Source organism: Uloborus diversus, chromosome 10 (assembly GCF_026930045.1).
Source record: "Uloborus diversus isolate 005 chromosome 10, Udiv.v.3.1, whole genome shotgun sequence".
Lineage (NCBI taxonomy): Eukaryota > Metazoa > Arthropoda > Arachnida > Araneae > Uloboridae > Uloborus > Uloborus diversus.
In genome coordinates, this window is record NC_072740.1 from 63378180 (window position 1) to 63450268 (window position 72089).

At 31.8% G+C, this 72089-nt stretch overlaps 1 protein-coding gene across 1 annotated transcript; it reads right to left on the reverse strand.

Moving 5' to 3' along the window:
- Positions 1-9376: 9376 nt before the first annotated feature.
- LOC129231565 (clotting factor G beta subunit-like) lies at positions 9377-59594 on the reverse strand. Its single transcript, XM_054865923.1, has 8 exons — positions 59416-59594; positions 30349-30482; positions 29223-29456; positions 22986-23068; positions 20833-20918; positions 18951-19237; positions 15388-15545; positions 9377-10158 (listed from the first exon to the last, which is right to left on the reverse strand). Exons 2-8 carry the CDS (start codon positions 30446-30448, stop codon positions 10003-10005), a joined length of 1104 nt encoding a protein of 367 aa, XP_054721898.1. The 5' UTR covers positions 30449-30482; positions 59416-59594; the 3' UTR covers positions 9377-10002.
- Between the last annotated feature and the right edge of the window lie 12495 nt (positions 59595-72089).

Sequence of the window (72089 nt, forward strand, 5' to 3'; positions counted from 1 at the left end):
CTAGTAACACTTAAATGCTTCCAAGTTGTTTTTTCTCTTCCCTCCAAAATTTTTATTAAAAAAAAAAGTAATTTTTCATAATTGGGCGTATTTGAGAGCCGTTAAAAATTCTCTCTTAACCTCAGCTTCAGTATATCTTGAAAATGTTCCTCTAAAGTATTGGAAAACCATCTATGTATACAGTTTTGCCGAAGTTCTTCATTATTCCCCACAGAATGAGCATGAGTGGAAGTAGAAATGGGTGGATCTACTAGAGGCTCGTTTTGGACATTTCTCCCCTCAGAATTTAAATTTCTTGAAGTTCACTTAGGTTTTATGTAGTGAGATTTCTATTCTAAACAGGGTTCAAAGTTTGAAAGAGGGTCAACCCAGCCGGGGAAAAAGAGCATTAGTCAAAATTCATTACCCATTTGACTCTGTATCTTGAAAACTATAGCTAATCTCAACTTTTTAGGGTGATTTTTGTGTTTAGCGATCGAGGCAAGTACTTCGGAAATAGCTATTTTTGTGCCGGATGCATTTTTGGTGTTGGGTAGTGTTACTAATGTTCAAACCATTGACATTTTCTTTTACGCCAAATGAAGAAGAAATAATACACAAATTATTAATTGGTAGTAATTATCATGACTGATTGAAGTGTTGGACATGATTTATACAATTTTTGTGACAATGATCCACTCCTTTAGCGTAAACTTTACAGAACAAGCTCTTATCCTGTGTTGAATTTCTGACGAAATGTTGTGTCTGCGACTATGCATTTTTAAACTTATTACGTTTAATACGTATGAGCATTAATAATGAAATACATAACTTCTAAACTCTTAAAAATGTACTTTTTAACGCTAGTATTATACACTGGTGTGCAAAAATTAAGGACGAAGTCGAAAAATTAGCATATCAGCTGAACGAAGAGGCAGAGCGGACAGAAAGACCAATCAGGAGATTAAGTAAGGTGATGTACGGTAGCACATGCGCAGATATGCAGGCAGACGTAATGGGGGAGTGTCTGAGTAGTATAAAGCATGTTGTCGGTGTAAGATCAGTATTTCTGGCAAAGAGATTGCACGCCGTATAGCAGTTAAAATCACACCGAGTTGCTGCCTCAGTGAGAAATGGCGAATAATCAATCTGTTAGACGACATCTGGATGCTTTTACCCGAGGTCGAATCATTGGGAAGTTGGAGGAAGGCCGCAGTGTGACAAGTGTGGCTGCAGAGTTCGGAATTGCTCACAGCATCGTTTCACGACTTTGGAGACAATTTCAAACTACAGGAACAGCTATCCGGGGGTTCAGTAGTGGTCGTCCACGAGGAATTACACCCGCAGATGACCGGTATATTGTCTTACAGGCCAGAAGAAACAGGCGGCAGACAGCGGGAGAAATCGCTAGACACACGACACAGGCGACTGGACGACCGATATCGTGTTTTACCGTGGCCAGAAGACTGCACGGTGGTGGTCTGTTTGCACCACGCCCTATACAGTGTGCAACCTCTAACGTCTGCTCATCGGAGAAGGCGTTCTCCGTGGTGCCGGGAACACGGGAATTGGAGAGACAATGAATGGGGACGAGTACTCTTTACAGATGAGAGCAGATTCAGTCTGAGTAGCGATTCTCATCGCATACTCACCTGGAGAGAGCGGGGAAGCCGCAATCATCCCTCGAACATCATTGAAAGGGACAGGTATGGAGGTCGCGGTGTTCTCGTTTGCGGAGGCATCATGCTTGGTACTCGTACAGACCTTCACATCTTCGACGCAGGTTCAGTCAACGGGACCCGTTATTGTAACGAGATTCTTCTTCCATATGTGCGTCTTTTTAGAGGCGCTATGGGTCCGCAGTTCCTTTTCATGGACGACAATGCACCATGTCATCGCACAGTAGCTGCCGAACAGCTCTTAGAGAGTGAGGATATTGAACGTATGGATTGGCCGGCACGATCTTTGGATCTCAATCCCATCGAGCATGTATGGGATTTTCCAGGTAGACGCTTGGCAGCTCGTACCTTACCACCAGTAATGATTCGGGAGCTTCGATTGGCGCTGCAAGACGAATGGGCAGCAATGCCTCAACAACTCATTGACACCCTCATTCTCAGCATGGGCAGACGCTGTGAAACCTGCCTAGCAGTCGGGGGAGATCATATCCCCTACTAAAGACCGGATGTTTCTTGCTGGACACCCATCACAGGGATGTTTCGGCCTTCAGTCGCATTGCGCTCCATGCTACGTTTTCAATAAAGCTTCTTTTTATCCCTCTGATTTTTCTTTTAGTTAGTGTTGCTTACATTACACATGTCCTTACGTATTGGGGATCTTACGGTATTAAATGTGTTGATTTGGAAAGCTTTTGTACAAAAATATATTGAAAAAACCGTCTCATCCTTAATTTTTGCACACCAGTGTAGTATATACAGCATTGTACAATAGCTAAATCAGATGTAGAGTTCAAAAGGCAGTATCAGCGATACCAACCACAAAACGGAAGGCATGGAAATGGGGAAATTAGCATTAAAGATGGAAACCTATACTGCGATTCGCAAAATACTGATTCCGTCAAAACACTCTATTCCCTCCGTGAAGCTAGTCAAACGGTTTTCTCTTCGACCGAGTTATTCAGCAAGCAATGACTTTTATCTAAAGTACAGTGTGTTCATACTGTATTAATGTACAGCTGCACTGCTCGTGTAAGTACACGTAGCATGTAAAAGTTTGCTAAATACCCAAGCTTTGCCTTCAATTCACGAGTCGAACCCCACCATACTGCGGACAATCGTTGGAGAGATGAATTTACTTTATCTAGTGATTTGCTGGCGTTCTCAGCTTCAATGAGATGACATCTGCCTCCAGCTCGGTTATTTACTACTTCAGACTGAAGAATTTTAATAAGAACGAATCTGCAGTCTCTGGATGTGATAACTGGGCTGTCTAGTATATTGCATATAAAAAACGAATTATTCATCCATTTTTTTTTTTCTGAAACGGTCTATAAACCTTCCCAACAGTAACCTAGAAAAATTGCGAAAATTTCAACGATATCGATCGGGTAACTTCCCTGTTTACCCCGGATATATAAATTTGGAGTTTGTGTTTTATTTGTATAAAGATTGTCTGTCGTGCTCATCGTGTTCTAGTTTATTAATGAAATTAATCTATGAAATTTGGTGAGCCGTTCATATTATAGTCTGGGCCGGTAGTATATATATGTATACAAACGAAATTCGTATGTTTTGGTTTCAAAATTTGCCGGTTCAAGAAGAGGTAATAAATGTTTAAAAAAAAGAAGATATTTTAAAATTATTTTATGCATCTTTTGTAAGTTAAACAAAACACGTGATTGTATTTAAATAAGTCTGAATTAGGAATTCATTAATTTCTAAAAGCATAACCACGTGTTTTGTTATTTCATATTTATTTCAGTTACTTTTATCTTACAATTTTTTCTTTGGAAAATGATAAGTTTTAATTTGTTCAAGACATTTCCTTTTCTTTAAGTTACACAGAGGTATACTGCTGCGGTACCTGTTTCAACACTCAGTACTACGCTACAAAGCTATGTTCTATTTCTGTTGGATCCAAAATAGAAATTTAAATTACTTTTATTCCCGGAATTTGTATGATGATATGCAGAATTTGCACCAAAATGACTAAAATAAGCACAATTATTAAAAGATATTAATGGGGCCACCAAATGTTTGCCAAAGACGAAGCAAGCATTTTGTAAATACAAAAGAGGTCAGCGTGAAAAGTTTCTAGGCTAACCAGCAACCTTTTCATCAGTTGCGTTAAAACCTTATTAATCGCTGAAAACTGAAAAGGAAAATCAGATGAGAAAGAGCATACGTAAGCTCACGGCACTGAGAAGTAAGAAACGAATGAGCTATATAACTAAATTGAATGCGATGCAGTTTGCATTGGTGTCGAGTTAAATAATAGTTTTACCCACTCTACTTGATTCTTTCAGATTCAAGAAGGGAAAACAACGTGCTTCGTCCATTGAGTGCAATGCTGGAGGGTCATTCCACGAAAAAGGCAACCCTTTGTCCCGCACGTGACAGTTCATTAAAAAGTAATAATTTTATAGGGTACTGACCAAATTTTTACTTCCTTTTACATAATAAAGGAAGCATTGTATTCGCGAAAAAAGATTTCACTCAAAAATCGACCTTAATTTCCATTTTACTCACCCCCGAACGAATGTCGAGTTTTTTTTTTTTTTTTTTCGAACCGACCACACTTGCATATATACCTAAGAACATATGGAAGCCCGAAATATTCGTTTTGACGATTGATCCACGAGTTAATTACAACGAGTTTTCTCGCGATGTTCGTATGTACTTATGTATGTGCGTATATGCGTATGTATCTCTCATAACTCAAAAACAGTATGCCGTAGATAGTTAAAATTTGATACGTAGACTCCTAGTGGGATCTAGTTGCGCACCTCCCCTTTTGGTTGCATTCGAATGTTCCAAAAGGGTTTTTTTTTTACACCTTTTGGATGGGCATAATCACTGTTAATTTCAATGCAAAATCAATAGGTGTTATAATTTAGCGGACACTTGGCAATGTATCGCCAGGTTTTTTGCTTCGTTTCGCAACAAACTAGGGGTGAAGATATGTAAAGTGTTTCCTTGCTTACTCCAAGGCATTATTATCATTAAATTGGAGTAAAAGGAAGTCATGTGAGGCACACATCAGCTCGTTTGCTTAAGAAATCACACATAAGTTTGTAGTTTCTTAAGCAGAAAAAATTTGTTCATTAATATTTTTAAGTGCTATTTTTAATGAAATATATGGGGAGTTATGTGCGGGACAAAATGGCAGTTTTCCGTGAAATAGCCCTGAAGGGATTTAAAAAAGCAGCCTGCTTTTATAAAAAGAAAGCAATTTTAACGAATTCATGACATGTTTTCCTTGGCTCAAAACTCTAAGCATAAGGCATTTAAAGAAATACATAATTTGCATGATAGTAAGAATTAAATTTAAAAAAATGTTCAAAAAATTATAACAATTTGATTTAGTGTGTCAAGGAACTTAAAGAAAGAGTTGTGAGCTCGTGGATGTAAGCAGATAATCTCAGTCCGAACACATTATAAGCAAGGAGACAAAAGACAAGGAGCAAGTTAATGATTTTACTTGGGATGCGTTTATCCAATTTCAGCTAAAGCACCTATAACTTCAATCAAAACTAACTCAGAAGCTCCTCACAAATTCTGTCTTATGCAGAAAAATTCACACATTAAATTAGTATACAAATTTAAATGTACGAGTGTGTTTTCATCGACAAATCTGCGGAAGGATGTTAATCGTCTTTTTAATTACAATATCTTTAAATTACTGTTCTATAAAGGTGAGACATGGATAAATGGTTTTTTTTTTTTTTTGAAAATTCCGAAAGTTTTATACCTGGCTTGCCACGTAACTCTCAGGGGCGCCCGGGTGGGAGGTGACGGAAGATCACAGTGACCATCCAAAAACTTTCTTATCCGGAAAAAATTGTCTGACGATTCGGAAGTTTTAGAGACCAAAAAAAAAAAAACTTTTTTAATGCTTTTTATTACGAAAATTGCCGTTATCTTTTTTTTTATAATGATGCTTTGATGTCTCTTCTCATTAGATGCTTTTATCTACGCGTGTACTATATCATTGGCTAAAATTGGAAGCTTCCTTCGTCAAATTAAAAATGTTCCCCCTCCCAAAAATTGAGGTTTTGGGACGTCCGTGGTAACTCTTGTTCGTGCTTGAAGAAATAGTACAGAAGCATACATATGTTTGCTTATGTTACATAATTTGTCATATACCAAACGAACCATCGCAAAATGAAAATATCTGTGAAACAAAAGGCCGCGGCAAAGTGATAACAACAAATAATCTTGATTGCTAAAAAAAAAAAAAAAAAAAAAAGAACTACTAGTTTAGTATTAAGACTCAGAATATCACTGAACTCTCAAAGGATTGTTTCCGAATAACAGAAAATTCATGATTATCTAAAACGTTCCAACTACTTGATCTAATTAACAATCTACAGTAATTTGAACTCCGTAGATAATAGTTGAATCAATGTCGAGAATTTTTACATTTGGTGCATCAAGCCTCTGTTCTGGCTTTGTAGAAAAACTTCCGGCGAATTTAATGGTACCACAACTTTTATTTGGATGATTCAAATATATTTCTTAAAATGAACATTAATTGTCTCACCACAAGTAGTATCTTTGTCACTTTTCTCGACTTCATTGCCAATTTTATTCCCCAGTTACTCATTCTGAAGGTTTTATGTTTTTTTCCATTACCGTCATTGAAATCAGAAACTCAAATGAAATTACTTATCTGGCAGCAGAACTTATTCTTTAACATTTATCCTCTTAGAGCATGTTCCTTTTTTATCCTCTAGAATACAACCAAGAAGGATAAAATGCCTTTGGCTTGAAACTAGCGTAGTAATTAAATTGTATTTCAGCAAGGTATATGAAAATAACTGAAAATTATTTTCAGCTAAAGGGCAACGTTTTTAGTGAAAAAAATGTTTAAAACTTTGAGACAATTTAAATTTAACGCGTACTGTAACCTGTTATTGTATGAATATAAAGACTTGTATTAGATTGAATGTGTGCGTGTGTGTGTATGTATTAGACGAAGAGGTTAATTTTTGAAATGTAAACTGCATTTTTGTGGTTCGTTTCAGCAATATGAAAGCTTTGACTTATCTATAGAAGTATTTATAAAATTTTTAATGTCCTGTTCTTATTGAACAATCACGATTGCTTATTGTTTTCACTTGACCATAGTTGAAGTACCTTTATTTTTTATTTTTCTTTGCTTATAATGCAAATTCCTCTGGTCCACAGGTCTTAACGAGCCTGTCCTTCCTCCTAGATGGTATCGTCTATGTCCTCCGGAATCGACTCTATTGATTTTACACCGACCTTCTCGAGTTTACACAATCCTCTTTAGAGCAAAAAAAAAAAAAAAAAAACATCCAGCAAACAATGTAAAATTCCATTTGACGGATAACGGTCATCTTGTCTAGAACGTGACGCCTCATATATTTCATTAAAAAGAATACTTAAAAAAAATTAATGAACAATTTTTTTTTACTAAGCAAATTACGAACTTATGTGTGATTAAGCAAAGCAATTCGTCGTTATCCTTTAAAATTATTACTTTTCAATGAACCGTCACGTGCGGGACAAAGAGTTGACCTTTTCATCGAATGGCCCGCCCAGCATCCAGCATTGGCCTTCATTTCAATTTTGAATTAAACATTTTGAGATAGAATCCTTTTGTGCAAACAATACACCCTAACGAGCAGGGTCCAATCGCAATTCAGGATTGCGAAAAACACAATTTGAATTCAAGAAGCGAAATTCAAATGAATGCCAGAAGCTGGATTCATAACGTCTTTATTATTATTATTATTATTATTATTATTATTATTATTATTATTATTATTATTATTATTATTATTATTATTATTATTATTATTATTGTTATTATTATTATTATTATTATTATTATCATTATTATTATTATTATTGTTATTATTATTATTATTATTATTCATCTGGTTGCGTCTTCAAGACCGTATTGAAACGGTAAACTGCAAGATAAGTAAGAAGATCTGTATATTATTTACTATTTGGTTGTACAGTGCCAGCAAAAAAATCTTTACATTTGGTTTTTAATAAAAAACTTTACATGCAAACTTTTTGTCATGATTTTATTGGCATGCTCCCTTGTGATTTGGCCTGCCGAATATTCGGTATTCGGCCAAATCACTAGGGAGCAATAAAATCATGACAAGAAGTTTACATTAAAGGTTTTAATTGAAAACCAAATGTAAAGATTTTTTTCGCCAGCACTGTAGTATTAATGAAGTTTGAAATATGAAAAAAACTAATTCGTTTTGAAGGTTTGTGTTACTATATTCCGTAGAGTTACTTTAGCAATTAATCGGGCTAAATTGAACTCCAAATACGGTTCCGAATGACCAACAGTTTAAAAAGAGAGATAGAGCGTTTTTTCCAGAGCTCGATCTATTTAGGTTATTCTAGCATGAAAAAGAATAAGTTACTGATAAATCAGTAACTTATTTCCACGTTTAAGACATCGGTTAGAAGTCAGACTTTTTTCTTTAAACCTGCGTATTATTTTTATGATCATTATTTTTATGACCTTAAATTAAATTGTTTAAGTTTTAAAAAATTGGAGTAATTTAAGAAAAAAATTGAAGTCCCTTAATGACGATTTAGTAATACAAACCATCACAAAAGAAAAACTTTTGGCTCATCTCCTTTTTTTTTTGTGTGTGTGTGTGTGTTTTGGTGTCGTTTACTTTTGAGGTGCTGAAAATATTTTACCTACTTATCGAATAAATGTGATACAATTGGTTTTTTGCAAATAGACTTCGTTGGTTGATTTACTTCCGGCTAGTCGCGCCAGGTTTTTGAAAATTAATAAGTTTACTCAAGTTTGGAAGTCCTAAATGGGAATAGAGTAAAGAATCACAAAGAGGATTAAATTTACTGTAGAATTGTTTTACGAGAAATACTTGAGAGGGTAACATTTAAAATAGTTTTCATTTGTAGTACTTTTATACTATAATATAAATGCAAGCAAAAAAATTCACATGAAAAGTAAGTTTGGTTGTTTTATGCAAAATCTATAACAGGTAACCGACTTTACTTTGTCGAAACAGAATAACGTAATTTTGTTTCTTTATTGATGGCAAGAATTGTCATCCCGTCAAATATAAATATAAAAGGGAATTACTTTCCAGTAACATAACTATACACGCCATCTATGGGACTGAACCAGCGTTACTTGAAATGGAAGATGGAGAAGATCTCCTTGAGAAGAACACAGTAGTTGTTGAGGATAGCTACCAAGCCGTAGCGTGCATCTTGCACCACCGGAATTATTTTGTAACCTTTTTGTTAAATGTTGTGATTTGTAACTGTTTTGTTCTCTGTTGAACCCATTAAAACACTTTCTGAACTAGTTCGAGCCTGTGTTTCTTAAAATCAGCTACAATCCTAGATTTCGCGGAGTAATATCTTTATCTCTAGTTATATTTTTGCTGAAACCAAACCTTATATATCACTCCCTTCTAATACATATAAATGTAAATGCGTTCCATTACATAAGAAAGATGATGAAATACTAAGAGTTCCTCATTATTTTTTTCTTTCTTTTTGTCTGATTGCAAGTTGGTATTGTTGATCACCAACCTTTCAAACATTTCGGATTTGTTAAAGATTAGAAGCACTCACGTCCTATGCCTTCCATCGAGTAGGTGTATTTAGTGTTCATTAAAAACCAACAACTCTTATGAAAAAATAATTTATTTTCAGTATTTCATAAAAGAGATCATGTTTTACATAAGATGAAATAAAATTAAAGTGAAATGCATTCAGCACATAAAACATCAGTTGATTATACGTTGTTATGTACACATTATATGCGATGGGAATTATAAATATAGTTATTAAATATTTAGATAAATATGGATTAAATTTCATCCTTCAGAAATAAATAAACAAAATTCTTCCAAAACTATGCTAAAATATAGTTTTTGCCAGTAAGGGAAATAATCTTAAAATCCAATGGTTGTGTCTCAGGTGATGATACTTTGTGGAAGAAGACTTTGTGAATTCGACTCATACATGGCTATAATTTTCATGACATTGATGCTCTATGTTCCAAATTTCCATTAAATATTTGATAATGCTGTTATTCACTTTCAACATTATAAATAGAAGATATTTCGATTGAGTTTTAAATTTCTCTTGTAATTATTTATGTTTTTTGCATTTAAATTTCAAAAGCTACTATATTTACAGTATCGTGGAATGAAAAAAACCATTCAATGTCCGTAATGGATCTTATAATATCCTTCTATTTTGACCGAGAAAACAAAATAAACAAAACTTCGACTTAGTTTTGAGTACGAAAATAGTTATAAATATTTCGTTTTCATTTCGAATAAACAAAAACCAAGTGTTAATTAATATGGCTACTAATCCAGTCAACAGTGGATGAGACGCTGTGGTATATTCCAGGTTGTCTCCATTGAGCACAACCAAATCCAGCTGAGATGATGCCAACTAAGGTCCATCTACCATCCAAATAGACGATTAATGGACCTCCAGAATCGCCCTAAAAGAAAAGAAAAAAAAAGATTATGGATGCTAATGAGCACAATTGTTTTTTCGTTTAAATATTCATTACTATGTTTATAAAAGATAATACGTTAAGAAAATAAAACTATAGGGGAAGTTTGCCGTCAATGGACCGGCGGTTCCATGAATGGACCGTGAGGACCTTTTCTCTACCAGAGTATGCAGTCACGGAATCGGTTTTAGTGCCTACCTTTGTCTGAAAACAGCCTAATTCAGAGTCGTCAAGTTGCTAGAGCTACTACATCATTTTGTTATAGGTACAGAAAATATTTCTGCTATTCGCTTACTAAAGATTCGCATTTTAATTTAATTATAACAGGCTTTGAATATCACTGATAAATAAAACGGGTACATGGACTTGAAAGAGTACATTTTCAAGTACAAGTTCCCATATTTCATGTTTCATCATGAATGGTCACAGCAGTAACATCTACTAGAATGTTCAAAATAGAACAGTTGCTGTCATTGAACAGCTATGAGTTTCCATGCCTGACAAAGTGGTTCATTCATGGAAACTCACAAATATTATAATTTCATCTCAATTGTCTTAGAAAATTGCTCAATTTTAAAAATAAATATTACAATGATGAAAAAATGTTTCTTAATAGTTAATGAAAACTCCCATGTATTATTATTTCATCTCATAAAAACTTATAATTTATTCAATATTTTAAAAAATAAATTTTAATACAGTTTCAAATAACTTTGATGTACCAGAAAAACGTCAAAAGGAGCAAATTTCGGCCAGTGGCAGAGAACGTGATATAGTAACCTACAGGAATCGTGACATGGGCCTTAAGAAAGTCGGCCGACAATATGGAGTGATTCCATGCTCTAAGATTCCAGGTTTTCCCTTACTTTGCGAAAATTTTCAAGTAGGGAGAATGTGAGGCAAATTAAAATAGTTAAGATAGCTTAACTTTTTCAACATAACCAAATAGAAAATTTGTTTTGAAAATTGCACTATATAAAGAAAGAATAATATGTTTTATTATAAAACTTGCATTGAAACATTGCATTTCTTTTTTGGCAGAAATTTGTGTCTTCAAAAAGAAAAAAAAAAAGTGGAAAATGTTAACTTTTTTTTCCAAGGGGCAAAAGGAAAAATGTAATATTTTTCAAAGGAAATATTTTTTATTCGAGTGTAAAAACTATTTTTGATCAAATGAATGAGAATAAAATAAATTTTTATAGATAATGAAACAATAAACTAATAAATAAATTAATTTCTTAATACATATGAGGCAGTGAGAAGCAAAGAGGTGTAAGTGGCAAAATTAAAAATTTGGAGGTAACCAGTACACATGGTAGGTGTGTCTCTCCTCTGTCTTGAGGCAAGAGATGGTACAAGTAGCTCTGGTAGTTGCTGCTATACAGTATGATTTAGAAAACAAATTCAAGGAAAGCCTACCTAGGATGTTCTCTTTAAACGCGTTGTACTCAAAACTTTAAAAAGTTTACTTACATCCCTTTACTTCACACTGCCTCAAATGAATATTTAAAAAATTTCTTAATAAACGAGAAGAAATAAATGAATGAAAAAAATATTGAATAAATAAGAAAATAAGGAAATAAATGAATAAATAAATAAATAATTGAATGAAGAAAGGCAAATGAATGAATTAATAAATAAATATGTAAGTGATTTAGTAAATGATTGAATGAGTAGACAAAATTAACTATTTGACTTTGCCCGCATGCACTTAAATAATTATGCAAAACATTTAAAATACAAAATAGCTTAATATTAATAAAATAAATACTGCACTGAATATTAGTCGATCTCAACTAATGTTTAAAATGTTACTAACAAGAACTTTATAATTTGATAATAGAAAAAAAAATAGACTTACGACAAAATATTACAATTTAAGCATCAATTTTTGAAAATTGTTTATCTATCTATACATATAATAAAATAAGATGTGTGTGTGTGTGTGTGTGTGTGTGTGTGTATGTGGCGCGCATCCTGGGAAAACGGTAAGGCCTAGAAAGATGAAATTTGGTATACAGGTGTAGTTTTTGCTGAAGCTGTGCACCTCGGGCTTCGATTTTTGATATTTTAATTAGAAAAAAAGTTATTTAATGTTTTATGTGATTTTTAGCACTTTTTAGTACTTTTAACCTCACAGACCCCGAACCAATCGCGCCAGACAAATATTTTTGGTACTTGTCGGAAATTTAATTTTAAATATGATGAACAAAAAAATTTTGAAAATAGAGCAATTTTTGTATTTTTTATGAATTTTTGAAAAACCTTTAATTTGCATGTTTTTCTGGGTTTTATTTTTTTCTAATATCATCCTGCGAGAAGTATCAAAGCCTCATTTCTGAAATTTAAGTTGGTAATAGTATGAACATTTCGCCCTCTTCAGAAGAAAAAAGTTCTTAAAAATACGCAATAGTTTTTTTTTACAATTTTTTTAATGCTGAACACATCATGTCCTTTCACGCATCAGTCGAAAAAAGCGTTCTTCAATCTTTTATGCCTGTGACGTCACTACTTGGGTTTCGATTCGATATTTACTATGGAATCTTAATCGCAAGCAATGTTAATCTTTTTTTTTTATTATATAGCTTACTTCTACATTTTCTGACGTGATGACCACGTGTTTTTTCGGCAGCGCTTGCTTTTTTTCTTTCCTTTTTTTTTTTTGTTTTTTTGTTTTATTTAGGGATTGCATTTATTTCTTTTTCCATCCCCCCCCCCCAAGCTAGACCTTTCGCTCTATCTATATTACGTTACATTTCATAGTTGTGCGCATTAATTCAATAAAAACAGAGAGATTTTTTTTATCTTTGTCAAACGCTACTTTTTGCACGCTATGGGGAATTTGAGCTTTTTTTTTTTTTTGCTCTACCTAAATAAAAAAAGCGGTTTTTTGAGTGTTCTTTGTTTTTATTAGGAAATGGGTGAGGAGGTCAAAATAAACAGAGATGGATAAGAAAATGTAGAGATAGATTGTAAAGGTAGATAGCCGCCGAAGGTGGCAATCTTGGCGTAAAAATGTGAATGGCACAAAAAAAAAAAAGATTATTTAAACAACCGCCGAAGGCGGCAAACTTGAAGTAAAAAGGGAAATGACAAGTTAGCCAAACAGCCGCCGTAGGTGGCTGCTTGCACATTGGATGTCAATGCCCCCCTCCCTCCCCCACATACACCATGACTTTGAAAAAACAATGCTTTCACATAAAAGTGGAAGTGCTTTTTGTTATTTTTCGACAAAATTTGCATGAAGAGTACGTCGTTTGTGTCTCCCCTCCCCTTTAAAAATATTCCAAACGACGAAACTGGAGACGGATCTAGAAAATATTTTATTCAAATTATTAATGATATAGATAGATATAGATTGATTGACACCGCCACGAAATTTATTTAAGTAGCCGCCGAAGGCGGCAACATTGGCGTAAAAAAACGAATGATAATACTGATTTATAGAGAAAAACATTGATTAATGTCGTCGCTAAATTGTTTAAGCAGCCGCCGAAGGCGGCACCCCTGGCGTAAAAAGGCGAATGGCGTAAAAAGGCATCCCGTGAAAAATATAATAACCGCTTTTCTACAATTTTACTATGTAGTAGCTAGAACATTTCGCCCTCTACAGAAAAAAAAAGTTTTCAAAAGTATTCAAAAGTTTTTTTTTTACAATTTTTTAAAGGCAGAACGAAGATATGAGCTATCGCTTCACCGAAGATCTGCTGTCCGCTGACCGCTGCGAATATGACGTAACGCAACCACGTGATCTAACTGAAGTGCGTAACTTGCTTTTTTCTTTTCTTCCTTTCCAAGGATTCTTCGCTTTTTTTTTCTTTTCAGGTATTTCATTTGTTTCTCCCTCCCCCCCCCCGGATGTTTTGCTAAACATTCGATTTCGGTTAATCAGACGGACCACATCGGATCGTTTTGGTCCCAGTCACTTTTTTTTTTGAATTTCAATAAAAACAATGATTTTTATACTTTGGCAAACTCCGGGTACCACAAAGACATCAATTTTTTGTGCATTTTAATAAATAAGTAAGCGCGCTTTTTTTGCATGATTTTCTTTTTGTTAGGGAATAAGATCGGAGGTTAGATCAAAATAAACAGAGATAGATGAGAAAATTTAGAGATGGATCGAATAAGTGATAGATATGCATTGAGTGTACAAAAAATGTTTTTTTTTTTTTTTTTTTAATTTTGTTCTCGAATTAATACTTTTTTTCTTTGAAAAAAGATTGTTAATTACTATCAGAGGTAAATTTCCATGGATCTAGAGGAAGATAAATCTACAGGTCGATGTACGGTGAGAGATAGACGGATCCCGTTATTTAAAGAACAACAGCGGGGTTAAAGGGGGGGGGGGCGTCGCTGCGATTTGAAAACATTGTTAATTACTGTCAGAGGTAGATACGCATAGATCGTATAGATAGATAGTTAGATAGACAAATGCAGAGGTCGATATAGTAGATGAAGAGCAAGAAAGAGACATGCCCGTTATTTAAGGAACTTCAACAGGGTGTCAATGCCTCCCCCCCCCCCCCCACACACCATGACTTTGAAAAAACAATGCTTTCAAGTAAAAGTGGAAGTGTTTTTTGTTATTTTTCGACAAAATTTGCATGAAGTGCAAGCAGTTTGTGTCTCCCCTCCCCCTCCTTTAAAAATATTCCAAACGGCGGAACTGGAGATAGATCTAGAAAATATTTTATTTAATTTAATAATGATATAGATATAGATCGATTGATACCGCCACGAAACTTATTTAAGAGCCGCCGAAGGCGGCAACATTGGCGTAAAAAGGCAGATGATAATATTGAGATATAGAGAAAAACATTGATTAATACCGTCGCTAAATTGTCTATGCAGCCGCCGAAGGCGGCAACCCTGGCGTAAAAAGGCGGACCAGCTGGTCGCCGAAGGCGGCTAGTATTATAATATGGTTTGATCTTCAGAGGTAATTTTTTCTGGCTGGAATAGACTGCATGTGTTACTACATAGCTAAAATATTACAAGATAGGTGGCACTGAAAGCAGAGAAAATATTTAACATTTTCACTTTGCTCCGTTATTTCACTTTGCCCCAAACTCCCCTACTTAGCAAGTAAATAAATATCTTATAAGTAATAAAAGTAATAAATAATGACCTAAAATCACGCATGTTTCAAGTTGGGAGGTAAAAAAAGTTAATGTGGGCTTGTAATTTTTTACGTAAACGTTGAAATCTTACCACGCAAGCGTCCTTTCTTCCATTTTCATAGCCTGCACACATCATTTCGGGAAAAATTCGAACGTTGATTCCTTTCCAATGATGCCACATTTCACATTCTTTGTTAGAAATAATAGGAACTTCAACTTTTTGAAGGAGGCGAGTTCCGTAGCGGTTACCTGAAAATAAAACAGTATTAAATACCCGTAAAATAATAAATAAGACTCATTTTACACCAGAAAGTTTTGATCATATGCACTATTCAAATGGTGACATTATTTTAGTAAATTAAGAAGACAACATATCCCTTCTGCGGTAGGGGAAGACCGCCTATATTAGATCCCTTAAGAACAGGAGGCATGGGTACCTAAACGTGAAGCAAAAAAACAAAATAAATAAATAAATAAATAAAAACCTTAAAAAATAAATAAATAAATAAATAAAAATAAATAAATGAATAAATAAAAAATAAATAAATAAATAAAAAATTAAGCACCCTAAGCCAAATGTATTTACGAATCGACTTAGACACATTTTCCCTAAACATTAAATATTTTTAAAACAAAAATATTTTTGACAAAGTTGCAAAAGTTCAAATTAGGAATATGCGTGCCTGTAATGGATCAAATGCTATTTTAATTGGACTGACGTAAGAAATAGCAGAAAAGAGTTTTATAAAACTAGTTTTTTCTGCAGAATTCATAAATTTTTTTTTCTGCCATTGTCCCACACTCACACAAGTTCTAATGAACCCACTTGGGACATTTTATATACTCAATCTTGTATTTAACTTCACCTTTATGACAGAGTTTATATTTCTAGGTATTCTTCAGTTGTTTCAACTCTTTTTCTAAAGATACATTAATTGATCTGTGTCTTTTTCACAAGTAAATAACGTAAGAGTAATTTATTATCACTTTCAAAATATCAAACATCTTCCTTAATTTATATTTAAAAAAGCCACCAGCCGCAGCTATAAAGTTCAGAATCAGTTGCCATAAGTAATTCCCTGGAACATTATCAGTAAATTTTAAAACCACTTAGAGTAACGGTACTAGTAACAGACATGCTTTAAGACGTCGCTCTCAGGTTAAATCAATTTTCTGAGCCTTTTAATGTAAGACCTATGAAACTGTTTTTCTCTCATGCAACTACATCTCACTAATGTTTGGCTGCGTCTGGATCCTCGGAATTAGCTGATTCAATTTTTATTCGCTCAATTTCGAAAAAAGGTCCGATCCACGGTAATAGACACCGATAAATCTGACGATATCCAGTAACAGATAGGATGAGAAAAGGATGAGTAACGGACAAAATTCAGTTTTTCTCTTCAAAATGAGCAAAAATTCTTTTTTTAGAACTAAAGCCTTATTAAATTTAAATGAACATGAAAACCAGCTGACCTCGTGGTGGCTGTTCATAACCGTCTACTACTGCCTTGAAAATACCAACTGGCTAACAACTGGAATAAAGAAATTGCATTTAAAGCAGTGAGAAGCAAAGGGATGTAAGTGCCAAAATTAAAAATTTGGAGATAATCAGTATAAATGGTAGGTGAACTTCTCCTCTGTCTTGAAGCAAGAGGAAGTACTAGTAGCTCTGGTGGTGCTGCTTATACAGCATAACATATAAAAATTATTTAATGAGAAAGTCTATTTTAAACGCAACTTTAAACGCGTTTTACTCAAAACTTAAAATTGTCCACTTACATCCCTTTACATTTCACTGCCTCATTTATCAAAACTAAAAGTAAATGTCCCCGAAATGAAACATCAATCTTAAGAAGAAGGATCTTCTACAAAACGTGTTTGATTATAAAAAAATAATAAAAATAAATAATTAAGAACAAAAAATCCGCCTGCGTAGAAACCAAAAAAACTAAAAAGAAAAAATATAAGCCCAGTTATATTTAGAACGCTATTAAGTACTACTGATTAACTACACCACTGTCTTTTTTGACCAACCAAGGAATCCCGTTAAATTTGAATGGGCCCCGAATGTTGATCCTTCTATTCTGCTTTTGAATTTATGATTTGTCTTATGTGTGTATCGATTATAAAACTATTTCAATGGCGTAGTTATTCAGTAGTACTTAATAACACCCTAAACTACTGGACTTATATATTTTTCTTTTTAACTTTTTTTGGTTTTTACGCAGTCGAGTCTTTTGTTTTATTTGATAATTATTTTTTATTTTACACTTTTTAGTTAATTTTCATTGACTTAGTTATTATGATAGGAAGACGGTAAAATTCGCAATCTTGTTATTTTTTTGAGAAAGTTTATAACGTGAGGATTGTTAAATAACTTGTGGCGGTCTAAATTACTGTTTATTAGTCTAGGGATCTAGCTCGGCTTTAAGTTACATATGCTTGTCCTTTAGCAAAAATACGAGAAATTAAGTCAACCACAGTTACATAAACAGCCTGTATAACTCATGATGACGCGAGTTCGGAAACGTCGTCAGTCAAATCTTTCTTGCAAAACTAAAAAACCCCGTCAAGAAAGTGCACGTCACGAAACTCAGTCCCCTGAATCACGACAAAAACAAATGCAACATGTTAGAGATAAAAATCGAACTAGTAGACTTTGTAAACAAAAAATTCAGACAGCAAAAACACTGCCTGCATTTGTCGCACGCATGGAGCGTGCAATATGATCCCGAACTGACAAATGGCGACTGGTTGTTGATATGGTGAATTTTGACTACTGTCATGCATTTAGTGCCGCTCCCAAGGTTAAGACAAATCGATTGACGCAAGAATCACCAAAATTGACCAAGGCGTTTAGCCTCTATAAGGCCACATAGGAACAAACATTCATACATACATGCATACATAGACTCATATATAAACACATTATCCTCCTTTGCGTCACTCACGAGCAGTCGGGTGAAAAACACAAATCCTGAATTGTTGTTAAAATGCGTTTAAAATAATCTCAAACATGCATTAGTTTAAAACAGTAACTCATTTTTTTTTTGTAGTAGAATATTAAAAGGTTCATTTAATTGCATATTCCTAGTTTGAATTACAGGGTTCAATATAGGAAAAAATTACAGGTCTGAAAAAGGAGAACATGCCATTTTCTTTTCTTCTACTTATACCTCCTTAAAAAGTAGCAAAATCTCGTGTAACAATGCAGCGAGATCGCATATTAAAACTTGCATAATTATACAGTCCCTATTAAATACTGTTTATAATACTATAATATTATTCTTCTCAATTCACAAGTTTTTGAGGTATTCAACTACATAAAAAGTACTCGAGATAAGATTTTAGGGCAGTAAAAAACAAGCCACGTTATAAAATAATCTACACTTGTTTGAAGATGGATTGAACTTCATCCTCGTAGTCTGCAGACTCAAAGCGTTGCTTATCATACAGAGATATAGATTAATATATAATTTCCATGCATATAAAATAAAACAAAAAGCAGTAAAACGGAAGCATCAAATAAAGAAAAGTAGTTAATCGTTGTAAAAAACGGACTATCTGAATTTGAATGTGCAACATATGTTTAAAAAAAAAAAAAAACATAACATGAATGTTGTCACAAGACCTCAAAAAGTTCTTGAAACTTACTCAAAGCTGGATCTGTTTTCCCCCAGCCAGTGATTATTGCTCTCCAGCCTTGGAAGTTCCAGCCATACGGAGGCAAGCAAATTGGAAGGACATTTTCTTGATATCTAGCTGCCCGGTCTAGACGAATGAGGGCGACATCATACCGATCAGGATGGGATGGGGAGAAACGGAAGTTTGGATGCAGTAATTTCTCAACAACTCGAAACTTTTGAACCGGTAGCAGTTGATAACGGTGGTCATGAATGTCATAAGCCCCCAATACAACAAACACATCTTGTAATAAAGCTCTAAATAAAGGTATGAAAATGATTAAAATAGATATTTGTAAATTACTAAATCTGCTTAAATGCAAACTGAAAAACAAATATGAATAAAATAGTCAGCATAATAAATGCTCAAGTTGTTAGGAAAATTGCAGCAAATAGTCATCAATGACTAATGAAAAAGTCTAGTGTTGTCTTAAAATAGCTACTTTCTATAAGTTTATGCTAATTTGTGCTCCATTTACTGTGGTTATTATTCGTTGTATTTACACTTTAGTGCCAAGAATGTTAATCGAATGTATATACAAAAAGCTCTTAATAGTTAAAATCAGCCTGCCCTCATGCTTCATAACACGCTTCCACTCTGCAATTGAAAAAAATGAGTTTTTCATTGCACTGAAGAAATACCTATTCTCTAACATTTTGAACAAAAGACATGTTTCTTGGTGCATGAATTGCCAAAATGGTCGATTTCGCGGATATTGGAAGGCAAATAGCAAGTCGGTTCAGCTTAAACGACTATTCTTGTCCAAGGTTTACATGGATAGACGCAGGAACCTGCTACCTACCCTCCAATACCGGCGAAATCGACCATTATTGCGGTGGTGGTTTGACGGTCTGGGCAGGCATCATGTTGGATGGCCGCACACCCCTCCATGTCTTAGAGAGGAGCTCTGTGACAGTTGCGAGACATAGGGATGTGGTCTTGGAGAGCTAAGATCCCGCCTTGAGGGGCGCTGTTAGCCCCGAGTTAGTTTTAATGGATGTTAACACAAGACCACATACAGCTCTTCTGGTCGACGAATTTCTGGAAGGGGAGGATATTCACTCGATGGATCTACCAAGTAGATCTCTAGATTCCAATTCTGTAGAACATGTCTGGAACGCTCTCAGGAAGGCAACAGCAACTCGCAACACCCGGGGACCATCCACAGCCTGAGAACGGCGTTGAGGAACGAGTGGAAATAATTACTTAAGGATCAAATGAACTGATTTATTTCAAGTATGGAGTCACAGTGCGAGGCCTATATGTCTGTTAGAAGGGACCATACCCTCTACTAACCCCCCCCCCCTTTTTTTTAAATTTTGCAATTGCTGTTTCATACCATCCGACTCTAACGAGTGTTATTTATGATCATGCTTGTGCATTTTCAACTTTAGATGGTTATTTGTTTTGTATTGTTTCAATGTATGTACGTACCGAATTTCATTAAAATCGGTCCAGTAGTTCTGGAGATAATTGACCAAATCTGAAAATTCTCTTAATTTCTTACACCAGTGTGTATTTGTTTATCACTGGAAATTGGTGGAAGCCTGTGAAATCCCGGAACATTGTCCGAAAATAATCTGAGACGTTTTGGAATTTTCTTACAGTGCAAGATTTATATTTGAAACGTACTCATGGTTACTTCTTTGAGATTTACAGTTTAACTAATCGAATAATTGTACCGGATATATCAGACATGATATTACTTAATGGTGTTTTAAGATCAATGAGTAAGGTGATGACAAGAATTTAAAAAATATTTTTTCGTTATATTAATTTTAAGGCATTAATCTCTCATATATTAGAAAATAAGTTCTTCGTCATGAATGGAAGCGTAAGCAATTTATTTTACCTATAAACACAGTGGGCTGCAGTAACAACATAGTAATGATTCAGTAACACTCCTCCACATTGCTGCTGCGTTATTTTGATGTGAGCCTGTAAGAGCCAGATATTAAAATTCATTCAAAAATTTCAATAAAATATTGATTACTACAGAGTATTTATAAGGAAAAACTATTAAAAAAAAACTATTTAAGATTTTTTTCTTTTTTTTAAATTTTGAATATTATCTCACCAGGTCCCCTCCCCCTAATGGTACAATATTACCTAAAGGCATATATGTGGTGCTATTGTCGAAAACTGAAAATGTCATCTTTGAAGGAAAAAAAATTCCTGGGGAAAGGGGGGATCTAAGGTCCCCTTATAAAAAACCTTTCATTTTAACTTATGTTGCCAATACTAATATGACAGAGAGGGAAAAAAAACCCCGCCTTTGTCTATGACTAATTAAATATTGTTTTAATTCTGAAAATTAAATTTTGCAGACATACAGATTGAGTTGCATGACTTTTGGATTTTTAAATGAAATAACTCTTAGCTTTTAGATTGTAACATATGAAGGAAACAATGAGTTAGAATTTTTTTTTTTTAAGTTTATTTTGTATAGATATTTTTAAGAATCAAGCAGTATTTAGTCATAAACTTCAATTTATCTTTTTACGTTTTAAGAGTGTTATCGGCTCAGAATTCGTTTTAAAATAAAAGCAGAGTTTAAAAGGAGTTTTTATAGAAAATTTTTAAAACCGTCATAAACATAATGAACGTGCTTTATTAGTTATTTATTTATTTATTTTGTTCTTATGCCTCTCTGTCGTCATAAGTACTGTTCTAGTCCTTTTGAATTAATTTAAAAAGCTGAGTTAAAACGAAAAATGTTTGAAAATCACGTTTTAGATTTCTCAGAAAACTGCGCTGCAAACTGCGTTACACGTTAAGCTAAGGAAAAAAAATAAATTACTTTCCTGTGATATCAAAGTTGTACATTCTTCTTTGCTTAGGTTCATAATTAAAATATTTTTAAACAATAAAAAATCTATGTGGAAAAATTAAAAAGAACTGACTTTATTAAAAAAAAAAAAAACGTTTTATAACTGTTTGAATTAAGGATCGTCTAGACCAGTGGATCTCCACGTATTCGCTACTATGGATCACTTCATACACTTCCGAATAGTAAGCGGCATGATTCGATAGATACACGACATCGCGACATACGATAGAAATAATATTTTAACAAAATTATAAAAGGTGACATGGGATAAATCCAAAAGTTTTCTTTAATATTACATTTAATTACAACTATAAAAATGATATTGACTAATTCTAACAAGGCTGTTTGCGGACCACTTGAAAACGGCTTGCGGACCACCGGTTGAGAATCACTGATCTAAACTATAGTTTTGGGTACTTGTTCTTCACAAAAATGAAATTCCTGTTAGATTCTTAATTAAAAGATGTTTTTTTACTAAATTTTTTTATGTGGAATATAGTGATTATAGATGGCATAATATCATTTAATTAGCTATTAAAAAAATCTTATGGTTCGGAAAATTCGGAGTCATTTATTTTAAAAACCTTGGACATGACACTAACAATGTTTGAGTATTAAGAAAATTCCAATGAAAATTTAGTATTCACTCTGTTATTTTTTTGTAAAAGTTTCGGGATATTTTTATTCATTTGTTCTAATCATAAATTGATAATTATTTAATATTGATAATTCTAATATTTTGTTAAAAAATCGCTACACATAAGCCGTGATGGTATTGTCTGTTGAATTGAGATTTTAAATATCCTACGTAATATGATCCGAAAGGACAAATAACATGAAAAAAAGGTAAATAATAATTAACCATGATTGAATATAGTTTATTAGGGGGGTGGCAACACCATTTAACTTTCTCTAGAAGAGCTAAAACCAATGACCTGATGCAAAACTGTTCACGTGATTTATATTATTTACTCGTATGACTGCAATTAGGTTTTATATTTTGGAGAAAAAAACATAAATTAGATAACATTAGACAGAAAGGATGAAAATTTTATACAGATTTTATATTATATTATATATTTTCCTCAGTAAAAGACGTCCCAAAAATTCATTCCACAGAAAATTCATAAAAATATAATTCAGAAAAAATTATAAGTTTAAGAAACAGCAGTTACCTGCCAAGGAAATTCTCCAAACTCCGCAGCATCTCCACCAACTATTCGACTAGTGGGTTTATGCACTCTTTGTCCACAGATAGCTAAAAATATTTAAAAGGATTAGCTCAATAACTAAATTCAGCTGAATTTCATATTAAGAAACGATATTAAAAAAAAGGAAAAAAGGTCACCGAGGCAGTAAACACAAGATGGTTTTCCGGAACAGATTTACGCTAAGTAATTTAAACTTTTTTTTTTTGCATTGGGAAAAACTAGGCGCACTAAACTAGTTAAACTTAGTAATTTAGGTTTTCTAAAAATAAAATAATTTTGCCCACAGTAAAATTTTATGTAAAAAAAGGACCTTAAAAAAAAAAAAAAAAAAAAAAAAAAAAAAAAAAAAAAAAAAGGCGCACTAAACTAGTTAAACTTCATAATTTAGGCTTTCTAATAGTAATTTTGCCAGATTTAATTCTTCTTTTAATTATTAATTCCAGGAAGCTATCAAACTATGAGCATAAATTATATTTCAAAGTGTTCAATCCCAATTTCTTTCCCTTCTTATACCAACATCATTCTAGATTATACATACTTACATTTGCGAATGATGCTAGAGAAACTAAGAAGAAATACGAGTGTGGTTTATCTTAGTTGCATCATCCGTGACCTTTGACTCAACAACTTCTATAATTTTAATTCACATTTTAGTAACTCTGAATAATACTATATCATCAAACGTTGTGCAAAATGTTGTAAATAAGAATAGGTCAAACCATTTAGAGTCAAAAAAGAAGTATTTATTACTTAATAAACCTTGTAATTTAAACGTATATTTAATAATGGAAATGAGTAGCCCACTATAAGTTATGTTTTTGTGTTTCCAATGCATAAATTATTTAGTATCAAACGCTGAAAAAGTATCATAGTAATAACTAAAGAGAGTTTATAGCTATACAAATATAAACTTCATTAACAGAATCTTTATCAGGTGATGATTCGATTAAACGAAACAAATTTTAAAGCAAAGAACTTGTCCTGTAACAATTCGTATTGCCGTAATGTCGTACCCACCAAAAGATAACATAATACCTTCCTTCTTTCAGAAAATAGTGTTTCCCATTATCAGCAAGGAAATCAGTAGCTTGAATGTTTATTGAAGCGTTTGAAAACCGATCTTAAACTTTTTGAAATGATTCTTGGAATTATGCGCATTATCAAATGTCTCTCATTTGGTTCGGCTAAATATGTGACGACGTTCTATCAAGTTTTAGAGTCAAATTACAGCACAAAAGCTTAAAATGATTTCCGACTCATCTTTCACGGCAACAAAGAAGTCTATTTTCAGAGCAAAGCGAGTGAATGTATGTAAAGAGAGAAAACAGTTGAGAAAAATCACAGATTATATAATTTGTTAATCTACGACATTACAAAAACCAACAAGATAAAAATTAAAACACAATGAACAATGAATGATGTAATAATGTAAAAGGTAGGTCCATTTAATTCAAAAAAAAAAAATTAGAACATTAAAGTTGTAAAAATATGTAATTAAAATGAAAAAAGGCCCAATTATGTTTATGAAAAGGAAGCATATTAAGAATAAAGACTTGAAGAACTAAGAAAAAGGCAAATATCATGTCTGTTTGGACCAAAACTAGTACAAAAAAGTTCCTTTTTGCTGAAAATAGAAATGGTAAAAAAAAAAAAAAAAAAAGCACAAAAGAACCAAATTTGGAACTGCTTGCGGCAATGGTATAACACATCGGTTTGGAAACATCAATGTTTTTTTACTGCCGATTTTTTTATGGTCGTTATTTTTCAAACATCTGTGTTTCGAGTTTGATGTTTTTGTCGATGTCGATGTTTTCTATTCCAACAAAATGGTTTCTTGAAAATGTGTGATGATTATACTTATAAAAAATCTCATATTATTAAGTAGCAGTTGCAGTATTTATCTCATTGGAAAAAGGATTCTATAATTACCATCGATGTTTTGAGGGCGATTGTTTTTAAACATCACTGTTTTGCGTTCGCTGTTTTTTCGTTGTCGATGTTTTATATATTATGCCAACAAAAAGGTGTCATAAAAATATAGGATACAAATTTTGCATCTTTAGTCAGTAGTTGGAGCATCTATCTTGTTGGAAAAACGTTTCTATAATTATCATTTATGTTTTACGGCCAAAGTTTCTTAAACATCATTGTTTATCGTTTGTTGTTTTTTCAATGTCGGTGTTTTACATTTTAAGAAATTGTTTCATAAAAAAGTTGAATAGTTAATCAATAGCTCCAGCATCAGTCTCATTGGGAAAAAAAATCTGTAATTTTTTATCTGAATAATTGACTTTATTGGAGAAAAAAATCTTACATCATTTTTACTTCCTTTTACAAAAAAGGAAGTATTGTATTCGCGAAAAAAATTTCACTCAAAAATCGCCCTTAATTTCCATTTTGCTCACCCCCAAATGAATGTTGAGTTTTTTTTTCGATTCGACCACATGCGGAAAAGTGCCTAAGAATGTATAGACACGCGAAATATCCATTTTGACCATCACCGAGGTAATTACAACTACTTTTCTCGTGACGTCTGTATGTATGTGCGTATGTGTGTATGTGCGTATGTGCGTATGTGCGTATGTATCTCGCATAACTCAAAAATGGTATGTCCTAGAAAGTTGAAATTTGGTACATAGACTCGTAGTGGGGTCTAGTTGTGCACCTCCCCTTTTGGTTGCTTTCGGATGTTCCTAAGGGGGTCTTTTGCACCTTTTTGGGGGGAAATCATTGTTAATTTCGATGTAAACTCAAGTGGCGTTATAATTTGTCGGACACTTGGCGATATATCGCCAGTCTTTTGGTCGCCAAGTTTTGTCGCCAACTTGGCGACAAATTTGGTGGAGTTTTTTTTTTTTTTTTGGTTTCAATTTGGCCATTGTTGGTGATATTTAGAGAATAAATATTGAATCACATTAAAATAGCGAATGATGGGGAAATGACATTAAATTGGAGTAAAAGGAAGTCATGTGATGCACACATCAGCTCGTTTTTCTGAAAAATATAAGCATAAACCATTATACAATCGAGAATAATTAGAATAGTTACTCTATTTCAGTAGATGTAATCATTAATGTATACTATTCATTTAGTTACTGTATCCGACTGTATATACAGGGTGTCCGAGAAAGATCCGTACAACTTAAAAAAATTATTGAAAAAGAAACAATAGGTTTACAGCAAAACTAATTAGTACGTTAGATAGAATAACTCAAAAAGTTTTTTCTAACACCACTGAATATTTTCTTTTGGGTTTATGTTAAAGATACTGTGTGTACAAAACGCAAGTTAACAATCTCGAAGAATTAAAGCAAAACATCCAAACAGCTGTAGCTACTGTTGATGTGAGCATGCTGAAACGATCGTGGATGGAATTGGATTATCGTCTTGATATTGTTCGTGCTACGAAAGGGTCTCATGTAGAAATTTCCTAAGGTAATAACTTAAGTTATAGGAAAAAAACTTTTTGAATTATTTTATCTAACCTACTAATTAGTTTCGCTGTAACCCTATTAATTTTTTTTCAATAAATTTTTGAAGTTGTACGGATCTTTCTCGGACACCCTGTATATTTAAACCAATACTATAACCCAGATATAATTAAACCTCAAACACTATGTTTTGTTCGTTCTGTATTTGCTTTTTGTTTTCGGAGTTATATAATTTGAAAGCAGTTTTTTGTTACTCTAATTAGTTTGTATTAATCGTTGAATATCTAATATTCAAACCTGTAATACGCAGGGAAAAGTCAGAATATGTTGCGGAATTATTCCTATTAATTTGAATTCCCGTTTCAATGTTTTGTACTTTAACTACTACGCATTCATTAGGAACTTATTATTTTGTAGCCTCTTCTGACGAAAAATATATTTTAATTAATTATTGTTATTATTTTTGCTTTGACACTTCTGAGACATTGAGACATTGTATAAGTTAGTGTACAGAGGCAATGCGAAATGAATTCACTCACCGACTTATGGAAATACTCGTTAGAGATTATTTTATTGTAACATATATTTAAATATGTACGTAATATATTTTTAAAAAAAAGCAACGTTTTAAAACAACGATGTTTTTATGTCGATGTTTAATGCCATTATTGTTTTAATTTCGTACATCGATGTTTTAAAATATCGATGATTTTCATCGATGTCACACCACTAGCTTGCGGACACGAGTTTCGGGGTTTAAAGAAATTCCTAAACATGTATCTGCAATCAATCTCAGTTTTAATGCTTCAATAACGTCATTTTTTTCATTTATGAGTTCACTTGATTTGAGTTTTTTTACATTCTTTATTTAGCGTTTTTATTGCAAAATTTATTACGCTTAACTTATTACACTAACTTGCAATGTAATGAGCGCCGGAAAATTGAATATTGGTTAATTGAATCAGCCGCTTTAATGAATCTAATCCTCTAACACAGAACGAAATTAAGCTTTAACATAAGAAAACTGCCGGAATTTTGAATCAAACATGCCGCTTATATAAATCAAGTCTATGTGATTAAATATTTCCTGCAAACACGTGGTGCATCAGCGCAGTCTTTTTTTTTTTTTTTTTTTCTTTGCCTTTTTTATTAAATTTTTCTTTTTCTTGTTAATAGTAGAAACAGGGGTAGAAAGGGTGCTTGACACTTTTAGTGAGAGTTTTCTCGGGAAAAGTCAAGTAAAATCATTCAGACGGAGAGAATCAAGGCGTCGACGGGACTTTTTCTGTCTAGTAGACTTAGTTACCGGTAGCGTGAAATTTGATGCAACGAGGTGCGAATTCTGACGACTACGACTATAGACAGTTTCAGACGTTGAAAAAAGACTGTCTAAATTACCTGTTTTTAGCAATAAACAGTAGATACACTTTTCGAAACAGATAAGTTGAGATTTGAATTTTGTAATTGCTTTTCCATACTATTTTATGACAACATCTTTCAAATAATCAAAGAATGTATGATTTTTTATGGTGTCGTCGCGCCAGAATGGAACGCTGTAAAATTTTGCTTTAAACTCGGGAATTCCGCATCCGAGATCCTTGAGCTCATTAAACAAGTTTATGGGGATGATGTCTTAAGCCGCACAAGAGTTTTTGAGTGGCACAAAATGTTTATGGAAGGCCAAGAGCTTTTCGAAGACGAGCACCGCCAGATAACCGCTCCAATCGATGTTCAGGTGGTCAAAGTGAAAACAGTTTTGGACTCTGACAGGCGTTTAACAATCGCCCTTATTAGTGAAGAGCCTAGCCTTTCAGTTGAAACCGTCCACACTATTGTAGCAAAAGATCTTGCAATGAAGAAAGTGCGCAAAGCTGAAGTCGAAAGTCTTGAGCGGGGAACAAAACTCTTTGCGGGTGGAATTTTCACCTCACCCCTCCTACAGCCTAGACCTGGCTCCACCAGACTTTTTCTTGTTTCCGTGAATGAAAATGGAGCTCAAAGGGCATCAGTTCGACTCCATCGAGCTGGTTCAATAGGTGACAACAAAGGTTCTCAATAGTATTCCGGAAACCGACTTCCAGCGAGCTTTTGACGAGTAGCAGACGCGCCAAACTAAGTGTATCGATGCAGGGAAAATGTATTTGGAATAATAATAAATAATTGTAATGATACCTGCAATAAATTTTGATTTTTGGAATCAGTCCAAATATTTATTGAACAGACCCAAATTTAAATAGAGTTATCCTAAATTTTTGTAGATATTCTCATTTATAAAAATATTTACTCATTTTCACTTTATTGAATCAGGCGCTTTATTAAATCAAAACTGTTTAAAACAAACACGATTCAAATAAGCGGCGACTACTGTATTATTTTTAGATAAATTGTTAATTTGTCAACAAAAAATTTTGAAAAATGAGACTTTGGTATAAAATTATAATAAATATAATATTAGAGTTCAATAGATCTTAAATTCATAATCAATAATAATTTAAACGTTGTTTTTATAAAATTATTTTGCATATTGAAGAAAGATGATAGGATATTTTCTGCTAATAAGATGAATCTGTTGTTACAAAGAACCATTACAAAAATTTTGTTGTATAATTTGTGGGCTGAAAAGGATTTTTTTTTTTTTTTTAAGGAATGCCATTGAGTAAATACCGCTGAAGCTCAATGCAATGAACATTGCGAAATTTTCGACAAAAAATAAATTTAAATATAATGTCAGATCGGTTAGAGAATTTAAAAAAAATTATTTTTTAGTTACTTTTGTCTTTGCTGAGGACTCTGTGATTGAGGACGTCTGACTGCACGTAAGAATTACTTGTTTGGCCATTAGCGGGTGATCGTCGAACATTGCTAGCTTGTTGTGTAACACAACATGACGATAACAAACTCCCAGGACAAGAGTTGACCGCTGTACCTCCAATAAGGGGGCAAAAGAGGAAGAAAGTGCATTGATGACGTCTGCCTTCATGATAGCACGTACTAGAGTCATCTTCTGAAAAGAAAAATGTATACCAGTCAGGCATAGAAATACTGATATAGCATTTTAAATGTCACACAAATCGTCGGATAAATTCTATTTCTAAAGATGGGCTCGTCAGATCTGAAACATAAAGGAGTTAAGTGGAGTCTATATGATTTTGATTCTCTTGTTGTTTATTATGGAGCTGCGTATAAGGTTCTTGCCATTTACAGGCATAATGCATTCTATCGGGACTTGCAACCACTCTTTCATTCCACATCACTAGAGGAGGAGGTCATTACTACTTGAAAATTGCAATGCCCGATTCCCCACCAGAAGTAGTCACCTTGGCTCTAACGATGCGAATTACACAAAGAATTTAATTCAGCCAAAAACATCCAAGTCATACAAATCCTGAAGGGACCTTTAACATGCCACACATTCATACGACAGGGCCACTGGCGTTTTCTGCATCTTGAAAATCGTCTAGCTGGTGTCGGATTTAGTTATGGAATTTGGGTGCAATAGATCCACGCTATACCAATGTGTCACACAGCTTGCAAAGACTTCAGACATTAAAGATGGCTTTTGTGAATGTTTAATTTTTACAGAATGTATGAGTAGAAATAACGCTTTCTGCGGCCTTGAAACAGATGCTTGGTTTCTTTTCTTTCGAACACATATTTGAAATAACCACATTATATGATATGCAAAAAACTTTTTTTTCCTCACATAATGAGTGTCATGTTTATACATAAATAACAATTTGAAAAATTTTCCGTTTTCTGCAGTAACTAAAACATAACATTTCAATTAAAATCACTGAAGTGAATTTTAAAGCTTTTAATAAGAAAAATTATGGTTCCAGACCTAATGAATGTTTTCAAATTTAGTAAATACAAATCAGACTATTAACTAAATTTACCTCTTTTGATGGAAACTCCAAAAAATGTATCGCATGGATGTAGAACACAGAAGACGATCAGAAATAACCACGTGACTAAACGCCATTTTGCTTTGAGCATTGCATTGGATACCGTTCAAGTTCTTGCTCACTTCCTATAGTAAAACATTAAATTTCATATATTAAATTATTGAAGAAATACTCGTAATATAATCGTGCAGCCAGAAAATAAATAAAAGTTTTGTGTTCAAAAAGGCTCATACAGTTTTTTTTTAATGGCATTTACTTAATATTTCAGGCATATCCAACGGATAGCAAAATAAGTTTCATTAACTTTCTTTTTAAATGTTTAGCATGTAAGGAAAATGGATAAAACAATAGGTTTACTCTGTCAGAAAGGAAGAAAAGTAAGAAACTGACATCATTTACGCATGAAAAACGGTTTGAAAAGTTACCAAGGGGGAAAGGGATCAAAAATATGCAAAAAAATGGTGAAATCATTTACACATACTAAGTAAGCTCAAACAAAGCAAAGAAAACCAGCAAACGAAGTTTTATAATACATTCACTTTCTATGGGCCACTTCTAAGTAATTTCTAAAGCAATATTCTGATTATAAAACTTGAGGTATAGATTTTTGAAAATTTTTCTTATGTTAGTTGTTGCGTTACCATTAAGGAGAAATATAAAATTTACAATACTTTCTGAACTTAATTTTGGGAAAAAGATTTACATGCATCTTTTCACCCATGAATTTTAAGCCCAGTAATATTTTACAAATACCAATTATTGCATTTGTGTTATTTTCAAAACCGTTGAGTTTTGATGCTATGATTCTTATGGAATGTTGTACGGCCGGAGTGAACTGAAAAAAAAAAAACGTTCCTCCCGCTACTTTCGACGTGCATGCTCAGAGCTTTGTTTATATAAGATTGTTTAATAATTCAGTTGTAGCGAAGCCTCCGGGGCGCAATCGACTTGCGCGTAAGGGTGTTAATCCAAAAGTTGGTGGTTCAAACTTAGCCGGGAGAGTGATACCTATGTTTTTTAATATTAAAAGACAGAACGGCAGTCGCGGGACTGGCTAAGCTTTAATTGAATAACATAAGCTTATGATGTTGAAGTTATATTGAAACAACAAGTTGAATTAACTTTCAGTTAATACGGCTAAAGTTATCAATTCAACATTAGGCAACTTCAACATTAAAATCATATACCTATTTGATAAAAGCAATGCTTATGTTGGCCAGTCCCTCGACTGTCATTTTTTGTTTGAAGTATTTGATTTTTATTCAGTTTGTTGCACTGTAAATAATCGTAAGAACCCTATTTTTTTTCTTTTTTTTTTGAAACACTTTATGTAAAATTGTACTTAAAATACACCAGCGTATAATGAAAAACAGTTATTTTTTGAACCGTTGGATGATAAAACGTAATGAAGCAAAAATTGCTTCTTTACGTTTTATCGTCCGACACGGCGTGTGGTTGAAAAATCACACGCCGTGTTACAGGAAATTTTTTTCTCATCAGGGTTTGGATAAAAAAAAATGGGCGCATGGTAAAAGTAGCTAATTTTTCTAAGATTACTCTTATTGCTGTGTGTGTGAGATTTTTTTTCCTTTTTCATTTTTTATGAAAGTATTCGTACTACATTAGAACGCCAATTATTCGAATCAGTTGAGACTGGATCCCATTCGGATAATCAGAAATCGGATTTTTTCCGAAAGAAAAGGGTCTATATTAACTAACTAGTCTCTGTGTTGAAAATGGGAGAAGAACCCTATTTTTAAATTAAAAGAGTTTCTATTAACTAAATGAAAGAGCCGGTGACCTAGCAACGGACGTCAGCCAAAAGACTAGAACTGCACTATGAGACTTCTACATTAGCTTCGCTGAGAGAGGGAAAATAGCGCGCGTAAATAGAATCATTATTTTGCGGATCACAGAACGTTTCCGTTTTATATTTTTCTCTGAAGTTCTAAGAGTCAGCAATTCGGATGTTCGGATTTTGGATAACAAGGGTACATTGTACCTTACGTAACTTTTTTCCGAAACGTTTCAAATTCTAGTATAACACGAACATCACGAATGAGTATAAAAATAAAAGATGTTGTTGTTGTTGTCGTTAGAACTTCTTAATGAACATATAAGACAACACAAGAAAGATTCAGAGCACAAAGAGAGAAAATAACCCCACTGCTCTGGTTGGAATCGAACCCACGACCTCCGGCATTCAAAGCGAAGCTTTTACCTCAGAGACACAAAGGCCCCTCATATAAGACGTAAAAGATTTGCTTGATAATTGCACAGCTCTTATCAATTTTGCAAAGACGTCGTCAATTCAGGTATTATAGATATTCTTTATATCAGTCCTGAGATACACGTCATTTCTCCAACGATTTCAAACCGTTTATTTTTGGATGATTTGATCTCAATATTATAAATGTGAACTATGCAAAACGATATTAACATCTAGAAAAATTGAACAGGATCTATTTATGAAATGCTTTGTGTATCATCGGTTTTCTCAAAACGAATTCAAGTTATCAGTTCGCATTATCATGAAACTTAATTTGAAGTATTTCAGAAGCAAACTTGTGGCGTTATAAGCTATTAACTCATTAAAAATAATAATTTAAAAAATAATATTATTTTTAATTTAAAATTAGTTGATATTTAGCAACAGCAACTTGATTAAAGTGCACTTGCAGTCCACATATCCGGATTTCAAGTCCCTATTTATTAGTACGCTTAACAGTACATTATTCAGTCAGTACTGAATATGAACCTTCTATCTCAGTCCATACGGCATCCGCAGTAAGATAATCTTTAGGCGTCATGTTAAGTGGTACACTGAAAAAAACTGCAATGCCACTAGAGCATATTGTCTTGGGAACTGGAATTTAATAAAATGTACTAGTACTACTTCTTAATGTACTACTTCTTAAATAAAATTCCAATATTACTTAAAAAGAACCTGTATCAATTACTATAAACATTTATGCAATCCCAATTTCCAAGATATTTTGGAGTCGTTACTGCAGTTTTATTTATTTATTTATTTTTTTACTGTATAGAGAATGATGGGAAAAGGTAGGGTCCATTGGGGTAAAGGGAAGCAGAATTTCAATGTTTCAACTGGAGGTCCTTCCCTTTTTTTCCTTTGGATAAATTGAGATAGACAATTTTATACACTGTAACCAAAACCACACTTTCTGAAAGTAATTAGGTATGAAAAATTGGACTTTAGAATTGCTTGTTAACGAATAAAATCCTGTTCCCCAGTATGTTACCTTTTACCCCAGAGACTACGGTGTAAACGGAAACACCCCTTTATTTCCCCATTAAGTTGATAAAACCAATACTGCACGCAATCAGTTTAGAAACTTAAGAAGTTCTACACCAATAATACTTAATCTGTGGCCCGTAGGTTGCATGCAACTAGCTGAATCTTTTAAACAAAACTTAAAATCCTTTGAAAATAGAAAATATATACAAAAAATACATTATGCGCTGAATTTAAGTAAAACAGACACAAATGTGTAATTTACATAAAAGCTTAAGCTTCAAAAAAATTAATAAATAACGGAAGGAAGAAAAACTTAGTTGATTCCCTTTTCCCCCAAATGCAGGATTTATGGGGTGAATGTAAATACCAATATTGCGCATTAAAAATATAAAGGAAGGTGAAATTCACAAATAAAAGTTTTTTGCAACCTTCTACATGATAAGTAAAAGAAGTTGAAACGAGTTACTATGAATCTACAGACCTGTTGGAAAGCAAAATGTAATAGGGCAATTCCACGGTGACTGAGATTTTTAGAGCAAAACTATATTTTGCAACATTCAACGTAAAATATACGTTGTGCAAGCGATCTTTTCTACTGGATTATTTTATTTTTGAACTGAATTTAATGGTATAATTGAACACTTTAAATAAATTTTGGATGATTAAAAAAAAAAAATTACCAAAAGCACAGTAACTGACTGACATGGTACTTTTTAAAATGTCAGTCAGTTACAATGCTTTTAACAATTTTTTAAAAATCAACCAAAATGTATTTCGAGAATTCATTTAGACCATTAAATTCAGCTTAAAAAATACAATAATTCAGGAGAAAAGATCGTTTGCACAACGCATATTTTGCGTTGAACGTTACAAAATACTTACTATTTTGCTCTAAAAATATCAGTCAGTTACCCGTGGAATCGCCCAATATCATTAAACTTTAAAAAACAACTTCATTCTGTGTCATCTTTAAACAAGGATGGTGCTTACACAGTTATGGGGAAACATGCGGAACTCTTGGAATATTTTCTATGTGTAATCACGCACCAACAGTTTAGTTTCAAAAGTTACCGCAAGTGGTGAAATAGAGTTAGTCTCTATTCACCCCCTGCTTCCTTCGACCCCAACTGGTCCTACTGACATTTTTTTGACTGATACATTAATCGGCATATAAATAAGAACTGATTACGTACTGTAGCATATAGGGCATTTACACATTTTAAGAATGATTTCAGAGCCATTTTTTAATGTTTAAAATGCAAAGACACTTTTTGTAAGTGCTTTATCTGATAACTCTAATTCTTACAAGTTAACATCGTGCTTTCCATGATAGAAGGGCTTTTCGTAACATTTAGGGTAATTTGTAACTTTCGTAACATTACTACTTCTGTTCCACAACTTTCCAAAGTCAATCAATGTTAGTGAGTTTGCGTTTATATATAGTTTATTTCAGCAAGCCAAATGCACAGTAGACCATAGGAGAAGCATCAAGGGACTTTTGCAGGAGTATGGTGAAAAGGTACGTGACACCTGCAATATAATACGCAACACCTAAGTTTCATTTTCTCAAGTAATGCAGTCGTACTCTTCGAGGTATGATTCGTGGCCTTGTCTTCTCGCCTCGCACTTTGAAAATTAATGCGCTAAAGTATAGAATTTCTTCTTTAAATAAAATCTTGCAGAAAATTCATGTGCCGGGCCGTAAATATTCCCCCTAGAGTAGCAAATTGTAGTTAAACAAATTCCCAATAGATGGCGCTGAAAATAGTAAGCCCTTAAATCAAAGAGAGATAGAAAATCAAGTCATAATATTTCGAAAAATATTTATAATGAACAAAATTACATAACATTATTTCAAAAATGTCTCCCGTCGACTGCAATCATTTGTCGTTAACAGAGAAAAAAAATCGGTGAATTTCGGTTCTTCTTTTTTGATTACAGGCGTACTATTTGCATCGTCATATATTGAAAAAATTTTGAATTAAGATTTGGAACTCTGAAGGGAAAATATACGGTCCACCACATGAATTTTCTGCAAGAATTTGTTCTTTATCATTAACCGTTTTGCTGTTATAAATTTTTAAAGACAGTCAGTCAATTTCGGAAAGCCCTGTATATTTCCCAATCATAAGCTGTTGCCATTTTTTCTATATGCAAACATTATTATTATCATTTTTTTTTTTGTATAAATCCTTCTTTGAAATAGTTCTGAAAATTTGAAAACAACATCTGTAGTACATCAGTAAATATGCAATTAAAAATACAGGTCCCCACGAGGACTTGTTGTTCACATCTGGTGACCTTATATTATTAGGCCCTTAAGTAACTCCATATTTACGTCTTTTTTATGGCGAGTGTTACGGTGCGTATAGTGATCATTAAAAACAAAAATTCGACAATATCTGATTATTTTTATTATTGTTTTATTTATTCATTCATTTATTTGAGAAACTGAGTGCAAAGAAATCATAGTGTTCATTATTTAAGTTTGAACGATACTTTTCATCATATTTTGTAACTTTTTATAGCCGACAGCAATCTCTTTACTAATTATTCCTGTTTTAGGAAAATTAGAAAATATTGGTATTAACTGCGCTGTTAAACTTTCCACTGCGATTATAAGAAATTCTTAATGAAGAGAGGCTTAAAATCTGATTTAATTTTCTAAGTTCATGTGACAATGTTCTTATTAAATAAGCTTTGAAGAAAAACGCATTTTGTTTACAGAAATTACGAAACTTGAGAGATAAAGAGACAAGTCAATAGCTTTTCATTTCAATGATTTCAAATTTTCAGATTTTTTTTTTTTTAAATAAGACTTAGTAAAAGAAATGTCACAAAATAGCATAACGATTTGGTTTTAAATTTTGTGACAAAATATGTCATTATGCTCAAACAAGGGGGAAAAAATCTAAAACGGAAAAAACTTAAACTAATTAAAAATCGAAAAAAATAATAGAAATAATGTAAGAGATTTTATATCCTCAAAACATGTTAAACGAGTCTCTGATTCAGCTTATCTGATAAACAACAAGTCATAGCTAATAGTCTTTATCTGAATATAGTGTCAAACATGGATGAGGCTTAAGTGAAAACTCAGTGGAAAACCATTCTCACTTTATCCTAGTTATCGAATATCAAATGCATTTGATTACGAGCTTAGACAGTATGCTCGAGCGAATACTGCATATGTTCTATTTTGATTCGCGTTTGAAACGGTTAATCCACAGGGATACCACCGTGCTGAAACGGTAGACTGATCTACTGGCACATAAACCTTCAACTTGAATGTCACAGCGGTGAGTTGATGTAGGAATGCTAGTATAAAAACCTTGGGTGAAACCATTCACCTGAAAAGCATGTCGCTCACACTTCCGATATCATATCGGTTGCCTGAATCACTCACTTTTGAGATCTGTCGGAAAGTGACGTGATTACAATTTTAGAGAAATTTTTTTAAATAGCTGCATACAGTCGGATCTCGATAATTCGAAGCTTATAACTCGAATATTCCTTTATCTCAAAGTTTTCCTTCGGTCCCAAAATCTTGAGGCAGTCGCGGAAACTTCCCATAACTCGAACTACCAATAACTCTAACGGTTTAGCCGGAAACTAGGGACTTCGAGTTATCGAGAGTTGACTGCATTAAAAAGTATTGACCTAGTGCGTTCAGAAGCAAGTTTAACGAAACAACGCTTAAAAGATTTAAGAGAAGAACTGTAAGCATTGAGAGCGAAATTACGCTTTCACCTTGCTTTCTCCCAACTCTAGAAATTCTTTTATAATTTTTTACTAATTATAAGATTTTAACTTCTGACATACTGCAACTAAAATGCGAAGTATATGAGGCAATGAGAAGCAAAGGGATGTAAGTGCAAAAAATTTAAAAATTTAGAAATAATCAATATTGCAGGAAAACCTCTCCTCAGTTTTAGGGCAAGAGATGGTACTATAGTAGCTCTGGTGGGTGCTGCTATATAGCATGATTTAGAAAAAAATTTAAAGAAAGCTTACCTAGGATCTGAACAATAAACGCATTTTATTCGAAACATTAAAAAGTCCACTTACATCCCTTTGTGTCCCACTACCTCATATTACATATAAAAATTTCAAACTATTCTTTGAAAATTATCTCTTGGCAAAAACTTTCAGACAGCAAAAATGCAATGGTTAACCTATTTTTGTTAGAATTTTTTTTTTCTAAAATATCATTTGGACGTGCTTTTGCTTGCGTGTAAACAAATAATTGTGTTTTACATCTGTTATTGTTGAATAAAAAATCAGTCCGACTGAAAGGAAGTAGATAACTTCCGCCTCGATCCCAAAACAATGGCTCCATTTTTCTACCTTTTGTCTTCGACAAGAAGTGCTAATTCCACTGGCAATTGAGTGACACCAGATATCCTCATTCGATTCCCGTGTTGCAGCTAAGAAATTCTTACAGCCATGAAATAGAGCGCTCGGACACAAACAATGCAAGGTCTTTGTCAAAGCTTGTCTCGCTGACATGAAAAAGTCGAATGAAATATGGTGATCTCGATCGAGGGCAGCGTTTATTTGGCGAAATGTGCGCTCTCGAATGCCAATAAAAAAAAAGGCGAAGGGACCCTCCGGGTAAGGGAAGGTGATCGAAACCGGATGCTCTGCTCGCCCATCCTCTCTTCTTCATGGGACTTCCCTACTGACCCAAATCCTCTTCCAGTTTATATTTTCCGGGGAGAGGAATTGAAATTGAACAAATGAAGAGAGAAATCAAAATGATGTGTAAGGTATTTTGTATCTCGTCTTCTGTGCATTCAGTTGAAGAGGAAATATTTGTGTGAGTGTTTCGCAGTATGATGTCAAAATGGTTGATACTTCTTCTACAAAATACACTTCCAACACAATGTGATATAAAAAATTCACTTCTTAATAAGATAAAAATCCATACGCAGTAATATTTATATATTATATATTTATTATATATTTATCTTATATACATAATATTTATAAATTATATTATTATATATATTATATATTATATTTGTATTACATATTATATTTATATTAGTGTTTCGCAGTATGATGTCAAAATGGTTGATACTTTTTCGACAAATTACATAGCAACACATTGTGAAATAATAAATTCACTTCTTAATGAGAGAAAAATGCATACCAAGTAAATGTCAAAGTAAAAGTAATTCATAAAAATTCTATACACAGCACTGTTTTGAAGAGCATATAAGCCTCTAAGATCCTGATTTTGTAGTTAATATTGTCTTTGATCAAAAAGTGACGCATCAAAAGAATTCAGAAAGTCTAAAAAAAGTAACGGCAAAAGAAGTTTTCTTAGAAAGCCATATACGTAAAAAATACGAATTTTAAAAAAGAGAAAAAAAGTAAAGCTTTTACAAAAAGAAAATCCATATTTTTTGAAATGACTAATATATAAGGCTTAGTCAATTACAACAAAATGTACTTGATTACGATTATTTATGAATTCGGTTACGAATATAATCTTCTCGCAAGAAACAATTAATATTGCAACGATTAAGGTTGATAAAGAATGTAATCGATTACGATTATGATATGTCGATTACAATTTTGCTTACAATTACGGTTTCGCAAAACATTACTCACTTAAATTAGAATTACGATCACGGACTTAGAAGGATTACCTTGTTTAACTTATTGGCTGATTTTTACTTTTTAAAATATATCAAAAAATGTCAAAGTGTTTTATTCAATTGTGGCCCATGAATTAGATGCCCACAGTTAGGGGAGAAAGGCATAGATATAGTGCTTGAAAAACTCTGCACTAGGTTCAAAAATAGTCTGTTCAATGGCAAAATGAGAGCAAGTAAGAACATAATAAAATAGTTTTATTAATAGCAGAAAGTGATTACTTGTGAAAAAAAAATGATTATTTAGCTCTCAGTTATGTGTTTTTATAAAGTAAAAGTAATTCATTTTGCTAAAAATTGATAATTTCTAATATGCTCTTAAGGTAAGAAGAGGTAAATTAGATACAATTACTCATCACATAATATAACCATGATTATTGGAAGCAACGCCTGATATTACAAACAAATTATATTGAAAATAAGGCCATTTCTTGAGCATTTTCTTACAGCTAAAAAAGCATTAAGAATTTTAGTTTCCGTCTGATGAGGAATTACATAATTTGGTTTAAGAAACCAGGAAGTTATTTTTTTTTTCTAGACCCTAATGCACTGTGCTGAGTGCAATACATGCAGTCAAATGCCCCCTTTCAATTGTCCGTCATTATATTAGAAGACAAAACCATTTGAATAAACGGATTTTTCAGCGGAAAAGATAAAATTAGTTCGAGGTTTATGCGTTAAAAGAATTTTAGCTACAATACAAAAAGCTTTTCTCAAGTAAGATCAATATCTGACTGTTTTTATTTTCTTTCTTTTTTGCAAAGGATAAATGCTTTTATTAAGATTGTTATCATAATTAACATGTTTTTTCCATTATTTTGCAAATGTTAGTTACGAGCGTTTGTACGTTTCTTTTAATATCAGAATTGCACGTTTCTTTCTGCGTATAAAATTTGCTATGTGATGACTACTTTTGTACTGCGGTATAACTGTTAAAATGTTTCAAATTTTCAGTGCAAACAAGAATTATGTACATTTTTTTAGTAAGAATATACTTTGTTTTTCAGTGATTCAGATGATTGGTGATTTGGTGATTATTCATTATGATATTGCTTTTGAAAATCTCAGATTTTTCAGCTTTATTTTCGCATAATATATAGTGTGAAAAGACATTTGAAAAGATAATCTGGAATGTATGCAAAACAGAAACTGTTATTAGAAACCTAGAGTAACCAGCTAAGATTCTAGGGCATAAAAGTTTGAAGTAAAATAAAGAAAAGTTTTAAATTAAGCAAAAAAAAAAAAAAAAAAAAGAGAAAGGAAAATCAAAACTGCAATTCTTGGTTGCAAAAACTTGAATTCGGTAGGAAAAAATTCGTTCATTTCGTTTCAATACAATTTAGTCGCAAACTATTTAGTGCATATATGTAAAAACCACTTTTAGTGTTTTTTTTTTTCATAATAAATACTAATATGAAGAAAATATTTTTTCGCTCAGCAAGAAGGGAAGATTAAACAGTTCACCACTGATCTTTTTCGTTTTCTGGAACGATCGCAGCCAACTGTGTATTGTATGTGGTAGCACTTTGTTTTGGATAAACATTCTACTATAACAGAAGTTGCAATTATGATTTCCAATAAGATGCTTAAGTCCATTTTAGTTTTACAAAATAAAAAGTTGGTGACCCAAGTTCTTGTAATTTTTGTCATGCAAATACTTCGTTCTTCATCAAAGGAAATCATAAAAGGAGAAAACCTAAACTTGTAGCAGAATATAGACAAATGAAATAAATTAGCTATTTTAGGATGTTTGCCACAAGTGTATCAGTACTTTCATTTTCTCTTATTATGTGTGTTTTTCGTAATATTTAATGCCCCATTCCACGGAAAAGCAGAAAGTTTGTCCTGCACGTCACAGCTATATGTTACTTTTCAATATAGTATGTAATTAAAAAAATGTTTTGGCCTTAGAAATCATACATGTATGTTTGATTATGTATTTCTTTTGTAGAGATGATAACTGTGATTAATTTTGTTACCAAAAGCATACAGTTAAAATTGTTGGATAAAAAGATGTAATTAAGTTCCTGTTTTATTAATAGTTTAAATATTCTTTACTTTTCGTAACTTGAAAAAAATATTATAATTAATGTAAAAATATATTATAAAATAAATATATTATAACATTATGCAAGTGATACTCCTTTCAAAAAGGGTGCAGAGAGTTAATGTCCCAGATGGACATGTTTCCAAACTCGTAGCTATCAACACGCTACTTGTAACGGAAGTGAAGCAGCAGGGTGCTTTTAAAAGGCCACAGGTTGCTTCAAAAAGGACACAAAAGTGTGCTTCAATCTGCGAAATAAACCTAGAGTCATATCTATTCACATAAGCATTTTTTAAAATGTAAAATAACTCGAGTTCTGCTAATAGATGCAAATGTTATTTCAGATATTGAATGTGATAAAGTAAAACATTTTGCCCGCATCTTCTTTATTACGAACGGATGATTGTATCTTGCAAAAAATTCCACATAGTATTGATAAGTTGATAAAATATTAAATAATCATAAATTAAAATTTTTAATACTTTTTAAAGATTTATTAGAAACGCTTTTCTTTTTCAAGCAACTGAGAAGGCTCTTATCAGTTTAAATTAAGTGCACGCAGGTAAACTTTGCCAAGGTAAAATAGGATTATTTTTAAAATAATACGTATATTATCAACCATTCTACTAGGAAATTAATATCCTTAAAAAGTAGCTTGATGATGTTCAGTAGAAAGCTTTGGAACAATGTAAACAATTTTTATTTATAAATAAAATTTAAAATGAAAATATAAAATACTATCAACATGTATTATAGGTTCAATTATATTATACGCTTTTATCTTGTTTCGTCAACATGCAGTACAAACCTGACGAAAGATATGCATTTAAGTTAGTGAGTAGGAGTTTTCTTTGACTATCGGTTTTTATACAGTATTACTAGCAGTATTTTTTTCGGTGGCAGTAGTTACAAATCATCACATTTCCCCATCTTTAACTACATGTAGCTAAGCGGTGTCAACAGCTACTTACGTATCTTTAATCACTTCATTGTTTTGTTTTCCGACAAAAACGGTAAAAAAAAATACTAAGGAAACTGAAATCTGTAAGTAATATTGGAACGACCTAATTTGTAATGATGGATCGAATTTTATTCTTATTAGCGCTAAAATGATATGTCATATTTAGAATTATTATGTAACTGCACGATCTGTTTCAAACCAATTTTTATCTACTAGTGTTCAAGAATGCTTTTGTTGATAATATTTCAATGCATATTCTTTCCGCATGAAAACGAAAGAAGAGTTTTATGAACTTTCCATTTACGTTTTGAAATTTACTATTTTTTCCAATCAAATTTTTCAACATCAAATATTTAATGAATGTAAAAGTCCGAAGTATTCGTGTTTCATCAATATTTAAATCAAAGCGTTTTTTAATATGTCTCGTAAGGTTCTGAAAAATAAGTTCGGCAATAGTATCTGATTTATTTTGAATTGATAGAACTTTTTTTAATGTGTCGCAAAATTTAGCAATATTTATTACAAGTTCAGTGCTTGAATATGATATTAAAAAGAATAAAGAGGGAACTATTTTTTTCTCAACATTTTTCCTACCAAAAAATGTTTTGATAAACCTTATTTCAATATAGAGGATATCAAATGCTTCGAGCAATCTGCTACACTTAAAAGTTCTTTGAGATATTAGAAGTTTTGATTTTTTCCTGTAAAACTAATCAAAGTACGAAATAAATCTAAAAATCCGAAGTATTCCTGTTTCACTAACATTTAAATCAAAAATTTTTTAATGTGTTTGGGAAGGTGCTGAAAGATAAGTTTGATAATAGTATCTGAATTACTTTGAATTAATACGATATTTTTAAAAAATACGTAGCAAAACTTAGCAAGATATTTATCACAAGTTCAGTGCTTTATATTATAAAGGGGAAAAAAAGAAATGGATTTTTTTCAAGATTTTGCCAAACAAAAGCAGTTTTGATAAATGAAATTTAAATATAGAGGATCTCAAAGGCTTCGAGCAATCTGATACGTTTAAAAGTTCTTTGAGGTGTTAGAAGATTTGTTTCTTTCCTGTAAAATAAATCAAAAAACGAAATAAATCTAAAAATGTTACCCTCTTCTTTCAATTGAAAACAATTTAGTGTTTTCATGCTCTTATTGATAAAGTTCAAAAAAAAAAGAAGTTCATATACACAGTGGTTGTAATTTGTATTTAAAAGCTAATGAAAAATTGAAAAACGGTGAATCTTCTCAGAAAAAGTTATACCTATTGCAGTCAATTTAAGGAAGATGCAGAAAAGATCCTAGTTGTGACTATGACACTTTTCCTTTTCTCGTTTATATCCTGTGGGCTTGACCTAATAGAATGCTCCAATTTTCTTTTCTTTTTTTTTCTTTTTTGTATAATAGAGAGTATTTTTAGATATACCGGAAATCGGGTCATTATTTAAGTGGCCCATTTATGCTTCTTTTTTAATACTACACTAAATAGAAATAATATGGGACACACCCATTGATAGTGGGTAAACTGGTTTCCGTAATTCCCGCAAATGTGTCCGAAGCATTGATGAGATATTGATGGGCATCTAAGTGAAAATCGGTCAACGGATTCACGAGACATAAAAGGGCTATTAGATTAAATTTATGTATCAGAAAAAGCGGAAACATTTGGGACTGAAAAAAACAAAACAAATAATACATAAACTTAAAATGAAAACTTACAAAAGCTAAGTTTAGTAAGTGAAATTGAATAATCATTTTCAAGGAACTTTATGAAATATTTAAGTAAAAGTGTACTGGCATTCTGTAGTCCTATATTTCCGTAGCTTTCCTATAACTAAATCAAATATGTGGTTGAAGTCGGTGCATTTTAATAGAACTAAGCAGCTGTTATTTATGAAATCGAACAGGAATTGTAAAACAATGCAAATTCCAAACACTTATTAGTTTAATTTATAGAAAGTACATGTTTTTGTAAAAACTTCATTGCATGTGGAAACAATTGAGAGTTAATTATGAAATTGTTACTTCTTTTGATCTCGCTTAAGGTTATATCTATGAACTCCACAAAAAATGCTTTAAAGATTTCATATTAATAAAGTTTTATTGTTTCAAATACTATGTACGAAGGAAATGTTGATTTATATGAGGACAAAACCTTAAGAATTATAATGCCTAGAAGAGCTCTTATTTTGTAATGAACAATTATTTTTACTGCCTTTCAAATATTTTCGTTAAAAAACTGAATTGTGCAACACATTTTAGCATTACTTCATAAAAAGAGATTGCAATTTTAGTCTATCGATTATCGATATTTTCGAAAAGTCGGTATTTGCTACTGTAAAAGACATTTGGTATTAACGTTTTTTTTTTTTTTTTTGGTATTAACAACAAGTAGTAAATACTTCTCAATTTAATCGATTTTTAATGATTTATAAGTACTTGTTGTAATTTTAAGGGGTCTAAGAACCCTTAACCTTCAAAATTTTCGACTTTCTGGAAAAAATATATGTTATGCATAATTTAATTCTGAGCAATTTGATAACACAAAAAACATTTTCAAGTTATCGGAAAAATCCATATGCTTTCTACATAGAGATTTATGTTAACAGCAGCTGCTTAAGTCTTTTTTTCTCAGGTGCAAGTTTCTCGTTTTGCGTGCATGATATCTTAGAAAATTTCTTATGTATTTCCAAAAAACTTTTCATGCTTGTTTGTCTGATTTATTTTTATGATATGAACCTCAATTTTAACAAATGAAAGTTAATATTTAAAAAAATATATATTTTCACCCCCTTAGGAAGAATACAAAAAAAAAAAATATTTTCATCTCTGGATGATGTGAATGAATCACATTTTCGTGCATTCTTGTACTGCATGCTATTATTTTTTTCATTTTTCATTTACTTTTGCATATCAGGCTATCTCTTTAAAAAAGCTAATTAAATTTTGCTAAAGTATAATTACAAACGTAATTCTACTATTACGGAAGGAAATATATCCACAAAAGGGAAAAAACTATCAAATAATAACATATTAGAGTGGAATTGGTAGTAAAAGAGAATAAGTGCGTGATAGATGAGACAACTTTAATGAAAATTTTAAACTCAGCTCTCTCAAGAAAGATAACTGTTTATTATATTGCCAGAGGTATAGATATAGACAATGGCATGAAATAATGAGAAAGAAAACGTTTCACTTTCAGCCGAAAAATTGATTTAAAGAAGCAGAGAAAGATGGAATATAAACCCACACACATATACATTTTATCTATCGTTCATTTAATTATATTTATTTTTGTAAGAAACCGAGAAATAGGATAACAAAGCACGAATCCCTTTGTTCATTTTTCGGAAAAATTTTAGCACCGATACTCATGCCGGTATTCTGGTACCTCGTTTCGACAAATACCGAATACTGGAAATATGTTTTTGTTCCGGTATTACAATCAGTTCATATATAAGCACACGATCTTGTCAATTAAACGCCACCTGCATCTGTTGAGACTTATTAAAGACCAATTAGAAAGTAAACTAAAATTGCCTCAAAGACGTTACTTCAAGCGTATATAAGTATCTAATGTGCTGCGACAAAATTTCAAGTACACTTTCTCCAAAACTTTGGCGGAGGGCAACTGATTTTGACTGATCACCGTATTACAATTTTCAGATAAAATTAAATGCTTACTTCTTAATTTTCAAGAGTTCTCAATCGAACAAAAAAATTGTTTGTTTCATGCCTTCAGTATTTTTAAAAATATTTTTTGCTATTACATTTGCGAAATGAGCCTCTAGCTTTAAATCTATAAGAAAAAAGTTCAATTGAGTATTGCGACACAGCAAAAATTAACTTTATACCCACCAGTGTGTCTTGCCCACGTATAAGAAACTTTACTCTAACTAATTTAAACCAGTGAGCCCAATTTGATTATTTGGCCAAATCACAGTTTATAGCAGTTAAATAAGTATTACTTTCGGACGGAAACTAATTTACTCGAAATTAACAATGCCGATTGACTTTGTGCCATATAAATCATAAAAAAATATACAGGGTGTTCCTTTTTAACCTGCAAGACCATTATTTTCGCAACCGTTAGTCTTAAATGAATACTTCTAATTGCAAAAAATGTTAAAAATCACATGCAGAGTTTAGGTATTGAAAGTTTGCAGCAAAAAAAACTTAACTTTCTTCAACTTAATTTTAACTTTGTATACGGGCCCTAGGTCCCCTAATTAATATTCAGGGAAATAATCTCCATTGAAAAAAAATTTCAACATAAAAAGTTTGACATTAGTACGACTAATATTCACCGAGCTATGAAATGCAGTGTTTTGTGACACATCACTTTACACTAGCCGTCAATAACACCTTTTGTGGGGAACATATAGCAGTTCACAATGGTTTAAAATTATATGCGTGCAAAGAGTGTGTTTTTTCAAATTGATTCAGGATTTGTAGTGTGTTTTTGCGTATAATAGCATAACATTTGCATTTATTTTTGAATAGCAATGAGAAAATATCAATATATTTTTTCTTTTACTTCGGCAGTATGTCATTCTTCTGAAAGGACGATAAGTTCCAATCTTACCTTCTATATGGTCCCCTAAAACTTTGAACTCGAATAGCTCCTTGAGTTTTGGTCGCACAAATGTCAATTTTTTTTTTGTGTTAGTAATATCTTTCAATTCCGATTATTTCCCTGAATATAAGTTAAGGGACCTAGGACCCGTATAAAAAGTTAAATTTTGTATTTTTTGACTCATTTTTATTTTTGCTTCAAACTTTCAATCTCTTAACTTTGCATCTAATTTTGAACATTTTTACAGTTCGAAGTATGCATTTACGACTAACGATTGTGAAAATAGAGGTTTTGCAGGTTAAAACGGAATAACCTGTATATAGAGAAATGAACATTAATTTGGCGATGCTCCCTGAAAATTCCATGTACCACAGTGCATTTCATTCGGCATCACTGCTAAACTGACTGTATGCGGGCATTGAGAAATTTGTTTTAACTGTCTAGCCTAAACGCTTCTTTTCTTTGTTTATTTTCCTACTTGACATTAAAAGTTTAAAAACTCTCCATTATAAAATAATAATAGTATTTATTATTATCATTTGAATATTTTTTATGCTTTTTTTCACACTAGGAAATTGTACAAAAGGCTTTCTTTTATGAATTTAGTGCATAAATACTGAAATTTACATAAACTAAGGTTTTAGTGTAATTGAATGCAGAACATTTATATCGTGTTTTCAAAAATATGCACCTTAGTCCAAAATCGGAAACATGTATCTAATACTTTTATACGAGTTTTTACTTGTTAACTTATAGTTTAAGGGAACCAACAGAAGTGAACTATATAAAAAAAATATTAAAAAAAAGTAATAATAACGGAAGATTTTTTGAAAAGTAGTCTTAGAAAACTCAGAGATTTATAATACGCTCCTACTGTATGACATTTAACAGTGTAAACTAGTGATTTTTTTCCAACTAAAGGCAAAAGAAAAATAAAATAGCATATTAAAATAAAACGAAATCAGAAAATATAATTTCTTCAAACTACTAAACACATTTTTTAAAGACAGAAAATAAGTAGGTATATGCTTAAAGAGCAGATATACATTTTTCAAAAGCATTATTAAAACTCCGACAAAAAAGAGGAATCTCTCACCGTTTTAAATACTAGATTGCTTATAACGAACAATTAAAAAAAAAAAAAAAAACTTACTGTTGTTTTCCATTAAATTACGAAACTCACAAGCAAGACAAAGGAAATTTTAAAAAACTCTCGGATAAAGAATTTAAAAATTATAAATGACACCCCTTTTTTTCCCCTTAGATTATTCTCGCTCAATTACATTAATCTCTGGGCAATTCAATTTATTCACATCCATTGTATCTTCTACAACAGAAAGACACTTCCTCTCCCATTTCGTGCACGGCCACGGATCGATTAATTCCGGTTTATTTTTTACTTCAAATAAGTGTGATACATCGTGAGGCGAAAAAATGAAGCTAAGTCTATATTTACATTTTTATTTTAAACTTTTCTCCACAACTTGCCCGATTTTCACTTAGTGTTTTGTCAACAATGTTTCTTGTGAGTGGTTGTGGCAGTTCTCTCGTTTGTTCTCTTTCTCTCTCTTTTTAATTAGAGCGTTATATATTACATCTCAAATGCGAAGTGCTTAACAACTGCAGGTCAAGATACAGATTTGTTCATATGAACAAAAAGGGGAGCTAAACTGACGATAAATAAGTACTAATTGAGAGTAAAAATATCATATGAGCCGTGTACGTAGTTTGAACTGAACCCTTTAAGCTGATGCAACATCAGACCGTATTGTTCTTATTTGTTCCACGTTTGTAAAAGACAAGTGACTTTTCTGATTTCTATTACATCATAAGGGACTTGAGATCAATAAAATAATTCTATAAATGCTGATAGTCAAAAACATAATTAGCGAAATTATTTTGCTGGATTTAGTTAAAAACAATAGTAACTTAACTGAAAAACTAAATAGCAAATAAGATTAAATAATGATAACTGATACGTGTTCATAAAACCAGTTTTTATGAATATTTAATCAGCAGTAAGATATGGAACCTAAAGTAAAAGGTGAGTTCACAAAAAAGAGACATAAAACCGATGAGAAGGAAAAGTTTATAAACATATGTACACTGCCGTGGGCAGGTAAACGACATTACCTGCAGCCATGAGTTTTCGAAAAATTTGAAGAAACGCGTTTTGGATTCAATAGTAACAATAAGAAAATGTTGGAATTAGAATTTTTTTGCGCTTTTTTTTCAGCGGAAACCAAAAAGCAATCATGTACAAAAAAGCTAACAGACAATAGATTACAAAAATGCAAAAAAAAAATATTGAAATTAAAAATTTGCAGTTTTTGCCCTTTACCTGCCCACGGAAGAATGCACTTTTGTTGTACTTTTCTTCAGTTAGCTTTGTGGAACAAAAATGAGTTCAATTATTCGTAATAAAGCTTCCAAAGCTTCTAAATTTTACTTATAATATTTCTGGTTCTACTTAAAATAAATTTATTAATGGAATTTTATTCAAGAAATCAAAAATGCTTTAATATGAAAGAAACTTGTTTTCTGCATTTTAAATGCGATTTTCCTTTTTATATATATGTCCAAACGGAACTGCGTCTATGAAAAAGAACTGACTTTCTTGATAAAAAAGAGAAAGTATTTCCTACTTTCCTTTAAAAAAACAGAGCTTCGAGGGATTTTGCAATTAACCAACAAAATTGAGAAATTGATTCAGTGAAGGAAAGTGACCACGTGCTTGCAAATAACGAGTCAGATAATGAAACTACTTTTCTGTGCTTCCTCTTGTAAGAATGTTAAGGAAACTTCTTCGAATACAGGGTACAAGTGGCCCAAAAGATGCTACTTCGGTAACCTTTCTGCTAGAGGTCCTGCTTCAACTTCGTTTATTTCCTCTTTCAACGCAAGAAGCGAAATGTTTCAAGTTGTAAACCGGAAATTCATAGCTTGAAACACGATTACTAGAAGAATGAAGGAAGAAGATTATCATACCTCCGGAATAAGCGAAAGAGGTTAACCTATAAATTTGCGCTTCCATTGTCTAAAATAAAGTAATGAATATTTTTAGACATGAGGATGATAAATGAAGGTGAAGGTCTCGGAAAATGTTGGAGAAGAAATCTGTCCGGCACATACATATTCAAAGTACGATCCATACAGATTACGAAATATCTAAAGACGTTTACCTATAAATTACTCACTTATTAAGAAAAATAAAGTTTTTTTTTTTTTTTTTGACATGGACCAAACATTGGATATGCTGGATCAGAAGATTTGCATATTATGAAGACGTTTTAAATGTTTTGAATTGTCTCAATACTAACTGCGATACAAGAGTGGGTACCCAGTAAACCGCGCCTTATTGTTAAAAAAATAATAAAGAGTTTTTCTTCGACGTGACGTCGATCAACGCACATGCAAGAATCACAAATGTTGGAGAAAAATGTATTTACCACATTACATATTTTAAATGTTTTGAATTACATGAATCGAAGTAAGCATTAACGGTTAACCAGCAAATTGAGCGCCCAATGAGAAAAATAAACAGAAATTTTTATAGACATGACCTGGGTCTAACAACATTCACAAACACCATTCACAAACAGCAGGTTAACACAAGTCACAGACAGCAGGTCACCAAGGAGGCTAAAAACACCTTAGTGGCTAATTATCTCAGAACAAGAAGCTCTAAGAAGCCATTTACACTGAATAATTATAAAATTCTGAGAAATAGTTTTTCTTGCACCTAAAAAAATATCCTTGTTCTTAAGATTTTAGATTTTTTGTCAATCCCTGGACATGACCATGATAGATGCACGTACAAACATTGAAAATGCGGGAGAAAATATTTGTCTAATATGTAAGAAATTAAAATGTTTTGAGTTACGTCAATTCCGATTGCAAACAACATCAGAGAGGTTAGCTTATAAATAGTGCTCTCATTGAACAAAATAAAGTATTCTTCTTAGGCATGACCATGATGAATACACGTGAAAAAGCTTAAAATACTGGGCAAACATTTGTACGGCACATAGCTACATATTATAACCAGTTTAAGTATTTTCAGTATTAACTGCAAATAAGTCGCTGAACATAAATTATGATATAAAATAGAAAATTCTCCAAAAATATTTAGAAAAGATTACTAACATCACAACTTTTTCCATTTTTAAAGGTATGACTTTGAATTACGTGTTGTAACTTTATATTCATTTTGTGTTATTTATTTCTTATTATTCATGATAATTTATTTTTCAATTTTTGCTGGTCAATATGATATATATTCCCACATTCAAGTTTCGCACTAATATTGTACAACTGTTTTCGCTCATTCCTAAAACGTCAAAAATGCTTAATGAAAGCATTCTAGAAACAATATTTTATAACAAAAATTTCGCCTTTTTAAGAGAACGTATAGCTTCAAGTTTCTTTTAAATTGCGTTTTCTAAAATAGCTATTTTGCTTGAATGTTGTTGAAAACACGCAAAATAAATTTAGCATCTTCCGCTACCGCTTTTGCTATAGTTTTTTAAACATTGAATGAAAATCATCTCACTTCTAAGTTACAGTGAACCTAAATAGACTTTAAACGTTAGAACAAAACAAACTCTTACTTTTTATGAGAGGAATAATACCTTCAATTAATAAAATGAAAAATACAATCCAGGAAACGTTTTTCATTAAAGAAGCTTTTTTGAAACGATACCAATGTAAACCTCATTGACAATGAACTGTGAAGCGAATCCTTCTTTTCTCATAATGCAAACAAAACAATAATATAATTTTTTTCTTTTTGCTCTTTACCATAATTTTGCTTCATGCTTGGTTGGAGGAAATGTTTCTTTTTTTGTTTACCCATCTCTATGATCCCATACCTGCGCAGGACAATCAAATCAATGAACCTTATAGCACAGAAACCACCATCTCGGTCATCCTGTGAGATATTACCTCTTAACTATGGGAAGGAGTAAGTAATTTACATGAGAATTCCGATATTTTCTTCCGAAACTAACTACAGTTCAATAAAGGAATAATAATAACGATAAACATTGAAAAAGTTTACCATATTTACTGTGTGAATTTCAATTTTTAGCGGGTCGGCAACAAATATAATAAATTATAAATGCGATTTAGCATTTTACCTGTCGGAATGAAAGATTTTCAAACATCTATTTCTAATTGAAATTTTTAAGAGTATTTAATATTAAAAAAATAATAATAAATAATGATGATAATGATAATAACAATAATAATAATAATAACAATAATAACAATAATAACAATAGCAAATAATAATAATAATAATAATAATAATAATAATAATAATAATAATAATAATAATAATAATAATAATAATAAATAATAATAATAATAATAGTAGTTGGTAATGTATGACAGTCAACGGTATAGCCTGAGAAATGGCTTTGAAGCATGATTTTATTTCTTTTTCGGATGAAAACATATTGCAGAGATAGCATAAAAGAATATCCCGGTTTAAAAAAATATATTTCATAAACAATTACACTTAGCATTATAAATGATACATAAATATAAAGATAAACTGAAAGTTTTTTTTCACTCACAAATGTTCGATGTGTGCGCCTTTCGCAACGAGACACACATCTATAACATACATTTTGGAGTGTTCACTGTCAATTTTTCGTTATGCTACACATATGCGATCGTTCAGTTCTTGCAAATTTTAGTTGGTTTGATTAGGTTTTTCGGCGCAAGGTTAGGTTTTTAGCTTGCAATGTTGTATGCAATGGTGGTGGTGCAAAAAGTCTTTGACAAAACCTCGTAAAAAATCACGTGGGTTAGGCTGGTCAACGCATATAGGGTAAAGTATCATCACCTGCACGGCCAATCCAGCGTTGCCGAGCTTCAGTGGCGAATCAAAGTGAGAGAGGGGCGGGGGTCTTGGATTTAACATTGCTTCCAATCCTAGTACAGTAGTTAATAGACATGTAAGGACTGTTGTGTCCAAAATACCCCCTCCAGAAGGAATTTCTGGCTGGGCAAGTGCGGAACGTGCACGTTTAAGTTGTTACGTGCGTTAAAAAAACTTTCACAGTTTATCTTTATTTTTATGCACCTATCATTTAAAGTGCTACAGTGGCTCCCAAAATTGTTCGTACACTTTAAAATTTTTTAGTAAAACCAAAATAAGGCGAAACTGAATTCGAATATGAAGTCCAATATTTTTTCACATCATTCCTATGTCATTCTAAATAAAACCTGTAGTTTTTTCAAAATATTGAGGGATCTTCTTTTTGAAATTGACAGAGAAATAATACGCCACAAAAGTCATCGTACACTCAAATATTTTCGAATAAATTTATGATTAAAATTATCATATGTCTTTTTTTATTATTATTATTGCATTGTTTGACCCTTAAGAGTCATTTGACTTTAATTTTTTGTCTATTTATTCCTTAATATTGTGCTTATTACTTTAAAATTGCTGGTATTCGTAAAAAACCACAAACACCATTCGAAATTTGAATTTTTTCCTCACAGTGGAGGTAAATCGGTTTGAAATGTCTCTAAATTAATTTATACTATTCTATAGTAAAGTGCTTGATAAAATGCTTTAAACAAAAAAAAAAAAAAAAAAAATCGGACCGAAAACAAGGCAAGAAAAGGTCAACCAGCAAAGGTGACAAAGCATGATCGGAGATTTACAGTTAAAAAAATTATGAAAAATACACATTTGAGTGCTGTAACAGTTTCTGCAGAATTTAATGAAAAAACTTACATTTAATTTTCACCTAAAATTGTTCGCCAAGTTCTCTGATTGACTGGATTAAATGGGAACTCTTCCCGCAGAAATTTCTTGTTCGTGCGAAAAACGGAAAGCTTACGCTTTTTGTCGCAAAATAAATGATAAATAAGCTCCAAAGCGTTTTTGAATAACGTCTTACTTACAGATGAAATTAAATTCAATATTTTTATTAAAATTGTTGTATAATTGTCAATAGAAGAAAAAATGAGGAACTTGATCTTAAGAACTTAGTTGGATCAGTTTATCAGGACGGTGAAGGGGTTCTTGTCGATGGTGCATATCAGCATCAGGACTTGGTAGTTTGGAATTTTTTGATGAAATAATAAATCATGCTAATCATTTAAATATTTTAAAATCAATTTTAAACTCTTAGCCAAAAAAATTGGTTATCGGAAACAACTTTTTTTTTATCAAGATAACGATAAGAAGCACACGGCTTTCAACGTTTGCGTCTAGTGTCTCAAAAAATGTTCTAAAGTTTAGAAAATACCCCTTCAATCTCCAGATTTGAACTTAATGTAACATATTTAGAAATATATGGAGGCTAGATTACGAAAGTACGGCTTTGAAACGAAAATAGAGCTAGAAATAGCAACACTCGAAGTGTGGTTGAACACTTACTCAAACAATTACGCAAAAAAAAAAAAAAAAAAGAATGAAATTTATTCCCAGACGTTTAAAAGGTGTTGTTGATACTGCATGATATTCTACTAAATAATTACTTAATAAAAAGTTAGATAATTCAATAATATATAGACATTTTTTAAAGTGTACGAAGACTTTTGTGAGATAAAATTTCCGGCGCTTTTTGGTTTTTAGATTTTAAAAAATTAAGTTTAAATATATTTAAAAAAAATTTCGTGTAGTTTTGTTGAACATTGATCATAGATCTTATAATTAAATACCTATACCGAAATAATAATTCCAACCAATGGATAGGGTCCTATTTCATTGAAAGTCGTAGGTGTACGAACACTTTTGGGAGCCACTGTAAGTGTAACAGTTTATGAAATATGATTTTAAAACCGGAATATTCTTTTATGCTAACCCTGTATTTTAAAAACCACTATTTTTGAACTTCATATTCAGATTTTTTTGTTAACCTAGTGAGTACAAACTGAAAACTACTAAACATCAAATCTTCTACCAGAGCAAAGGATAAGAGTTAGGTATTCAAGGATAGAAGATAAATGTAGCAACGCGATTTCTTATAAAACTTAAGAGTTTATGAAATATGGATTTTTAAAACCGGAATATTCTTTTATGCTAACCCTGTATTTTAAAAACCACTATTTTTGAACTTCGTATTCAAGTGTTTTTCGTTAACTTAGTGAGTACACATTGAAAACTAATAATCCTCAAATCTTCTACTAGTGCGAATGAGAAGAGTCAGGTATTCAAAGATAGAAGGTAAATGTAACAATGCGATTTCCTATAAAACATAACAGTTTATGAAATATGGATTTTTAAAACCGGGATATTCTTTTATGCTAACCCTGCATTTTAAAAACCACTATTTTTGAATTTCGTATTCAAGTATTTTTTGTTAACTTAGAGAATACACATTGAAAACTACTAATCATCAAATCTTCTACCAGTGCAAAGGAGAAGAGTTAGAAATTCAAAGATAGAAGGTAAATGTAACAGCGCGATTTCTATTTCATATCATCTATTCCCATATTTCATTAACTTAACAGTTTATGAAATATTCAAAGTTAATGTACTACTACATTAGTTAGATGTTAGTGAAAACAACTAATGATCAAATCTTCTACCAGTGAGAAGGAGAAGAGTTAGGAATTCAAAGATAGAAGGTAAATGTAACAACGCGATTTCTTATAAAACAAGCACTTTATTTTACTGCATAAAGGTTTATATGTACCAATAGGAGAGCAGTAGGGCTTCCTGTGATACGCTCTCCCGGGCGGAGAGTGGTCATATGGGTCACATTCATATAAACTGTAGGGTAAATGTGACTTACTAGGAGAAAACTAGTTCTGAAATCAGCATTTCTATTTTACTCTAAAACAGTTCAAAAAACTAACTCACCAGAAATGTGGTTAAAAGTTGTTCTCCTGTGCTATTTTATGCAAAAGAAACCTGTCAAATATTTTTGGCACTCTTTTATTGTAGTACAACGACTAGCAAAAAGCTGCAATCAGTTCAACCGGTTCTTTGTATGACTTCACCCTTTTTGTTGATATTGTGCCCATCTCAGGGAACTTTTCTTATGATAACTGCGAGAAGCTTTGTAAAGAAACATAAATTTTCCTCACTAACTTTCATGTAAACAGTTTAAGACCACTGCTTTTGAAAAGAGTCATCGTCCCATGTAATCCAAAACCCATTCTCTCCGATATCTCCTGGTGAACCGAAATAGAGACTTAATAAAAGAGACACGTGACCGTTAGTGTGTGATTTGCTGGTGTTTGTCAACAATTCTTTTATGCGGCGCCTACACATAGGAAAGAAACTAGGTCTCCTAAACTTCATCAGTTCCGGTGATGGAAAAGTAGTTTATCTTTCCGCGGGGTATATAAGATTAATTTTGTTTAGTAGCTTTCATAACCTGGTAACCAAGTGCCTGTAGGTGGAATCTGTGTTTCACTAATACCAAGAAGTATGCATTAAGAATTAAATAATTTTCAGTCTTATGAGTTCAGAAATTAGAAACCCAATGTGTTCAATTTTTCCTGGTATATCCTGGTTAGTATCTATAGTAAACTCCCAATTATCCGCGGAATTGGGTAGCACGGTAACCGCGGATAAGCAAAAACTACGGATAATCCGAATAATAGGTAAAAAACAATACTAAGTGTATACAATACGTAAAAAACGTTAATAACTCTCACACATACATTTAAATTATAAGTAAAAACATTGCTACATTGTAGCTACTAACATTGAATACGAAAAATATATGAAAACCTGCGAGCGAACAATAACACATACAATGTACGTTTTAAATTTATGATTGATAAGTTTAAAAAAAAATGTGAAAAGACTCCTCATCGATAATCGTGAGTTTACTATATATATATATATATATATATATATATATATATGTATATGAGATTATGTCAAGTTAAAAAGCTTTCATCAGAAAATACTCTCCTATTTTTAGAAAAAATAATTACTTACGAATCAAATTGACCTTTAAACTTAAGAAAAAATGTACATTGGTAAAATTTTATTGGAAGAATAAAAAAAAATACTTAACAAAAATATGGCTCTTACCTATTTTTACTTTCGAAATTTGTTTGAAGATAAGCAATATTCGTATCAACTACGAAGAACTGCATAATGACTTTTAGTATGTGTTGTTTAATTTAATAAATACTGCTTAATAAACAGTATTTGAATGGGATCATGCATATTTTCAAAAGCTCTGTTTTTTTTTTTCCTCTTGTCATTAAAATAATTCTCCTGAAAATCATTTAACTATTGCTTTTTTTTTACAGAATAAAAGTGAAGCCAAATCGTGAATCATTTCTTTTGACCTTATTTGAATTCATCAAAGTGTAAGAGACTTTCTTCGAGGTTCTTGTCCAATAATATTAATCGTCATGCCACAGGTCACGCAATGGTTAGCGCATGCGTTAGGCAATTTCGAATAATTCCTGTTCATCATATGACACTCACTAACGGTTATGGGCCCTTTGAAAAGTTCCTAATGACATCTGCTCGTGCTTCCTTGTGCAGTACACAATGCAAGGAAATGCCTCCTTGCACCGCATCATGGAGCACAAAGTTACCTTTTACTAAGATGAACAGTGTCTCCACCCTTCAGAGAAAGAAAGATTCAAAAATTGATTGCCATTACATTATCTACTGTCTTTATGTTTTGTTTTGTTTTTTGCTTTTTTCGTTGTTACAAAACCATTCTTGACAACTAAAAGGAAAGTAATGCCTAAAGAAATGAATTTTTTCCTTAAATATTGCAATTTTGAATTATATGCACAAGTATTGAAAAGAAAAAAAAAACAGCATTGCAACTCTTTATTTTATGAATACTTGCCGGCAGACAGAATCAAAAATTTCTTCGCTTATTACCTTTTTTTGCGCATCTAATGTATATATATATACATTATAGGACCAAAAGTATTGGGACACTTTCAAAAATTCAAATTTTTACGGAATTCTCGAGAAATAAAAGACCAATTGCTGTGTAATTTCTTTCACATTAAAGGTATACTCCAGCTGTCATTTTCCAATAATCTTGACATTGACAGAAAATGCATATTTTTACTGAGTTTTCATCAAAATTTCATGCATTGCTCGCCTGCGGCGGGTGACAATTGATGATTTTTGTGCTTTTACCTCCGGATGTCTTCAGGACACCCTGGATGTCCGGCGTCGTAAAGCTTATAGGAGTGAGAATCGGCAGAATGGCTTCTCCTGAATGTCCGGTATCCAACCAGTATTGACCGGGTAGACATTCACAAACCGGAGGAGATAGGGTAAGAGACACACATACACGCAGACTGATGCGCAGAGGTTTCAATAGTATAGACTGATAAGAAGGGGGTGTAACTCCTCCAAAATGTAAAGCCCATTATTGGCAATCGCTAACTATGAAAGGTCCATGCTTCTCCAAATTAGTTGCTCAACGTTTTGACCAGTTAATTAGTAAGAGATTGACATTTGTGTTGAGCAAAAGGTTCTAGTTAAACACAAGTTGCCTCATCTGAAGACTTGTTGTTATGTCAAAAATGATGAAAATACCATTATAAAATACATTCAAACTCTTTTAGAGGCATGAAAAAAAAAATATGTTAGTATTTACAGGTGTTTTGCATGCATGCAATAAATAGCGGATTTGATTTCATAGCTGACTGGTTGTTAAACTAAAAAGGATGAGGTCGTTCTATTTTTAATATAACTTAAGAAAAACTTAGGGTGCATACATTAAACTTTTAAGGACATCAAATACATATTTAGCTATTTTAATAGTCCTGTTAAAGCGACAGACTGCGCACTTGAACAAAATATGCTAATGCGGGTAAAGATAAATAACAAACAATAAAATGTTTTTTTTTTTTTTTTAATCATTTTTCAAGAGGAAGTCTATTCTCTATTTTACCATTCTATTTTACCGACGCTGAAACAAAATAGTATTGTTATTCTAGAACAAAGTTAATTCTGGACAAATCATTCTAGATTCTCATACTGTTATTCTAGAACAAAGTAAGTGCTGGACTATTCATTCTAGATTCTTGTATTGTTATTCTAGAACAAAGTAAATGCCGGACTAAGCATTCTAGATTCTCATATTGTTTTTCAAGAACGAAGTAAATGCTGGACTAAGCATTCTAGATTATAATGTTATTCTAGAACAAAGTAAATGCTGGACTATTCATTCTAGATTCTTATATTGTTATTCTAGAAGAAAGTAAATGCTACACTAAACATTCTAGATCCTCATTTTTTTTTCTAGAACAAAGTAAATGCTGGACTAAGCATTTTAGATACTCATATTGTTATTCTAGAACAAAGTAAATGCTGGACTAAGCATTCTAGATTATCATATTGTTATTCTAGAACAAAGTAAATGCTGGACTAAGCATTCTAAAGTCTCATATTGTTATTCTAGAACAAAATAAATTCTGGACAAAGCGTTCTAGACTCTCATATTGTTATTCTAGAACAAAGTAAGTGCTGGACTAAGAATTCTAGATTCTCAAATTGTTGTTCTAGAACAAAGTAAATGCTGGACTAAGCACTTTGAAAAGAAAAAAAATTTCAGCATGTTCAAAAATGCATTCACTTACCTCCAAGTCCACGGTTACAGTTTAATTGCAGTCACAAGAACACGCCAGCATGATCAAAATAATGTTTAATATCCAAAGAGAACAGAAGTCTCAAAGAGAGAGCAGGGCGAAATCGTTTGGCTGTATGCTTCCGAATGGACTGGCAGAGTGGAAAGAATGAACTGGTGGGCTCGTCATCAGTGAACGTTCCGAAGTGCTCTCAGTCGACAAGCGATGAGGCAGGGAGTGGCGAAAAGAAGTCCACTTGTGCCACAGCGGCCTCTGCGAGTGCTGGTGCATGCAATAATTTGCAGCACATGCACTCGAAAACCCCTTTTATCGCCTCTTTTCCCGCTTTTGGCAGACTTCTCCCACTCTCTAAGATTCAAAATGTTTCCAGCGTCCTTTTAAGAGTTGTCCAACGGGTCTTTTTATTGCCTACTTCATGAAATATTAGATTCATTTTGAAATTAGGAAACGATAACTAGAGTGTTAACGGAAATGTTGGTGGAAAATCAAAAGATAGCCATGTAATCGTTTTTTTAAAAAAAATGATATTGATGTACTTTTTACCTGCGCTGTCACGAGATATTTTTTATTCAATATAAAATACAACTGGGGAGAAATTTTTTACAAAATTTATGATGAGTTATTATAGAGTAAAGAAAGCATGCAGAATTCAAATCTGTTCTTAGTTTTCTTCTATGTTGTGAGGTTTTTTTTCTTTGTCCTTTATGAGATTGTGACCACTTTTCACGGTTGAGCGCATTTAACAGGAAGCCCTACTGCTCTACTCTAGGCTGACATAAACCTTTTAAAGTTAAAATAAAGTTTATTTTTCAAAATTTTGCTAAAATCGTTAGTCAAAAATTTTAATTCACTTTATTGTCGAGGTTTGTGAATTGTTCTCTTTGAGTCCGTTGTAACTTAAAGCTTGACTTGATACACCAGAATTGAGATCATTTTTGAACTAAGAGGTATTTGAGTTTCGTATCACGCCTACCACTAGGTGGATCAGGGGATCGATCCCCCGCCCCTTGTTGTGTATGTATTTTGCTCATTTTTCTCTATAAATGCCTTCTCCCACTCCCTGGAAAAATTTGAAACGACGGACCTATTACGTACACAAATCTGTGGTTCAAGTTCTATCTCGACCAAATTAGGCATGAGGTACATTGGAAACAGACACTTGTCATTTTTTAAGATTTAGAACAGTTCCAAGCAGTTCTAATTATGAGTTTAGAACTATAAAAAGGATCCCATTCATATGCAGAGATATTTTTAACCCTTGTACAAGAGTATTTCACTCATTGAAAATCAGTAATATCCATAAAAAAATAATCAAACGTATTTTCACTCTTTTTATTTCGAATTAAAAAAATAGCATCATAAAAAAGGGAAAGTAAGACTGTTTGAAAAACAACAAAAAATATTTTTTTTTAATGATTTGTTTTTTTTTTAATACAAAATGTTATACATGCTAAACGTCAAAAATCAAAATAATATGCATCTCTACTTTTTCAGCCATTTTCTATTTCATTCTCAAAACGTTTATTTTATTTTATTTTTTTATGAATAATTGATCCAAAAAAAAGTCTTACTCATCAAAAAAAAAAAAAAATGTCAAAGAGTATTTTCACTCCTTGGGAAAAAAAAATCAAGCAAATATCTTAATGCGAATGAATTCTCTCAAGATTCAGTTTCCCACCACTTCAAAGCCCTTAAAAAAATATAAGAAAAAACTTACCAGAAAACATTTGTACAAAGTACGTATTACTATTCGAACAGTTTGAGCAACTGTTTCTTCCTTGTCAGAGAACAAAGCTCACATAGATTTGAAAAATTCCTTAAGAGTGCAGAATAATTTCGTGCAAAGAATAATCAACGTGATAAATGAACTAAATTGATGTGTTTACACTGTTCAGTAAAATATCGTCTGCTTTTGTTATCTTAGTTTTGATGAAAAAGCACGCATATTAAAAAGTAAAAACAAATATAGTACAATCATTCAACCGTTAAAAGGTGTGTTAAAAGAGTAAAACAACATTTTTTTTTTTTAATGAAGAGCTGGAGTTATTTCAACTTTTAACAACTTGATGCAGTTCTTAATTTTGAAATTTTCTATTTTATCAACTACATCTTTCTTTTTTCATTTAAATTTAATTACGCTTAGCAAGTAATCCAATTTTGATTCAAAAGATTATTGAAAAGGGACACTTTCTTTATTACTCTTATTTTCCGATACAGTTACCATTATTGTTTTATTTAACAAAAATTAAAATCAACTGTTTTTTATTTTTAGTAAATGAAGCCCATTTAGTTATTTTCTGCTTTTAAATCTTTACTGTCCTTTAATTGTTTGTGTGAATAACAACTTTGCTAACAAAAACTATTATTAAATTGAAAAAAAAAAACGACTCAAATAAATCATAGCTAAGAACATTCTCGATCAAGTCTATAATCTCGATAAAAAAAAAATAATTAAATAGCTTCATTCGTTCAGGTACTACGAAGTCCCCTCACACTTATACACAGATGCACACTTAAATTTTATTACCCCCTCCCTCTGCTTTTTGCTGCGGTGTGGTTGGCACACAATTAGTTTTATTTCATTTCAGAGCTCCCTAAAGTTTTTCGTTTCGTGGAACCCCTACCTATGATTAGTTTCAAAAAACGAAGTAAATCTCAGGCTTAAAGTTTCTCCCAAGGCGATTTAAAATCATAAGATGAAGTTAGAATGCATAGAAATGTCACTGGACAGCTTGGAAAATTTATCAATGAGAGAGAAATGTGTAATTATTAGTGTGTTTTTAAAATATCTCCTTACAGAATTAAATTAGGTATATCCCCCCCCCCGCCAGAAAAAAAAGAAAAGAAAAGAAATAAAGAAAGAAACTTAATAGTAAGGGTCACTTGATGTTTTATTTTTTTTTAATACATAGCTTAAAATTTGTATTACCGGTATGGCCATTTAATTTCACTTTTGCATTTTTTGGAAACCTTTACCTGCGCACTTGTTTTGCAAATTTTTATTTTCAAAAATTAGTAATGTTTCCTACATTTTTTTTTTGAAAATCCAAATAAATAAATAAATAAATGAATAATAATAATAAGAAGAAGAAGAATTATAATTATAATAATAATAATAATGATAATAATAATAATAATAATAATAATAATAATAATAATAATAATAATAATAATACTTTCTTTTTTTTTTTTTTGTCCTAACACTTTTTCATTTTTGCGCACACTTAAATGTTTAAAGCTAAATGACGACAATAACAAGTCTACAAATCTGCATTATTCTTTTTTTTAATTTTTGATTGAAAATACTCAACTCTCAAACGTGATAAAAAGCTAGAAAATTCAGCCAAAAACTTTGCTCAAAAATTTCAGTTGTTAAAAAAAAAAAAAAAAAAATCAATCCACAGTTTTGTAAAATATAACTTACTCATTTCAAAAAAAGATTAATTTTCTTAAACCTGTATCTTCGATAAAAGAAAAATCCCTAGGAATTCAGAAACTATAAAAATAAAAATAACATTACCGACAAAAGTTACTTTGAAGTTTTTCTTTTCGTCACTTTGTGTGTGACCTAAAATCACTAATAATTTTTTAAGTAATCAAGAAAGCGCAATGAAATTTTTTCCAGTCCATTTGAAATATTTTGAAGTTTTGAAATAAGGTATAAAAAATGGGATAATTGGGTCTTTTTTAGGCAAGCTTAACCTTAAATAGCCTCGGCCATTATTGCAGACAATCTGTTTCGAACGAAATTGCGTAAGATGGCACTAGTTGTCTATGGATGTTGATGAGAAAAAATAACCAGAAATAGACGAGAGGCAGAAACAAAAAATACTTTCCAGAACTTGACCACAAACTTTTAAGACATATTTTGGAGAAATTTGAATTGCTTCTGGGTTTTAACTCACCATTATCAATCACAACATTACCTGCATCTTTATAGTCCAGCAGGAGCGAGTTCAATAATATACTTATATAGTAAGAATTTATTATGAACACGAAATATTTTCGACCTGCTGACCTTGCTAAAATGAAGCGATAATCGCCCAAAACTTAGCGATTGTGCCAAAATTTCAAGCACCAAAATATCACCTATTACTGATAGCCTTCAAATGTTTTTGTTGCACAATTATTGTGCAACAAATATGTGTATCAATTCTTCCCTAGTATTATTTTAATACATTTCAATCTAAATCTTTTTATCTAATACAGCCTTTGCTTAACATTTTAAACGTCGAAGATGAAATTGAGATTCTTCCCGACATTTCTACCTCATAACCTTTCAACGATTTCATTGGAATGTTTAGATTCAATGTTGACCCACTTCCTTGCTCGGAATCTTTCAGAAGTTAGTATGCGACATCAAGTGAATCAAGCCTAGCAACAAGACAATATCATATAATCAGATTAATTATCCAACCCCTACTATATACTTTATTCCAATATCAAGTAAAAATTTCACGTAAATCCTCTAATATGTGGGAGAAAAGATACTCATACTTATTAAAATTATGTATCAACAGAAAGCTCTGATTTTCCGGCATGATGTATTTTTTTTTTTTTTTTTCAAATTTTCCGAAGTAATTAAAACGGGAATTATGATTGTTTCAAAAGAACTTTAATCAAAAATGGTGGTGAACCTTAGAAACAGCGATCATAGTTGCACAATATTTTATTCAACGTCATGAAATTTCATTGCTTTTATTGGCTGTTGAGACGCCACCATTAAACATTTATAATACAGTAAAAAACAAGTAATGTCTAAACACAAAAATTAAAATTATGTTTCTTCCACCATTGTACTTATAGAATGCTTTAATTTCCGTAATACCTTACGCAAATGATATCTCCTCCAATGGACTCTCATGTGTATATCACGCACACCCAATTTTCTTCTGACATTGAAGTTGACCTCTTGCAGACATAAGTGGACCACTGGGGGGGTCCATGTAGGGGTCATACATACTAAAACAATATATCAACACAAAACCCTGATTTTTCTACATGTTATGACATTTGTTCAAATTTTCCATTGTAATTAGAGCGTGGATTATAATTTGGAAACGCTGTTTTAAATAAATCTTTAATAGCTCAAATTAGAATTCATAGATTTAGAGGAAAATTTTATGTCATTCACAATTGCATTTCGCGCACTCTATATATTGTACACTACATATTTTTTGATAATAAACTTACGTTAGAAGAAATAACTGAAACATTGTGCCTAGCATACATTACATTGCTTAGGGAATTATCATAAATTTTCTTCCTGCACTTAAAATTTAATTTCTATTTTCAAATCATTGTCTTGACCACTGGGCATATGAATAACTATTAGAAAAAGTCAGTAAATGTAGAGGGGAGTGGGGAGGAACGGGGCAGCTTGAATTATAACCAAAATAAACATTGCTTTTAATTTCGTACTGTTTTACAAGATGGAAAAGTTATACACCATATTTGCTCCAGTAAATCATTTTAGCTGCAAGGTTCTGAAAAGTCAGTTTCAGAAAAAACTATTTCGCGTTTCTAAATGTAGTTAACTACATCTTTTTCAATATTATCTTTTAATTTCATAACTGATCAATTTGACAGAATTGCTTTTATTTTTTTATACATTAAATAAAATAACCTTCATGAAATGAATATTAAGTTACACCTAAAGTATAGCATGCTTCAAGTAATAAGTGATTTCATTAAAAGCTTGTGTAAAAAAAAAAAAAAGTGTACAACACGACACATGACGGGATCATTCCTCCTTTTAATAGCTAAGACTGAATAATTATGATTTATTTATTATTATTATTATTATTATTATTATTATTGGATAAAAAAAGACATTATTCCCACCAAAACTGGTTGGTAGCAGAGGAATATTTCTCATTCGATAGAGATTTATTATTAAAGTGTAACGTTAGATAAAAAAGATTTTATCAACGTTTATACCTAATTATATAAATGATACAATGCATTTTGTCTTTTTGCATATTATTTTTGAAAATTGTGCCTTTAGTTTTTCATTTAAATGCATGTCTCATCCCTCCTTTATTTATGAGAAAGGTTTAGAGGAGTTTTAATTGCATTTCAAAATAATTTTTTAGTAATACTTATTTTAAACATGTTAAAATATCTAAATTTGTTTTTCTGTAATTGGCATTGTTGCAACCGAAAAAAAATTGTAACAAACATTTTTGTTAAAATTGACAAATCTCTATTCCTTAAGTATACTTGCTTGATCGTACGGAAAGAATATATTATTATTTTTAAAGTAAATAAGTTGAAAAGTAAATCATGAGTCACTTTTTGTATTTTTAGCGTAAAATATCAGGAACAATCAAGCATCGTAAATGGAGCAGCGAATTAAATTTTAAAAACCATGTATAAAGGAAAAAATAAGTTTTACAAGATTAGTAAGTGAAATCAGTTTTGGTAATATTTTTGCGAGTAACTCAACAAAGTGTACAAAAATGTTTTACTTCTTTTACAGAAAGCTAATAGTTTAACATTATGCGTACTTATCAAAATGTTTTATCGCTACCTTACCGCAGAATATATTTGATCATGCCTTTTTTAAATTCTAGTTGCAGAAATGCACAAAAGGGTCTCTAAGTGAAAAGAGTTCAAGTTCATACTGAAATCACTGAATAATTCATAAGTTTCTTACGAAAATAGCTATGCACTTTACTTTTTACTCTTAAGAAATATATGCGCCTGCTTAACCTCATTTACTGATAGTAATTAACATCGTATATGAACACTTAGTGTAGGAAAAATTTTAACTATTCGTTTGTTGCTAATCATAACGGAAGCTCGCACTAATTTTCTGCAATATGAACTTTAAACACGTGAGTTACATGGGCAGTGACTTCTTCCGATTAAATTTAATTCGAATGATCTCTTTATGGTAATACCCTAGTTTTAAAACTTGACTTTTTACTCAATAACCAAATGCGCACTTTTTATGTATGTTACTGGTAGTCATTTAATACTAGATGTGAACTCATGAGTACTTTTTTTAGAAAAAATTCTATTTAAGCTATTTGACACTAATCGAGACGGAAGCGTGCACTAAATCGCTGCAATATAAACTCTAAACACGTTTGTTATGTGGGCAGTGACTTCTTCCGGATAAACAAAAGTCCAAGTGATCTCTTTATAACGATACCCTAGTTTTAAACTCTCACGCTGATTGCATTAAAATAGTTATTGAATTTTTACATTTCAACTGCTAAATGGTTTCGAATCATTCAGTAGATGAAATGGGATCATTTTTTAAGGATATTTAATTAGTTAAAAACCCCAAGCACGTGTATGCAATTTCTGCTATGCTACCTCAGATTCTCACAAATTACTCTTTTAACTTTCAAGACTTCATAATATAAAAAAACGTCCCGCTTTTTTTACACCTTACTAATTAACCAGCATACTTTGGGAACATATTAAGAATCAGGGGCGCCCATTCCCCCCCCAAGTTCAATGGAGTAAATCCCCCCCCCCCTTTTTCTTCACCCTCTTTCCCTTTTTTACTTTTAGCTCTCCTAATTTTTATTCATTTTTTAAAAATAATTTTATTTATTTATATATCTATGATATTTTTATTTATTTATTTATTTATTTATTATTTATTTATTTTTAACTATTATTATTATTATTTTATTAGAAAAGTTCTGTGCTACGCCAATGACATACATACTCAAGCTGAATAGATAAATGAAATAAAATATAAACAAAATAAAATAAAGTAAATAATTTAAATTAAAAAAAAACAATAAATAAATTTAAATAAAAAAAAAACAAAAACAAAAAACACTCCCCTTCCCCCAAAAAATTTAGATGGCACAACTTGCGCCATAATCCCCCCCCCCCCCGCTTTGGGCACCCCTGTTATTAAGAACATTTTTATTCCGAAAAGTGTTCCATTTGCTTGAATGTGTACAGAAATGTGTTCCGAATACAATCCGCTATAAGAAAAAGTGTACCGAATTTCTTCCGCCGAGGGTATTTGTCAAATTTAAACTTGTGAACACATTTGAGAACAGACTGGGAACACATTTCATTACAGGTTGAGGATGCATTTGAGAACAGATTGGAAAACAAATGGGCTCACTTGTGAAATCATCACTTTCTTTGTCACAACTGAAGGAGGAGGGTAGCCTGAAGATCGCAAAATGTTTTGTGCTTAGTTCCATATTTAACTGTTAATCATCACGTAGCTACAGTGACATGAGGACGTGGCATAGTTAGGGATGGATGTAGTGTCATGTATCCCCCATCAAATTACACCGAATATGTGTTCTTAGACTTATCATCTAAAATATTTAAATGTTTAATTTTTCTTCTTTTTTTTCTGAACCAAAATTCTTATTTAAGCATTATTTATTACTTTGAAAAGCAGTTTTAATCAATGTTGAAGTAAACTTAGTTTTGTAAACGCCTATTCAGGATATTTGTTAAATTTAAACTTGAGAGCTCACATGAGAACATATTGGGGACAAATTTGAAATCAGATTGGAACACATATCAGCACAACTGTGAAAGTCGCCTTGCTCCAGGGAAAGTGAAAATTTTCAACTTTTATTTTAAGGTTCAAACTTACTATCCAAAAATAAAAGTGTTTTAACACAAGATTTACTTTGAAGTAACTTATTCCTTCCTTACAAACTGTGACTTTCAAAACCAATTAAAATTTAGGCCTACTTGAAAAATGAAAGCTTTCTTAACTTTTCCACTCTTTTTCACTTTCAGCAACGGATCGTACACTTAAGATGGATTACATTCTGATACTTCCTGAATCCAAAATAAAAAGAATATCAATATCCGTGACATTACAAAACCCGAAAAAACAAACAAATCAGACATAAAACTGTTTTAACTGTCATCGCACCATAAAGCGGAATATCCTCGTTCGATTATTCATGTTTAGTTGACAGAAAAGTAAATGACAGCTGACAAGCAATTTAAAATTGACATATTGAGTACTTTTTGTTATTTTAAACGTATTTAAATATGATGTAAACCATTGTTAAAATTGCATGAAAATGTTATTAATTTGCTAATTGTTGTTCTAATATTACTTTGAATTAGGGCAACTTGGATCAGGCTCTTAAAACTAAGGATTTGACTTGTCGCAATGGGCTTGGTCCAGTGACCATGTACAAATATTTAAAAATTATCTATTAATAATATCTTATCCAATGCAAGTTAATCTCAAATTTAAATTGATAAAGACCATTAAAGCAACATTTTTCTACGCAAAACAGATTTTACTTTAAATCACGAATGTACTTTTCAAAGAAAATAAATTAGATACATATTAAAACAATATTTAATGTCTTTATATGTTTTAATGAATTAGTAGTCAAATTTATAAAGAAAAATTATAATCTAGCTTTGGAGCAGTAATCAGATTCCGTATTTACTTAATTTTCGCTGGATTGATTTTCGGAAAACTTCCTCAAACTCATTATTGATAGGTTTGTTTTTCTGACCGAAACCAAAGTTTGAGATCCTTTTTCATGTATCCCACAGTCTATCTGCCGTTTGTTAACCTATAAAGCTCTCCAGCACAATGCGTAACAACATTCTGATTCCGATAACAAAATAATCTGCAGCACAGTCTGAGAGATTTACTTTCCAGATTGGACTGTTTTGCTTATTAATATTCCCAACTGCCATGTTTTGCTAATGCTACCCCAAGGCTTTGAACTCTCCAAAGACAAAGTTTGCTTCGTATGATAATTTATAAATATTACTTGGCAGAGAAATTCCTAAATGATAATGATATTGATTGAAAATTGATATTAAGATTAATTAAACTATCTGATAATTATCTTCAATTCACTTAATTGTTCTGAATCACGTACTCTACCCATATAGTACAAGTAAAGTTAAAGCATAGAAACAACGTACATTTTACTGATTAAAGCCTTGCTGTAGAGATGAAGCAATTCGGAAGTTTTCGTAAATTGAGGAACTACTAAACAAAGCTACATAAAAGTGGAGCCAAAGCTTCCTGCTGTTGGGCCTTGCAATATAACAGTAGTAATTGATGCAGGTAGGTCAAATTTTACTTTTTTAAGCAACCGAATAATATTCGGATCAAATGCTTGTAACTTTTTCAGCAAAATATAATTAGCCTCCGTCCCCCTTCGGCCGGTCTTTAAAGTTTCTCTATAGATTTAAAATCCGTCATTTTTTATTTATTAAAAGAAAAATATATTAATCAAAATTTTTAACACCTGCAGTTTGAATAGTATAGTTGCATAGGTGGTGAGACCTTTCGTTTGTGTTTGCATAAATTTCATGTGAAAATCTTGCTTGAATTTCTTAACCAGTATTTTTAATTGGCATAACAATTCCGAGAAATATCTCGTAAAAGCTTAGTCATTTTTATCACACAATCAGTTACTTTCTTAAGGAGTAAAGAGAAGCGGTTCGCTTTCATTTTAAAAGTGAAAAATATTTCGCTCAACTATTTTCAGCATTATTTAAATATTGCTTGCAATGTTCTGTTTTTTAAAAATATCGTGAGTTAAGATTTTTTTCCAGCAATTTCATTGCTCTAGATTTGACTTTTTTTTTTTTTTTTTGAGAAGTGATATAAGAGCATTTACGTTTGTTTCAATGTCAAATGCAATCCCGTCAAATTCAAAATGCTATAGCAAAAACTTTATTGCATATAATAAACTGTGCAGGTTTACTTCTAGGGGAATACGAAAGTTTCGAAAAAAGTACTCTTAATTTGCAAATAAAGTGCCTAGAAGAAAAGGGGCGTAAGTGGAAAAATTAAAAATTTGGAGATAACTCGTACACATGGTAGTACAAACTCTCATCTGTTTTAGGGCTACAGAGGTTATAAGCAGCCCTGGATGTTGCTGCGATATAGAATGATTAAGAAGAAAAATTCAATGAAACCTACCTACAGCTTGAGGCTCGCAAGCGTTTTACTCAAAACTTTAAAAAAGTCTACTGACATCCCTTTCCTGTACTGACACCTGCACTGCCTCAAATGGTTTTTTTTTTTTTTTTTTTTTTTTTTTTCACCTTTCTCCTGAACGTCTTGTGTTGCAAAATATTGCTGTTGTTTATATTTAATCATTAAAATGAATAATATCCATTATTTATTCATGCACCCAAATTGTGCGTTTCATTGAAAAAAAATATTTTTTCTCTTAAATAAGCGGCGTTAAAGCTCGACGGAGTATACATGAAGATATTTTTAGTATTGTTGCTCAACTGAGAATGACACAATCCATATTCTAACTACAAAAGCTTTTAAAATTAGTTTTCTTTGTGCAACGAAATATCTACCGTATTTTTCCCCTGCTCTATGATCGTCAAAACCAGTTTTCTTCTTTTCCTTCATGCTACGGTACATTGTTATTAATTGTTCTGATTTAAAATAGTAAAGATCAGTTCGTTTTCTTTTGATAAGAAAATCGGAGATTTTTCTGCTTATGTCTCTGGTACATAAAGCAGCAAATGAAAGTAGCTTTCAGTAATAGGTCATTCCCTCTTGTAGATAGTTGCTAAAATAAGCTATCTCATTCATTTAAAAAGTGAATGCTCAGTTATTGTCTTTGAAGAAATAATTGATAGCAAGTTCTCGTTATCGCACAAAGGTGAGAAACTTTTCGGAACTTTGTTCAAGAGATAAATTCGTGAATTGCTTCAAACCTTTTCCAGGAGATCATCAGATAAGAAGATGAAGAAAAATCTTTAGTTATTTAAATAGTTTCTTAAATCCTTTTTGAGATACTTTAATTGCATCTTAACGTCTTGCCCAATTTAATCTGAAAAAAAAGTAGAAAACATCTGAAATAATTCGCCGCTGTCAAGTTGAAGATAATGTAGCTGATGATGCAGGGGGAGGTCGAATGATATCAACAACCTAAACTTAGTTATAAAAGAAAGTTTGCAACCTTATTGAACCTGATAGCGTCTTCAGTGCTTTATGAAAACACGTTTCTCTAAAATAAAAGGATTTTTTTAAAAATATTTTGCTCGGTTATTTTGATTTTCACAATTTAATTTATAAAGTATTGCATTAAACATGAAAAAAATGTACCAGACACAACTTTATTATTGTTTTCACGAACACGCTTGTGCTCTTAGGCTCAAAATTTTTGAGGGAAATGAATAAAATTACATATTACAGATTTCGTAATAGTATCCTCTAGTTATACCCCACTTGTCGGAATCCGAAAAAAAAAAAAAGATGATATATACGCAACGGTGATATAACCGAAGTCATTTAATATCACTATTTAACATTCAAGTGATTGATATGTGCAATGCATATATTATAATTGCATTATAATTGCATCTGCAATTAAGCAAGTTGATTGTTATATTAAGAGTACATTTTAAATAACAGCAAAAACAATAACCCTACTCGTTATTCTTTTAATGTAAAAAATATGTTTACAATATTTAATTGTTTTTGGTGAAATAAGAATTCAATCAGTTATAACAAACTTTAGCAAAATTAGAAGAAGCGAAAATACCCCCTCCTACCCCTCTGCATCAATAATTGTCAAAAACGGAAATAAAGCGAGTTTTCCTAAAATATATAATGTTGTTTCTACTTAACCCTTTCAAGACCATATAAGCTCTAAAGTAGAACATTGAAGTTTGTGTTGTAAAGAAAAAAGAATTCATTTTTTTAAACA

Excerpts from the sequence above, each read along its gene's own strand:
- LOC129231565 (XM_054865923.1), bottom strand. The coding sequence starts at position 30,448 with ATGCTCAAAGCAAAATGGCGTTTAGTCACGTGGTTATTTCTGATCGTC. Across the intron at positions 20,919-22,985 it reads TTGGAGAATTTCCTTGGCAG|GCTCACATCAAAATAACGCA; the intron begins GTAACTGCTGTT and ends TGGCTCTTACAG. Across the intron at positions 10,159-15,387 it reads GAAGAAAGGACGCTTGCGTG|GGCGATTCTGGAGGTCCATT; the intron begins GTAAGATTTCAA and ends CTTTTCTTTTAG.